This window comes from Xenopus tropicalis, chromosome 1 (assembly GCF_000004195.4).
Source record: "Xenopus tropicalis strain Nigerian chromosome 1, UCB_Xtro_10.0, whole genome shotgun sequence".
NCBI classification, from domain to species: domain Eukaryota; kingdom Metazoa; phylum Chordata; class Amphibia; order Anura; family Pipidae; genus Xenopus; species Xenopus tropicalis.
Genome location: NC_030677.2, coordinates 31,405,252 through 31,468,713, shown reverse-complemented (window position 1 = coordinate 31,468,713; position 63,462 = coordinate 31,405,252). Strand labels below are relative to the sequence as shown.

The 63,462-nt window shown below is 40.2% G+C and overlaps 2 protein-coding genes across 4 annotated transcripts; one reads left to right on the top strand and one right to left on the bottom strand.

The window, feature by feature from the left end:
* Positions 1-3,093: 3,093 nt before the first annotated feature.
* On the bottom strand, positions 3,094-7,022 carry sod3 (superoxide dismutase 3). 2 transcript variants are annotated; one of them, XM_012971795.3, is made up of 2 exons: positions 6,914-7,022; positions 3,094-4,111 (listed from the first exon to the last, which is right to left on the bottom strand). In XM_012971795.3, the coding sequence occupies exon 2, from the start codon at positions 4,095-4,097 to the stop codon at positions 3,378-3,380; it is 720 nt and encodes a 239-aa protein (XP_012827249.1). In that variant the 5' UTR covers positions 4,098-4,111; positions 6,914-7,022; the 3' UTR covers positions 3,094-3,377. The 2 variants fall into 2 exon arrangements, with proteins under 2 accessions (XP_012827249.1, NP_001106630.1); NM_001113159.2 differs by lacking the exon at positions 6,914-7,022 and having other exon boundaries at positions 3,094-4,112.
* A 25,179-nt stretch (positions 7,023-32,201) lies between these two features.
* Positions 32,202-53,127, top strand: dhx15 (DEAH-box helicase 15). Of its 2 annotated transcripts, none has more exons than XM_012957451.3 (14): positions 32,202-32,292; positions 37,760-38,096; positions 39,129-39,322; positions 39,602-39,761; positions 41,226-41,444; positions 43,575-43,742; positions 44,584-44,670; positions 44,814-44,963; positions 45,574-45,682; positions 45,812-46,003; positions 47,953-48,075; positions 49,741-49,931; positions 51,286-51,455; positions 52,042-53,127. In XM_012957451.3, the coding sequence occupies exons 1-14, from the start codon at positions 32,273-32,275 to the stop codon at positions 52,157-52,159; spliced, it is 2,238 nt and encodes a 745-aa protein (XP_012812905.1). In that variant the 5' UTR covers positions 32,202-32,272; the 3' UTR covers positions 52,160-53,127.
* The last annotated feature ends 10,335 nt before the right edge of the window (positions 53,128-63,462 follow it).

Genomic DNA, 63,462 nt, shown 5'->3' with positions numbered 1-63,462 from the left:
CCCCAGGAAATATTGTTCTTGTGACAGAGGAAAGTTACAATGCATTTGGTTCTACAGGTATGGGACCCGTTATCCAGAATGCTTGGGACCTGGGGTTTTCCCTAATTTGGATCACCACACCTTAGGTCTACTAAAAAATTATTTAAACATTAAAGGAGAAGGAAAGGCTAAGTCACTTGGGGGTGCCAAAATGTTAGGCACCCCCAAGTGACTTAGATCGCTTACCTTTTACCCCGGGCTGGTGCCCCTGTACGAAGAGAACAGCACCAGCCCGGGGTAGTAGCGAGCGCTTCCTACTTCTTATTCGCTTGCGCGCGCATGCACAGTAGGGTGAATAGTGGAACTTAAACAACAAAGTTGGCTTTTTACTCTACTGCGCATGCGCCGACCCACGGATTTCGCTGGCAGAAGAAAATGGAAGAAGGAAGCGCTCGCTGCAGGTACCCCGGGCTGGTGCTGTTTTCTCCTAACAGTGGCACCAGCCCGGGGTACAAGGTAAGCGATCTAAGTCACTTGGGGGTGCCTAACATTTTGGCACCCCCAAGTGACTTAGCCTTTCCTTCTCCTTTAAATAAACCCAATAGGATTGTTTTGTCTCCAATAAGGATTAATTATATCTTAGTCAAGATTAAATACAAAGTACTGTTCTATTATTACAGAGAAAAAGGAAATCATTTTTAAAAAAAATAAAATAATTTTTAATTATTTGATTAAAATGGAGTGTATGGGAGAGGGCCTTTCCGTAATTCGGAGCTTTCTGGATAACGGGTTTCCGAATAACAGATCCCATACCTGTACAGTATTGGGGTTTTTTTCATATTGCAAGAAATTATTTATCCAATTCTGATTGCATATGATCCTGCATATATATTCCCTTGGTGGGGGAGAAATCCCAGAATCATTATGTTGCTCCCTCCAATCCTTAAGCTGGCCACAGTACCTTCGTTTGGAGAGCCACTGGGGCTCATTTATAAAGTTTGCGGAGCACCAAATTATTCACACGGTGAACATATTTGCCCTGCCCATGTTTATATTTAATGGCCAAATATAATTGCGAATGTTTAACCTCAAGAGGTTTCTAAATATGGCATAATCACAGCCACAACGTTGGCGGCAAAGTGACAATTTGTGCACGAACACGCACAGTGGCCATGCTCACGCAAACCTTAATCTTATTTGTGAGATATTTTTTTTGCGCAATGTGCATTTAGCAGCAATTCACAAAAGAGGAAAGGGGGACACAGCAGTGCAAATTTTAATCGTTTAGGGGAAAGCATGAGTATAACAACCATATGCAAAAGAAAATGTGCTGCGCAAACTTTATAAATGACCCCCACAGACTTCAGCAGACAGAAGTCAGGCCTTATCAAGTAAGCCAGTGGAGCCCAACCCTATTGCATGATAAACCAAAAATGACTTTACTGATCCATAAGCAGATGCTAAAGGACACATATTCTACACAGTGCTGTTCCTTGTCAGTCTCTTTCAGCAGGTTTCACCAAATCCCTGATAATTGATATCAATAAGAGTCATCCTTTACGCATGGCTTAAAATCTGTGCTGTTGGCTTTTTGTTCATTACTTGTGCTCTTTACTACTGTGTTGCTCGTGCTCTTTACTTCTATGTTGCTCGTTCCGTGTCCAGCTCTACAGACTTCTACTCAAAGGCAAGTCATATCCATTTTCAGTAAAAGAAAAAAAAAAAAAAGGTAAAGCGACATAGAAAAATGTAAATATCTGTTATGTGTAATATATTTCATTCATGCTGTATATTTTTCTAAAAGTCTTTTAAAGGATAAGTAAGCCTTTTATTTTTAAATCCCTTCAAATTACTCTAAACCGCCCCCAGAATAACATACCTTTCTCCCTGCATGTAGATTTATTTTGTTTTTCTATGAACTGCAGCTCTTTTACTGACTTCCTTGTCTAGCAGTAGGTGCCCCTTTGGAGTCAGGAAGAGGGCTATGTTATTCTGGGGGCTGCACGGAGTATTTTTAGAAAATAAAAAAAAAGATCTACTTATTTTTTAAAGAGAGTTCCAAACCCTGTTGTGACATTTCTGTTGAAGCAGCTATAGTTTTTCGCTTGGGGCTGTATTATACCACTGTGTGGTTAACCCAAACTGTGACTTTTTAAAAAGCATGCATGGGTATGTCTTCCAGAAGTGATTTATTGTCTCTTGCCTTACAGCAGGGCTAATTATATGAGACATCTCCGCTTGGCTTCTGAAGGCCTTCCCTAGTGCTTTTTTTCCATCTTTCCTTCTCTCTTACAAGGGAAAGTCCTATAAATAACTATAATGCACATCTTCATAAATACTGGTTACATTGTCTAATTCCCATATGGAATGTAACAAGAATAAAATAATGAAAACTAAATGTGTTTTTTCTTTTATTATGTTGTTATAATGGTATAGATTGGATAGATCAGCTACCAACAGCAGCACCCAACATACTGCGAGGACAGTGAATGACTGGATACTGGAACAAACCATTGCTTGCCTGCTACAAAACATACTGATATCAGTTGTATTAAAATTGCTGCTAGATGTGGGCCAGTTCCTACACAGTTGGTGCTTGTGCTATGTGCAGCTTGGCATACATGAGCACGGCCAAACATGTCATTGCTCTTACCAATATGTGCATTTGGATGAAACAGAACCTTTCACCCGAGGGAAGAGGACTTGGCCACATTTGCAACAGCTAAACCTCTATTTTAAGTTACCTATAACACCTAAATAGTCCGCCAGCACCTAGGCAAGAAGCCATGACCATATCTAAAGTATCTTTGACCCTTGAGGCTAAGTCTATATATTGGTTCTTCTTGGTCTACTCTAAAACAATGAAGGTTCATGGTATTTGCAGAATTTCTAATGTAGTTAACCATGGCAGCCAGTCAGAATTTAGCATTTACCGGTCCATTGTAGTTGGAATGATAAAATAAAGCATATTATTTGTTAAGTTGAGTCTTCTCTTGACCATTAAAAAAATGAATCTGCATTTACCTTTTTGTTAGTAGCCATGGTATGCGCTGTGAACCTTTTGAGGTGCTGCATAAAATGCACAACAAACAGGAAATCATGTAGCAATTCATGTGCTGTATTGGTAAAGGCAATTTTTATTTGAAAGTGATTACATGTGATACAGTTTACCCAAGATAAGTGACAAAGGCTTCTTTTGTGGTGTAATAACAATATGAACCCCCTCCTGATAATTTGTAGGTATTTTATAGACCGACTGGCTATGCTGAACAGTAATGGAGTGAATATATTTACACTGGTGTCGATGACAGATCTATTGGGACACTGGAAAAAGATTAGGCAGAGAGCGCAAGTCAGTGTGCTAACATAACAGCTAGACTTCTGGAGTTCATCGAAGATTAACCATTTTTTACCCGTCTGGAAAACCTGAGGTTCCTTGGTGCTGCACTGTCTTGGGCATACTTTTCCCAGTTATTTTTACTGCTGGATCCAATAATGCAACAAGCCAGGCGTTTCCCTGCATTTCCATTCTCCAAACTGGCCTGATTGTTCCCTTTGCCAAGATCATCTGCTTGTTTGTGGACCACAACTGATCTGCCGATGACAGAGAATGGACCAAAGAGAGTGGCATCAAGATTTGCAAAAAATTTTTGGATCTTTCCATCCCTGACACGGAAATTGCCAAAATCACCAGGATGCTGTGGGTGGTCTACAGACATAGGGTTATAGTGGCCACCGGCAGAGTCGCATCCATTGGTTAGATCGCCGTATGTGTGGATGTGAATAGCTCTTGCTGACTGATTGGCATCAGTTGGAAACCCTTCTAAATCAAAAATGGCTTCGAGCGTGCCGCTAGGAAAAACCTGCTTAAACAGCACAAGTCCTGTCACTTTTACCTCTGATGGTTCCAGTTTGGAACTAGGACTTAGACTACAGGTTGCGTAGGCAATCCCGTCATTATCCGTCGGCTTCATATTGAGAAGGTTTATCCACAGCTCGTTGACTTTTTTGTTTGTGTCTGTCAGAAGTTCTTCTTCCACCGGTTTCACCACTTCTGCTCCAGCGCTGAGCAGTTCACAAACGGTGAGAGCCACGGCCAAGTACAACAGATTGTTCATGGTGGGTACAATCTCTGAAAAACATAAACAGTTGTTTACAGGAAATACAAATACAAATGAACCAACTGTTGCCAATGTTCTTAGCCAGGTACACATTTAACATTTGTTTTATATATTGGTGTAGAAAATCCATAATTTTTTAATATGGCCAAATACCAAATCAACAGCAAAAGATGCCACTGAATCCCAAACCAAGTCTGGTAGTTTAATGGATTGTATTCAGTTGAGCCAAACACTTGAAATAATCCAAATCCTGCAGAAATTGCTGGGACCTCCCTTGTTTTATATGATCAACATGCCAAGTGAGATGCATGACCAATACCATGGCACATTCCCAAGATGGGATCGTGGGACCTGGGTGATTCTGACTGCTATGACTCCAGCTGTGTAAGAATTACACAGATAAGAATCTGTAAAAGACCATATGGATATCTATTTGGGATAATATTTATTTAGGAATGTTACATAATACCCTGCACATAAACCTTAGCAGGGCATGGTGCAGGTTATACAGTAACTAAATACGATGTAAACATGCAAAATGCTATAGAAAGGGTTTCAGTGGCTGATGCCATAGTGTGATGATCTATTCTCTCTCTCTTATTCCACCTAACGCCAGCAGCCAATGGCTGTCATGGAGTGCTGGGAGCATTCATTTTTTATGTAAACAATAGGACCTATTTTTCCCTCAGGCCTGACCACTGTCAATCTGTTGGCATAGCGAGACCAACCCAGCAGATCATGAGCTGATGTGCCCACACTTGCCCTGGGCTAATGAAAGGATTATATAGTGGGAGCAACAGAGACCCACTGGACAAGGACATGTGACTTTGTGATCCTTGCTTGATAGGATTTCCAAACCTGACTGATTAAAGGAACAGTTACACCAAAAAATAGTTTGTATAACAAAGCTGCTGTGTAGCCATAAGGGGCAGCTATTCAAATTAAAAAAAGGAGAAAAGGCACAGATTACATAGCAGAAAACAGATAAGCTGTGTAGATTCCTAAACTGCCCATTTTCTCCCTTTTTCCAGCATGATCGCGGGCGACTAATCTCCCGAAATGCCATCCCATCGGCTAAAATGTAAATCGCCGGTGGGATGGCATATGCGGTGCGGCGATTTGCTGAAACCGTCAAAGTTGCCTCGAGAGGCAATTTCGACGATCATGGCGCCACGTATGCCATCCCACCAGCGATTTACATTTTTAGCCAGGGGGATGGCATTTTGGGGAGATTTGTCACGTGGCACAGCCCTTAAACTCACTAGACATAAACATGCACATCTTTTTAAGAAAGCCCTGCTGTCTTCCAGCTCATATAGCATACATACCCCACTTGTGTGTCAGCTGGTAACACATCTGTTGTGCTTTACTGAAATGGAAGAATGATTACAAAAGCACATATCCATTGTCTGGACTACCAATTTGCAAATGAGAAGAAATTGGGATTGGGAGAAGAAAATGAAAGAGGAATTTACTGCAGCAATTCCTTGATCTGATTCTGCACCGAGAAGCTGTATGGGAACAGACACTGATACTGACCAATTGCAGTGTTTTATGTGCTGGGCCCACTGCTGCAGGTACAGACCGTCAGCACAGAATGAGCCCTGTATAACTGTTTGCCACAGGCAAATGTGTATTTATATATTGGAAACAAAGCCTTACCCAGGGGGGCAAGAAACTCATCCCTAATGGCAACTTGAGGTACCTGTTTTACCACTACCTGAGAAGCGCTGCATATGTTGTAAGCATTCTGTAAAGGCACACACACCTACATTCTGCACTAATGATACCTCATACAGATATGGCATCTATTAGCCAGAAAGATCCACAATGTACCACCCATACTACTCTAAGCAATTATTTATTTAAGTCTTATTTGCTTATTATTTGTGTAATACTAAAACAGTGTCTTGTTTCAATTACGGTGTGGTTGCTATGGCTAAATTACCCTAGAAACCCAGCATAAGAAAATGCAGATCAACAGGAGAGGGCTAAAAAAAAAAGGATATATAAGCAACTAAAAAATAAAAGTTCTAACAAAAGCATTGGACCATTAAAGTCGATCCCTGCTTTTCAGGTGCCAGGGTCAGTGACCCCAACAACACTAATAATTTAAAGAAACATAGAAAATAATTAAAACAATTAAAAAGTTGATTAGAATAGATCAATCTTTAAAAGGGTAGTTCAACAATAAATACACTTTTGGTATGATGTAGACAGTGATATTCTAGACAGTTTGCAATTGGCTATCATTCTTTATTTGTTATGTTTTTTAATTTATTTAGCATTCAAGTAAGCAGCTCTCCAGTTGGATTTTTAGGTCTTATTTTCCCTAACAACCAGGCAGTGGTTTGAATAAGAGACTGGAATAAGTATAGTAAAGGGACTGGATAAGTAATAAAAAGTAACAATAATAATAAAATTGTAGCATCACAGAGCAATAGGTTTGCCTGCTGGTGGTCGGTGACTTCCCTTTGAAAGTTGGAAAGAGAAGAGGAAAGCAAATAACTCAAAAATTATAACGAAAAAATAATGAAGACAGACTGCACAATTGTTAGGAATGGGTCTTCTATAACATAATAAAAGTTAATGGAAAAGTTAACATTGGCAATGTTAACAATAAGGGAACTTCCCCTTTAAGTTAATATAAACCCATGGATATAATAATTACATAGTCTCACCTGGTTAACTGTAGCAGCTCTGCTTACACACTGCTATATACATGTTACAGGGTTAAAATGGAAGAGTGTGCTGATATAGCATACCCTCATAAGTGCATATGGAGGAGGTAAGTGAGTGTATTGGCTACATACCGGTTAGCACACCTTGCAGACTCTCGGTGCCTGGACACTGCGCTGCAGGGCAGGGGGGCTGCACAAGGAGGCAATGAGTGCAAGCTGGGAGCGCTTGGGTAATATTACCCTGGGGGAGTGGCTGAAGGCAGAAAAGGGGGCACGTTCGAGAACAAACATTCCAGTCAAAGCTGTTGTTTTTAGAACTGATTCATCCCATCATTTGGTTGTGCAACCTCCAGGCAACACGCCTCCTCTACTCCTACAATTTATGTAACAGTAAAGAGCTCAGAGCAAAAAAAGAGTAATTAAAACAACAGCAAAAGAGAATTAAAACAACAGATTTATATATTTAAGTACGGTGAAACAAAAAAGTAATGAGCTTGAAAATTCCTGACTTTTCAGATAACCTAGACTGCTGTGTATGCTGGTATCTATTAACCTCCCCAAAGTCCTTCCCTGGCACAGGTGGTCACCATGGAACTGCGCCAGTTTGGTGCTAGTGCTGTATGTTCTATCTTGCATTTGGTTGGCACCGCATCTGCTTTTGAAGAACCTGTAGAATTGAAATTTCTGACCTGTGACCCTTCAGCTGTGGTTGGACTACAATTCCAAACACCTCCTGCTTTGGGCTGTGCTGGGATATAGTTGGAGAGCAGGACCCTGTGTGGCAGCTTCCATGAAACAAACACACAATAAGCAAAATGATGAGTAAATGGTTTGACTGTATTTGCACTGGGCTGGCTTTGGTGCAGTATAGGAAGGGCTTTTTTGCCCAGAGCTCTTTGCTTCACAATAAGACGATTTCTTTTTTGGACAAATATGATATGCGTTATTATTGGTACATCTCATACTCATGTTTGTATTACTAGTAGCATGACATTCATGTGCCAAGCCATCAGGTGCTTTGTGTGTGTGTGTATGTATGTGTCTCTGTGTGTGCCTGTGTGTATGTGCATGTGTCTGTGCTGCCTGTGTGTCTGTGCGTGTGTCTGTGCTGCCAGTGTGTATGTGCATGTGTCTGTGCTGCCTGTGTGTGTGTCTGTGCTGCCTGTGTGTGTGTGTGCCTGTGTGTCTGTGCTGCCTGTGTGTGTGTGTCTGTGCGTGTGTCTGTGCTGCCAGTGTGTATGTGCATGTGTTTGTGCTGCCTGTGTGTGTGTGTGTCTGTGCTGCCTGTGTGTGTGTCTGTGCTGCCTGTGTGTGTGTCTGTGCTGCCTGTGTGTGTGTGTGTGCCTGTGTGTCTGTGCTGCCTGTGTGTATGTGCGTGTGTCTGTGTGTCTGTGCTGCCTGTGTGTATGTGCGTGTGTCTGTGTGTCTGTGCTGCCTGTGTGTGTGTGTGTGCCTGTGTGTCTGTGCTGCCTGTGTGTATGTGCGTGTGTCTGTGCTGCCTGTGTGTTTGTGTCTGTGCTGCCTGTGTGTATGTGCGTGTGTCTGTGCTGACAGTGTGTATGTGCGTGTGTCTGTGCTGCCTGTGTGTATGTGTGTGTGTCTGTGCTGCCTGTGTGTATGTGCGTGTGCCTGTGCTGCCTGTGTGTGTGTCTGTGCTGCCAGTGTGTATGTGTGTGTGTCTGTGCTGCCAGTGTGTATGTGCGTGTGTCTGTGCTGCCTGTGTATGTGTCTGTGCTGCCTGTGTGTATGTGTGTGTGTCTGTGCTGCCTGTGTGTATGTGTGTGTGTCTGTGCTGCCTGTGTGTGTGCCTGTGCTGCCTGTGTGTATGTGTGTGTGCCTGTGCTGCCTGTGTGTATGTGTGTGTGCCTGTGCTGCCAGTGTGTATGTGCGTGTGTCTGTGCTGCCTGTGTGTATGTGTGTGTGTCTGTGCTGCCTGTGTGTATGTGTGTGTGTCTGTGCTGCCAGTGTGTGTGTGCCTGTGCTGCCAGTGTGTATGTGTTTGTGCTGCTTGTGTGTATGTGTGTGTGTCTGTGCTGCCAGTGTGTGTGTGTCTGTGCTGCCAGTGTGTATGTGTTTGTGCTGCTTGTGTGTATGTGTGTGTGCCTGTGCTGCCTCTGTGTGTGTCTGTGCTGCCAGTGTGTATGTGCATGTGTCTTTGCTGCCTGTGTGTGTCTGTGCTGCCAGTGTGTATGTGTGTGTGTCTGTGCTGCCTGTGCGTGTGTCTGTGCTGCCTGTGTGTGTGTCTGTGCTGCCTGTGTGTATGTGTGTGCGCCTGTCCTGCCTGTGTGTATGTGTGTGTGTCTGTGCTGCCTGTGTGTGTGTCTGTGCGTGTGTCTGTGCTGCCAGTGTGTATGTGCATGTGTCTTTGCTGCCTGTGTGTGTCTGTGCTGCTTGTGTGTATGTGTGTGTGTCTGTGCTGCCAGTGTGTGTGTGTCTGTGCTGCCAGTGTGTATGTGTTTGTGCTGCTTGTGTGTATGTGTGTGTGCCTGTGCTGCCTCTGTGTGTGTCTGTGCTGCCAGTGTGTATGTGCATGTGTCTTTGCTGCCTGTGTGTGTCTGTGCTGCCAGTGTGTATGTGTGTGTGTCTGTGCTGCCTGTGCGTGTGTCTGTGCTGCCTGTGTGTATGTGTGTGCGCCTGTCCTGCCTGTGTGTATGTGTGTGTGTCTGTGCTGCCTGTGTGTGTGTCTGTGCGTGTGTCTGTGCTGCCAGTGTGTATGTGCATGTGTCTTTGCTGCCTGTGTGTGTCTGTGCTGCCAGTGTGTATGTGTGTGTGTCTGTGCTGCCTGTGCGTGTGTCTGTGCTGCCTGTGTGTGTGTCTGTGCTGCCTGTGTGTATGTGTGTGCGCCTGTCCTGCCTGTGTGTATGTGTGTGTGTCTGTGCTGCCTGTGTGTGTGTCTGTGCTGTCTGTGTGTGTGTCTGTGCTGCCTGTGTGTATGTGTGTGTGTCTGTGCTGCCTGTGTGTGTGTCTGTGCTGCCTGTCCTGCCTGTGTGTATGTGTGTGTGTCTGTGCTGCCTGTGCGTGTGTCTGTGCTGCCTGTGCGTGTGTCTGTGCTGCCTGTGTGTGTGTCTGTGCTGCCTGTGTGTGTGTCTGTGCTGCCTGTGTGTGTGTCTGTGCTGCCTGTCCTGCCTGTGTGTATGTGCGTGTGTCTGTGCTGCCTGTGTGTGTCTGTGCTGCCTGTGTGTGTGTCTGTGCTGCCTGTGTGTGTGTCTGTGCTGCCTGTGTGTGTGTCTGTGCTGCCTGTGTGTGTGCCTGTCCTGCCTGTGTGTGTGCCTGTGCTGCTTGGGTGTGTGCCTGTGCTGCTTGGGTGTATGCCTGTCCTGCCTGTGTGTATGTGTGTGTATGTGTGTGTGCCTGTGCTGCTTGGGTGTATGTGTGTATGCCTGTCCTGCCTGTGTGTATACCTGTGTGTATGTGTATGTGTGTGTGCCTGTGCTGCTTGGGTGTAATTTCCAGCATTCTATGGCAGCAAAGTCCTGGGCAGTTCAAGCCCATTTTTTTAAAATAAGGGACCACCATTCCTTTGATGTAAACCTGTTTGCATTTGTACTTTTGTTTATGTGCTATTATTTATACACCGCTGAAACATTTCTGCATGCCTTTCTAGAGATTATACATCAGTCTCTGCCCCAGTGAAGCTTACAGTTTGAGGTCGCTATCACGTTAATGTGCTTGTATGTTTTTGGAATGTGGATGGAAACCCACACAGAAGCAGGAAAAATATACAAAATCCTTGTAAACAGTGCCCAAGCCAGAATCAAACTCAGGTCCCCCCCCACTGAGCCACCATACTCTCTACATACAATTATTCTAACCATGACTGCACTCCATATTCACTGGCAGTGGTATTTCAACCCCTGGCACCACCCTGCGGCGGCCTATGGAATGCTGCCCCCCTTGCCTCTCTGCGCTTAAGTTTTTTGTATCGAAGTGGGCTGGGGCGGCAGTGCTGCTACTGCAGAGAGTATAATAGCACTCTTTGCACTAGAAGAGCCAAAATTTCACCTCAAGCGACTTTCACAACTTTGCTCCTGGCAGCAGCGGCCCTGGTTACAAAGATGCTGCAATATCAGACAGTTTGCACATAGCACCAGTTAAAAATGTGTAAGAAACTATACCAGCCTAGGAACCGAATCTAAATACGCCCCTTCCCCCCAGATGTGGGGGTAACACCACCCGCGATGTCACTTCCAGCTGCATGTGATGTCACTTCCATACAAGTAACTGGCCATGGCACACAACCCCCCCAGTTGAGGTGCTGGATTTCAGCAGAGACTCTCCCAGTGTCGGCCAGGGGCCCACCAGAAAACCTTAGACTATAGGCCCAATATCCAAGCTATTTTTCCCTCCCCCTTTCCTCACTCAACCTCTTTATTCTCCTAGTCTCTTTTATTTACATGCTAGCATCTATTCTTCCATCTATTTCTCCCCTGTGTTCCCATTCAGAAATAGGGAATGACCATGAAGTAGGCCAATTGGTTATGAGCAGGAGGGCCCACTTACACCTGGGCCCACCAGGAGTTTTCCTGGTATCCTGGTGGGCCAGTCCGACACTGGACTCTCCTGCCGGGGCTGGGGGGGAGGGTGCCCCACAAAAGCTGGCACCCTAGACACAGGCCTTTGGGTGCCAATATATCAATATGACCCTGGTAGGAAACATTCTTTGGAGTTATTAGTACAGGTATGGGATCCCTTATACAGAAACTCGTTATCCAGAGAGTTCTGAATTATGGAAAGGCCATCTCCCATAGAGTCCATTATAAGCAAATAATTCTAATTTCTGAAAATGATTTCCTTTTTCTCTGTAATTATAAAACAGTACCTGTACTTGATCCCAACTAAGATATAATTACCCCTTATTGGGGGCAGAACAGCCCTATTGGGTTTATTTAATGGTTAAATGATTCCCTTTTCTCTGTAATAATAAAACAGTACCTGTACTTGATCCCAACTAAGATATAATTACCCCTTATTGGGGGCAGAACAGCCCTATTGGGTTTATTTAATGGTTAAATGATTCCCTTTTCTCTGTAATAATAAAACAGTACCTGTACTTGATCCCAACTAAGATATAATTACCCCTTATTGGGGGCAGAACAGCCCTATTGGGTTTATTTAATGGTTAAATGATTCCCTTTTCTCTGTAATAATAAAACAGTACCTGTACTTGATCCCAACTAAGATATAATTAATCCTTATTGGAGGCAAAACAATCCTATTGGGTTTATTCAATATTGAAATGATTTTTAGCAGATGTATGGAGATCCAAATTATGGAAAGATCCCTCATCCGGAAAACCCCAGGTCCCGAGCATTCTGAATAACAGGTCCCTTACCTGTACAGCAAAACAAGCTTTAACTGGATTCCAGAACTCCATTGGCTATCTCTCCTCCTATTGATGGCCTTCATCCTCCAGTCAGGCCACCCTTGCTCCCACTGCTGCTACTTACGCAGCTTCTCCAGCTGCTGCTCACTGGAAATGACCCAATCCCAGCAGGTACTACTTTGGACAGTAGATGTCAATCTGGCATTGATTGAGGAGTGTGTATAGAACCAAGTACCTTTCTAAATAGTATTTCAATGCATGCAATTTTGAAGTTGCGTTGGTAAAAGAGATAAGATACAACAATTGAAAATCTATATGGATATAAAACTATCCTATAAAATGATTACTCTGCTAAAACAAATGCCTTTCTACACATCGTTAGAGTGACAAGGACCTTTATACGACTCTGGTTTGATTCTTCAGTGTCCTCTATGCAGAAAGTTCTATTGATTCATTTGAACGATACAAGGCATGTTGCATTTATGGTGATGTATATACCTAAGGGCCTTTTATATATTAGAATCTCTGCGTATGAATATATATATATATATATATATATATATATATATAAATCTTTTTTACTTTAATCATTTTGGCCTTTGGTGATGTTTTATGAATAATTTCTCCAGAGAAATATACTGAATATTAAGAAAAAGGGACAGTCCATTTATTGTTCTGCAGCTTCTTCCAATGAACTAATTTATATCATTTATATATATTGCTCTATTTACATGCAATTGAGCTCACAGGATCCTTTAGACATATCCGTGCTGTAAGTCATCTATTGGAACATTAATCTTTATTGCTGGTATTTAGTACAAGTCAGTTTTGTTTGTTTTGGGGATAATTAGTTTCTGACTCTGTTAATTAGCCTAGTGGTAATTATTCATTGTCATAATGTCCACCATATAAGATTTCATCCTGAAAACCTTCCTGAAGGGCACACAGTTTAGTGTGATAGTCATATTGGGTTGTCTATAGGGATTATTGGCCCCAGAAAGGTAAGAGACCGGAAAGATTTGGCCTATGAGACAGTGGCTATTTCATTTGGGATTTTATAGAACTTCTTAGGTTTTCCTGGATTCACTTAAAAGGGAACTATCGTGAAAATGAAAATTTGATATAAATATCTAAATATAATTAGTTCAAAATTCTGGACCATTTCTAAAATAATCAAGTGTATCTTCACTATCCCCCTCTCAGTGTTTCTCCTTATTCTCTCTTCATGCATGAGAGGGGTGTCAGATTTTGATCAGATCCAATATATCTCTTTGAGGGTGCGGGTAACTCAAATAACTGAATCCAGCACAAACAAAATCTAACAAAATAACTGATTTTGGCACAAATCCTGTATGTAGAGAGTGGGTATTTCTGTCTGTATTAGACCTAATTGTCATTCCTAATCAGGCTCCCAACTGCTGCATGAAGAGAGAATGAGGGAAGACAGATGCTGGAATGGGGAGAGTGAAGAGTAACTTGATTATTTCGGAAATCAGAATATTTCATATTTAGAAAAATTCTTATTTAAGTATAATAAAGCTTATATTAAATTTACATCTCTAGCAGCCATCTTACCCAAAATCCAGAATTTGTTTTTCTTTTGAATTACAGAACATTGGCCCAACACTGGGATACAATGACTGTGTTACTGAGCAGTCCTCATCCTCAGATAATACTATGTCCACAGATAATACTACTAGCACTAAAGGTCCCCATACACTATAAGATCCGCTCGCTTGGCGATGTCGCCAAGCGAGCGGATCTTCACCCGATATCCCCACCTACGGGTGGGCAATATTGGGTAGCAAGTGGCTTGAAAAAAAAATAATCCGATCGTTTTGGATCCGATCGGATTACATTTGCGGCCATGGGGCAGTCAGTTCGGGGACCGCATCAACGAGCCGATGCGGTCCCCGATCCGACCGGATTTTCTAACCTGCCCGATCGAGATCTGGCCAATTTCAGGCCAGATATTGGTCGACCAGGCTGCTCTGTTCTGCCCATACATGGGCCGATTAGCTGCCGAATCGGTCCATGGGACCGATATCGGCAGCTATAGTCGGCCTGTGTATGGGGACCTTTAGGCTATGATAGGCTTTATACTGAAATAGTGTCATGTGACATTTGTATACAAATTGTGCCATAAAGGAAAACCAGCAAGGAATGAAATCTGATGGCAAATTAACAACACAATATAAGCCAACGATATTTTGATGTAAAAAAATAGATGGCGACGAGTACAACTTATTTACATTGCACAATAAAAACATATATTTTGGAACATAAAGGCCTGCTGACAGTTTAATGTATTGCCTCCTTTCCTTACTTACTGTAGTGCAATGTCCCTTGTGACTATGAAAACATGGCTAATATCTCTGCAGTATCCTTATCTGCTGTAAATGATTTTAAAGTTATGTTAAATTGCAAATAGTGCTTTAAGACTTTCATAAAATATTGCAGATACTGTTATGTATGTAATCTCACCGTGCAAGGGCCATACCTCAGGATGTTGGCCAGTGCCCCTGTGTGTAAGGTTAGGGGAGCAGCGTAGGTTAAAAAAATAATGTTTTTCAACACAGACCATTCACCCCAGGCACCAGCAGCACTAAGGGGCTGATTTACTAAGACACGATTTCGAATCCGAATTGGAAAAATTCCGATTGGAAACGAACATTTTGCGACTTTTTCGTATTTTTTGCGATTTTTTCGGCGTCTTTACGATTTTTGCGTAAAAACGCGAGTTTTTCGTAGCCATTACGAAAGTTGCGCAAAGTCGCGATTTTTTCGTAGCGTTAAAACTTGCGCGCAAAGTCGCGCCTTTTTTGTAGCGTTAAAACTTAAAAGGCGCGACGTTTCGCGCAAGTTTTAACGATACGAAAAAATCGCAACTTTCGTAATGGCTACGAAAAACTCGCGTTTTTACGCAAAAATCGTAAAGACGCCGAAAAACTCGCGTTTTCACGCAAAAATCGTAAAGAGGCCGAAAAAATCGCAAAAAATACGAAAAAGTCGTAAAGACGCCGAAAAAAATCGCAAAATTACCGATCATTACGAAAAAAACGCAATCGGACACATTCGGCCCGTTCATGGGTTAGTAAATGTGCCCCTAAGTATGTGTATATATATATGTGCACTGGGAATTGATTGGAAGGGTTGAACTTGATGGACTTTTTTTAACCCAGCGTAACTGTGTAACTAGGAACAGCTTTTTTTGATCCTTATTGCTGTCAAAACATATCCATGGAATGCTGCTACTAATGGCTGAAACAAAGCTGTGAGTCCAGGGTAGCTTGAGTGATGCAAAACAATAACAGAGATTTATTGGCAGCAACATCCTGGTGCAAACCAAAACCTGAACTATGATGTGGAGGAAAGTTTAATAATGTGGCATTGGGACTGGCTGTGGTGCTTGATCAACAACCCTCCCAAATTAAGTTGGAGCCTAAAGCCAACTCTACAGTTCTCACAACCTGCAAACAATACATCTCTCAATCCCGCGGCTTTTAATTTTGTCTGTTGCCCAATGCTAATGCATCAGTGACTAGGGTATTAATTAAAGCAGTGACTTTGAAGAACAAAGACTCGAGAAGTGGGTGGCTATGGGTCACAGCTCCCCCTAAGAACTGTATCTCTTCTCCATCGTGATTAAACTATCTGCAACTGTGTTTTACCCTGACTCAGCACTCTGCTTAAGTAAATTACCCACCACCAGTGGTAACATCTTATATATCCAAATAAAACAGCAACAAATCTTAGTGAATATGCCTGTTGTAACTGCTCTCAGAGTTCTGCAAGAGACCATAGAGCTCATATACCTGTATATCCATATCCAGGGCAGTTTTGGTCCCTTCTCTCTCTTTGCAGTCGGTTGTGAGTAAAACCCTATTCAATAATGGTTCTTACATCAAACTGCGTTCCTTCACTTCTGTATAGTTGTGCTCAGAGTTGCTCAGTCCTTCCTGTCTTCCATTTAGAATTGAGTGCTGCTGTGCCTATTGATGCTGGAGAACCCTGGAACTTCGACCACCTCCAGACCAGGCGGTATCTCCAAGGCTCTGTCAGCGCTCCACTGGGGCAGGGACTGATGTGAAAGAAGCATAATCTCTGTGTAAATGTTTCAGTGCTAACAAATAAATAACCGTTAACATTTAAACATAAATTAGGGGTTAACCTGGTAAGAAAGTGTCTTTCAGTAAGCCTTTTATTTTTAAATCCCATAAAATTACTCTTAGCAGCCCCCAGAATAACATAACTTTCTCCCTGCATGCATATTTATTTGTTTCTATATTACAGCCACCCACTTTTGCTTTCAACTACAGCTCTGCCCACTTTTGCTATCTGAGTACTCCCTCTCTCTCCGACTATGAAGACCTCAAAGAGGGGCCTAATGGGCACGCTCCTTGCCTTTGCTCCAATCAGGCATGCCCAGTAGGAGCAGTGGTCCTGGTTTTGGCTTGTAACATTAGTAGCTGGGTGTCACATGTGAGTGTACAAGTGATAATTAGCACTACTTAATCAGAGGTTTGCATGCTGGTTCCTTTCCTTTGTTGCTCACCTTGTTTCCCAGATGCTGAACAAATGGCATGATATTTGAAATTTACCTGCAATGGATTTGTATATTAAGTGCAATGTACAGAAGGAGAGGAGCGCGCTATACAGTGTGCTTATTGCTTGCTCAGGGCTGCATTATTACTTTGATTTAGGGGAGAACTTTAGACGACAGTGAAATTGCAGGCTGCGCAGCTTTAGGGGATATAAATATCTTTATTTCAACACAGACTGCAAACTAATGATATACCCAGAAATCATGATACCCATGCATGGGCAGGAACCTACTGCTGTATATAAGTTATTTTTCTTTGAGGGCAATGGAATGTTTAGGAGTTAAATGGCTCTAGTCCGAGTACTATTACACAGTTGTTTTGTAATAATCTGCTAATTCATCCAATTATGCTGTGATTTCAGGTCCATTCTCCCATACAAGCCCATTGGACTGGTTTCAGAGCACAGGATTTTACACATTCAGGAGGAATTTCCAGTGATGAATGGAGCTGGCATGGGCATCAAACACCTGCCTTCAGAGGGACTACATGTTCCTCTAATCAATAGACAGCAGGAAGCAGCCGCTCGCCATTAACTAGGGCAGATCATCTAAAATGACCATGACTTTCTAATCCCCTGTATATTCAGAGGCAGAAGCAAAGCAGATATGTGTATATATATATATATTACCTGTGGCAGTGCTGTGTAAGTCAGTGGCACAAACTCAGTGCCAGGGCTCATTTATTTGCATCTATACGCTTTTTAATCTCTCTGCTTTCTTCCATTGGCCACATTTGCATGGCTGAGATGTTTATACTGGGAATATGAATGTCATTTTAGAGTCATGGAGTAACCATTATATTATTCAGAAGTTGTTGAGGCCAATAGTATTCCTATTTTAGACATTAGAGACCAATAGTATACCTTGTTTACCAGATTACATACAGTTTGGGGGGTGAGATAGTATGCCTTCTTGCTCAGAAGGTGGTCATTTACTTATCCCCAGGGTGCAAGTGCTACATTACCAAGGGGCACCCATTTGTGCTCAGTGAACAAGCACTCTGTACCTAGTGACAGACTGAATATCCCTGTCCTTAGCACCTTAGTGCTGCTGCACCCTTTGCCATGTCCCCCTTCCACCCCTCACTAATACAGTGTTGACTAAGGCAGTCTGTGCTGTATTTGTGGGTGAAAGTCTGTTTTGAAGTGCAGAGACCTGTGGCTTCCCATTTAAATACAGAGCTGCCTGCATTTGCCAGTGCTGCATTCATGAGAGGTGTTAGGGGATAGGCACATAGGGGCCAACATCCTGTACACAGGACAAAATAAGGCAGTTACCTATGGTAGGGGGTAAGGGCAATGCTGGCCTATACCCAATGAAGTTTTGAATCTTTTTCTATCCAGTTTTGCATCATTTTATATCCAATGAGAGTTAGTGAGTGTAACTAGACCTGGGGCAGAAGATCCCTAACACATTGCCCCCAACCCGAACTCACCTAGCAATGCACTTCTATTTATAGACCCACGCCCACCCCCATCTCTGACATCACAAAGGGGGCCAGGCAGGTTTGCGCCTATTAATAGAGGCTTCTGGATGCAGAAGAAAGCCCCACCAATGAGTGTAGGCCTGAACCAACCTGACCTGCGGGTAATCCCAAAGATCCCATGGGTTTCGGCCCAGCCCGCACATCACTACTATAGAGTGTGTTATTACTCCCCTTAGTACTCTTGCACTATTGCCCTCATGACTTCTGGAATAAAACCTTGCATCCCAGCTGCTCTAGTTGTGCACTTGTAGCAGGTATGTACAGTATATACATGTACTTTGTAAAGACACTTGTCACATTTAGTGTAACTGTACATTGGTAGAGATAGCTGAATGAGGCTTGCGTGCTGACTTTGATATGTAAGTATAGCAGTATGTATGGCCTAGGTGGCACATTCTGTATGTAAGGTTCTGTCAGTGGGGAAAATATTCAGGTTTAAAAGGATTTAAACATTATGTGGGTTTTCTATGTTCTCATATACAGTTTTGTGTCTGTCGCTATAGTAATTGCCATTTCTAACCTGTTGCTTTTTCCATTAACAAAGGGCAACTCCTGGTGGACAGAAATATTACTACTGCATTCTCTCTATCACTGAATTTATGGTTCTAGGTTTTGCAATTTATCACATAAGGTCACCAGTTGCCACTCATTGTGAGCACTTTATATTTGCATCATTGTGTTTGCACTTTGCACGTGGCTACAATGGTGTGCACATTTACTAACCCCTACTGCTCTTGTGCTGTGCTTGTGTGTGTATGGGGACAGTGGTACATAGTCATGCCTGTACGTACTGACTCCTGTTCACTTTGTAATTTTACTAATACAGAAACCGATTGTAAGGGTTAATCTCTTTAACTCTGTCTGTGCTTCTCTGCACTGTATCTAAGCAGTCACGAACCGGTTCGATTTAATCTGTGCGTCGGCGAAACATCTGATATCGTCTGCGCATGTGCGCTGATCAGGGAACTTGTACAAACGATACAACCAGTATGTGTATTGCAAACAAGTTCAACTTTATTTTGTTTTGATATTACTTATATAGTAGATAGAAAAACACATCCCATTATGCTTACGTATCATGGGTGGGTACATATGCCTTGCAATTATTAGTAGAAATACAGAAATTATTTAAGTAGCTGCTGAAGCTTTATTATGATCTCTTAGCCTTGAATATTAGCTGAGATAATCAAGGCCGGAGCAACTTGGACAGACAGGATAGTGAGGATAATCATAACAACTGAAGTAATACATACACAGGCCTTCGTGATTGAAAACAAAATTGTGTAAATTCAGCATTTAGCAATTTAAACCCTATCACCGATATGAAGTTAAATGTAATATTTTTAAGAAAAACCAGGACACCTGCAGCAAAACTGGGTCATTTTAGCTCCCTGACTGCAAACAGTTGGCACCCTGTAATACAGTGTTAAAAGTGGAGGGGGTGATCCCTGGGAAATAGGTATGTACTGACAGGGCCCCATCAGTGGGGGAGACAGGGTAAAGTTGCCAATGTTACACAACTTGTGTATAAAGTTATGCAATTTACACAACTTCCACGAAAATAGCTTAGAAACTTATATAACTTGTATGTGAGAAGCTTGACAGGGGCAAACTCCCTGACCACCAATAAATTAAAAAACCTTATCTTATCAGCACATTAATTATTAATTTTTACTATTTATATGAATTGCTTATTATAGAGTAACTTTAGCTGTGTATATTGGGAGCTATTCACTAAATAATATGTATATTTCCTACATAAACTTTCCAGCAGGGGAATGACTGGTTCTTGGGCCCCACAGCAACATCATTGGTCTCTTACGCAATTTACGTAACTTATGCAAATGTACATAACTTACATATAGAGTCCACTGATCCCCAATTAAAAGACTTTTTAGCACATGATTTATTTTTAGGAACTACTACTAACTAGTTATTGGGCTCTCACAGGAAAAGAGGAGAGCACCTTCACACAGATGAACTGCTTCAGCCTTTATTCAAACCACAGCACACAACATGTTTCGGGCTGTATCAAGCCCTTTCTCAAGTGTAACTAGTTAACAACAGAGTGAACATTTGAACCCATAGCCCCACCTCCTAAGCACTAATTAGTGCTTGCAAATATTCAGCCAAATTACTTTAGATCACCATATATTTCCTTTTACAAAATATTTATAGAAAAGTCCATCAATTAAAAAAAGGTAAGGTACAGAGTGTAATTCATAAGTACTGGCCTTTGATACAAAATGACAAACACTTTGGTAAATTGTTTCAAGATACTCCCCTGTTCTGTTACAAACGGGGGTTCTACAATAAAAGACATTTTATGTCCTTCTGACACTAGACTAGAGAGATCAAGATTTAAAAGTATGCCAAAAATAGGTACTTTCTCCTGTCTAAATTGTAACTGCTGCTCCTCAATAATGAGAGGTAAAGTTATACATCATCCAACAAAAGGGTACGAGATCCCTTTAAAAATCTATGCAACGTGTAATTCCTCATATGTGGTCTACCTATTGAAATGCCCGTGCGGTTTGGGCTATGTGGGTCAAACCACAAGAGAGGTAAAATTAAGAATTCAAGAGCATAAAGGGAATATTAGGAACTTTAAAGCTAATACACAAACTGACACACAAGTATCTAGACACTTTATTGAACATAAGCATAATGTAGCACAACTTAGATGTGTGTTTTAGATGAGGGGTAGCGATCGAAAGAAAGAGCTCTTAAAGTGTGAAGGTAAATGGATAAAGAAACTCAATACATTGGTGCCAGATGGGCTTAATGATGCTTGAAGTTTAAAACCTTTTTTATGAAATTCTCTAGCTTATCTATACACTGATGGATCTATATATGTGTTATCTTTTTGCAGGCTTTGAAAATCTTATTTACCAGAAAGGGTAGCTACATAAAAATAAGGGTAATATTGTTTTTAACAATAGTTTTTATCGTGCTATTTGTTATACATGGTGCTTATTTGGTAGGCATGGTGATGTGCAGTCCCAGGCACCCTGGTATATGTATGTTTAAATGGTGGATTTTCTGATTTTAATATTTTTTGCACAGTTTTCTGTGCACAAAGGATGGATCATCTAAGGACTTTCTATACAGTATTTTTCTAATTATGGACTTTTTTTAATTGATGGACTTTTCTATAAATATTTTGTAAAAGGAAATATATGGTCTAAAGTAATTTGGCTGAATATTTGCAAGCACTAATTAGTGCTTAGGAGGTGGGGCTATGGGTTCAAATGTTCACTCTGTTGTTAACTAGTTACACTTGAGAAAGGGCTTGATACAGCCCAAAACATGTTGTGTGCTGTGGTTTGAATAAAGGCTGAAGCAGTTCATCTGCGTGAAGGTGCTCTCCTCTTTTCCTGTGATATTCCAAAAAGCCAAGTGGTGGGCTACTGGGGATTGACGCATCGTGCCATGTGAGCAGTAAGGCTGAGCGTTTATATATTCAATTTTCTAGTTAATGGGCTCCACAGCAAGATCATTGGGCCCCTAAATGCAGTTTATATGACTATGCAAAAACGTAACTTCCATATGAAGCAATGACAGCACAGAGCAGGGGCAGGAAGGAGCTGAAACTTAGGGAAAACTTGACTGACCCCCAATGAACTGATCCTTAATAAGCACATTAATCAATAGAACTCCCTATATGAACTGCTTATTATAGAGAAACATCAGATGTTTATATTGCAACAACAAGGGGCATGGCCAATATTTTGGTACTGCACGCTTGTGTTTATGGGGGGACCCATATAAATAACTTGAATAGGACCCCAAAGTTGGCAGCCCTGTGTTCTGATGCCCTAGTTTTGATCTCCACCAAGGCATTTATAACTTGTCCATCCTTTCAATAAGCAATTAAAGCCCAGAACAATTTACCTTGTGTTTTAGCTCTAGTCATTGGCTGCTGTACTATTCTAAAGGTACAGTAAAAACACACAGGGGTGTAGTTATTATCATTGGAGACAAAAATCATGGGTCATGTTGCCCCGTGGCAAACAATCCGTTATTTGCTTTTGTTTTCTAACTTGTAGTTGACTGTTCAAATCTAATTGTTGATTTGTCACTAGGTAAAGTCCAGCAACCTGTCAGGAATTCAGTCAGGTCCAGAAACCGCCTGCATTTTTGGATCAGACCCACCCTGTGACACACTCAGGACTTGGTAGGATACGGGCATTGAGTAGGAAAGAATTAGGTTTTATCACTATAGGAAAAACTATGGCAGCCAGAGGATGGCATTTTAACACCACTACTGCACACAAGAAGTGAATGTGCAAAATTATAGAGAAATGTTTGTGTTTCCATGCGCCTTCTTCATTCATAAAGAAATGACAAGTCACAAAACATCATATCGATAACAGAAAGAAGGTGGAACTGTACAGCTCTGCCATAAAAAGGCAAAGCTACGAATAACTTATAATTTTTACAAATAAAGAAAAAGATAGTTAGGTTCCAAAAGTCAATGTTGTATTAAACAGCCCATGTATGGGACAGATCATATATAGATGTTTTACACACTGAACAACACAGGAAACAGGTGAAGATTCCGGAAAATAGCTTTTTGCGTATATTTGTGAATATGCCCTCTGCACTTACCCATTATCAATATATATAGGACATTAAGACATTCTGTGCAGCTATTAAGAAATACCCTCCCCTTAAGAAAAACAAGGATTGTTTGTCCATATATTGGCCAACTATGTCAAAGTCATCCCTGGTCTGGCCAGTCCTACACTCACTTTTTCATTAAGAATTCTACTGTTTTGTTATCCACTTTTTATAGGGACTAAGAACAGGCTCTTACATGTTGCACATTACCATCATACTCAAGTAGCACACATCATTTTTGATAATAGCCTTCCTTTTATACAGTAGATGCTGCTCAGAGGAGTGATATTTTAAATGGCATTAACCACTGTCCATACTACAGGGTCAGCTTTACCCACCAATGCTTGACTGCAGGTTTATCCTATGCACACTAGGGGGCCCTAAATAACAATACACCTAAAATGTATCTGCCATCAATAAAATGGGCATAGAAAACCAAAGGTAGTGCCCATAAATGGGACTCCTTATACAAGTAACTCTGTGTAAAACATGCCCTGTGTGCAAGCTGGGTCACACTATCCATAGTCTATACTGTAATGCTGTGCTCCAGTAGCTACATTATCAGTACAAATGGAAGAATAGATTTGAAAAAATGCTGGTCTGAGAAAATTACCCAAGTCTGCCTCAGGAACAAAAAAAAGTAGGTATTGTCAAGTATATACTTTTCTGTTTTGTTATTATAATTTTATTTCCAGTGGCAGGATGAATGACAAGGATGGCCACCCCACCCCCCAGCCCGGGTATGAACCTCTTAAATCTTGCAACAAATCTGATGTTACAGGTGGGCAGGCAGAAGGGGTATGTGCCTAGTGCCCCCCCCCCCCCCTAGGTTCAGGAGTAGTCATTCCTGGTCATTCCAATCAGTTATCTTCTTAAATTATTTTTACCCTAGATACTGGTTACTATGGACACTGGAAAGGGTTTAAATATTTGTTGTCATTTTGGGTATTTCATCCAACCCGCAAAGGGCAAGGATTTCAGTGTTCTATAATTAGATAAATATAAATTTAAATTTAATTTAACAAAACATAAAATCTAAAATGTGGAGCAAATAAGTAAATGTGAACCTGCAAATGTTATGGGGGAAAAACATTAATCAATCTTGTGATTGCTTTGCAAATTGTTACAGATACATTTTATGATGGAATGGGAAGCATGCAGCAAGATGCAGTAGGGCATCATTGTAGGTAAATGTAGGTGCTAACCGTGGCTAGAATATTCCTTATTAAATCTTCAGGAACAGGTCAAAGCAGGCACTCACGTATAACAAAGTAATAATTTGCCTGGGTGCAGTATAAAGTGAGCATACAAAACTAGAAAGAATATGCCGCACACACAGGTCTTAGATGCAAAAAACAAAAAAAAAATTTTATTTGGATCAAGGACTGACGTTTCGGCCACACAGGCAGCCTTTCTCAAAGTGCAGATGTGGCAATCAATCCCCCCTGATAAACCCAGCAGTGGCGCCAAAAAAGGCTCGATGACATCATAGAGTGGGCGTGTCTAAACACCAGACACTGTACAGACACAATTTGAATAAAACAAACACAAAGGACACAATAAAAAAAACGAGTAGAAAGTGCAAGAGAGCCCCAATACTACTGAATATATATCCAGGTAAAAACGTTGTAGTATCAGATCCACTTACCCTCCATCTATTTACAATCAGCTAAATCCCTAATCCCAAGAAAGTGGAAATCCACAGAGGCACCCACCTTTACCGAATGACCAAATAACACAAATGACATTAGACAAATGGAGGAAATAACATGTATGATACATAATAAAAGTGCACACTACTGGAATATTTGGACACCTTGGTTAAATTATTTAAATTCTCTATAATGGTTTTTTAATCTCGGTCATTCTGATCAGCTTTTGACTTTACAGAAAACTGCATATAGAATTCTTACTGTATAAGTGAATATGTAGATGTGACTTGTTGGATGCTATTGCTAGAAACTCAATTGTTAGAAATGAAAAAGTTGTACAATGACAATGTTCCCCTCCCCATACCCTCCCCTTTTCTTTCTGTACCCTTTCCCATATACAAAAATTGGAAAATAAAGAATTGAAAAAAAAAAAAAAGTGCAAGAGAAGTGAATCACCCTGTGTAAAAGGAGTGGGAAATCCCAGTGAAATAAATAAAATGCAACAAGTGTGCAAAGAAAGGAAGAAAGGGCGCTGGTCTTAATCTTAATATGTAGGCCATCTATTAATTGATGCAATGATAAGCCTGGCTATTATGATATCATAGAATGCAGATTACTCATTAGCCCCATGTGTTATAAAAGGCACAAAATTCGCCCAGGTGCTGGAACCCATACCAACCAATAAGATTTTTGCTTTGAAAGGCCAGTATGTCCCCTTATGCAACCATAGTGCAATTAAAAGGGCTTGTGTCAATCATGAAAAAAATCTATGTTTTTTGGTATTTCTTAATCTAAACAGGGCAAAATGGAAAAACTGAATTTATGCCATTTATGGTCCTTGCAAAATAAATAATTAGATTCATTAGATTAGAGTAGAACAGTATATTTTTTGAGAAAATGCTTCATTTGTATGAAACAGTATTTTAATATGCGCAGTTTCATTTGATATCATACAGAGATATATAGAGGGGTATAGTTTCCTCTTTAATAGGTAGGCATTAGGTTTTGCAGTGCGAGCCGTTCGTGCTATTATCCATACCCTATGCTTTATTATGTCACACAGAACATGGCCTCTGGCACTCCATTCCCTTAGTGTGTGTTTTTCAGGCCAATAATCAGGTTACAAACACTTCTAGACCACACTATTTAATCTACAGGTCTCAGGGGCAGAGTTGTCTGTCACATCACCTAAACCTGCATGGCTACGGCTCACTGAGAAAATACACCCTGCTTGTAAGTGGGTTTATTGTAGCACAAACTGTCAGTGTGGTAGGACAGAATAACACTGTATGTGCAGTACTCTCTTTATCAAGAAAATGCTATACTATAGCAAGTATCATGGCAAGTTGTTTTAGAAAGCACCCATATTTTAAATAGCTATAATACTATATAGCTCAGCTATTCTTAAAATATAATTTAAAATGAACTTGCAGCATGTCGTACAGAGCAGTCACAGAAGTTAGAGTGTCATTACATTTTATTTTTAATTATTAGCCTCTCTCTTCTGTCTTTCTCCCAAGATGGAGTTTAAATATTGTTCTATTTAGTTGGTAACTGCCTTAAAAGGCTTTTTCGCCTTTAAGTTAACTTCCAGTAGGTTATGATATGCCTAATTAATTTGGTCTCTATTTTTTCTTTTTTATAGGTTTTAAATGTGCTTGCCTACCTCTTTCCATCTTTCAAATAAGGGTCACTGCCCCCAGGTTTAAAAAAACTGTTGATCTGTGAGGCTAAAGCAGGTCCCCCCCTATTAATATTCCAGTCTCTCATTCACACCACTTCCTGGTTGCTAGGGTAATTTGGACTGGAAAGGTGCTCCATAAAAAGCTAAATATTTCAAAAACCGCAAATAATATAATGCAAATTGTCTCAGAATATCACTCTCACATTATAGGAAAAGTTAATTTACAGGTGAACAGCCCCTTTATACAGGACATACAGTGGAGGAAATAATTATTTGACCCCTCACTGATTTTGTAAGTTTGTCCAATGACAAAGAAATGAAAAGTCTCAGAACAGTATCATTTCAATGGTAGGTTTATTTTAACAGTGGCAGATAGCACATCAAAAGGAAAATCGAAAAAATAACTTTAAATAAAAGATAGCAACTGATTTGCATTTTTGAACAAGTTTTTGAACCCCTACCAACCATTAAGAATTCTGGCTCCCACAGAGTGGTTAGACACTTCTACTCAATTAGTCAACCTCATTAAGGACACCTGTCTTAACTAGTCACCTGTATAAAAGACACCTGTCCACAGAATCAATTAAGCAGACTCCAAACTCTCCAACATGGGAAAGACCAAAGAGCTGTCCAAGGATGTCAGAGACAAAATTGTAGACCTGCACAAGGCTGGAATGGGCTACAAAACCATTAGCAAGAAGCTGGGAGAGAAGGTGACAACTGTTGGTGCGATTGTTCGAAAATGGAAGGAGCACAAAATGACCATCAATCGACCTCGCTCTGGGGCTCCACGCAAGATCTCACCTCGTGGGGTGTCAATGATTCTGAGAAAGGTGAAAAAGCATCCTAGAACTACACGGGAGGAGTTAGTTAATGACCTCAAATTAGCAGGGACCACAGTCACCAAGAAAACCATTGGAAACACATTACACCGCAATGGATTAAAATCCTGCAGGGCTCGCAAGGTCCCCCTGCTCAAGAAGGCACATGTGCAGGCCCGTCTGAAGTTTGCCAATGAACACCTGAATGATTCTGTGAGTGACTGGGAGAAGGTGCTGTGGTCTGATGAGACCAAAATAGAGCTCTTTGGCATTAACTCAACTCGCTGTGTTTGGAGGAAGAAAAATGCTGCCTATGACCCCCAAAACACCGTCATCACGGTCATCAATTACAAGAAACATTTGACCTTTGTCCTTGCAAACAAGGGTTTTTCCACTAAGTATTAAGTCTTTTTTTGTTAGAGGGTTCAAAAACTTATTTCACTCAATGAAATGCAAATCAGTTGCTATCTTTTATTTAAAGTTATTTTTTCGATTTTCCTTTTGATGTGCTATCTGCCACTGTTAAAATAAACCTACCATTGAAATGATACTGTTCTGAGACTTTTCATTTCTTTGTCATTGGACAAACTTACAAAATCAGTGAGGGGTCAAATAATTATTTCCTCCACTGTACATGGAAAACACTTGACCAAAGCAACAGCACATTGACCAATCTACAGGGTCAAATTTAAACCAGCCTGACCAGTTTCCTATTGGAAAGCCATAAAAATCTGGTTGACCAGACGAGGACTGGATTGTCTATGGTTGTGGCTAAAATGGCTGCACAGGCTCTGAATTATTGTTCCTAGGGTCAACAACTGGTTAGTTTGACCCAACTCCTTGAATGACAAAATACTTAATGCTCACATATGCACTTGTCTTGTTAGCTTTACATTGCAGTTCTTACCCTTTAATAGAAACTGTGTCATTAGCCAGAGGATCACAGCAAGCCTTCCCCGAAATGAGATCACGCTCAGCCACATTCGGTTCTTATTTCCCACATTCTCAGGTAAAACATGAAAAGATATTCCAACTGATTATTTTGTTGATAATAAAGTCTCTCACTTCTAGGCTGGCGGTAAATTCCCCAGACAATTGCTCCAGATTGCAAAATATGGCAGGCTTTCCCCGAAGGGAGAAACGTAATGATTATGTGAAATCAATTTATTCTCTTGGGAAGGAAACCTTTGAGAATGTTGGCTGTAAGCAACTTAAAAAACATTAAGCAGCCTGCAGTGGGATAAAGGACTGCATTTACTGCAAATGAACTTAAACAGGGTCTTCCCTGCACAATTCAGCATAGTACAATGTAATATCACAGGTGTTTCACTCAGTAAACAGCAACACAATATCCCATAATAATAATGATCTACTTCTAAAGAGTATTGCTTTTGAACATCTATCTGACTGTTTATTAAGGAGAAGGTAAAGGAGAATGTAAAAACTAAGTAAGCTTTATAAGAAGGGTCTATGTAAATACAGCCATAAGCACTCACAGAAAAAGCTGCACTCTATCAAAAGAAACAGGATTTCTTGTCTTTTTTTTCCCCTGTGCCAGAGTCTGCACAGCTCTCTCCTCTTTCCTACTCCCCCCTCCGTCAAGAATGCTAAGAACTCCCTCCCCCCGTAGGAATGTGTGATCTGAGCCATTCAGCAGGAAGCTACCTCATAGTCTTACACACTGAGCATGTACAGGGGTCTGGGTCTTGGTGCAGGAGCGAGGCATTATGGGAATTTTCTGTACAGAGCTCAGTGTTTTTTTTTCCCATGATCATCTGAACAGAAGAAATATGGGGAGACTTAAGGGCACTATTGAGAGAACTGAAGGTATGCCTGCAGCTTGAGATTAACTCTTTGTTAGCCTTTCCTTCTCCTTTAAATGCTTTGATAAATGGCTCACTGTCCATATTACACCTAGGCATACTCTCTCCAATGCATTTGTGTGGCTGAGGGTGCAACAGATCTTGATGCCCACAAGATTCAAATGAATAGATTTGTGAGTATGAATTACAAGACTTTTTTTGTTAATGGAAGCCCTGGTTATTAAAATGCTTTATCTATTAAAAGGCAGATTACATATTAATTGTAATGATCCTAAGCCTGCCTAGGCAATACATTATGTTGTTTAAAAAGATGAGCGTTATGTGTGGGAATGCTGGAAAGGAAACAAATTATTATTAGGGATGCACTAGGGTTGCCACCTGTCCAGTGGCAGGTGTTTATTTTTTTAAAGGCTGTTAGGGCCACAAATGTTTGATCAGGTTTCAGCCTTGTGAAACCTGAACAATAATCTGCCCAATAGCTGCCTTTGATATCATGGCCCCACCCCAAAAAGGCATAAAAACGCCCCCAAATGTCATGTCCCTACCATCATGTCATCATTCTGCACTCTTGTTTTTTTTTCCCCAAGAATTAAGGTGGCAACAAAATCCCACATTCGGTTTGGTAAAAAGCCAAATCCAAGGTTTTGTCAGCAGGATTTGGTTATACAACCAATGAAATATTTTTCTTACAGTGATTTGCATATGCAAGTTAGGGTCCAAATCCTTTGTGAAAGATTCAGGATTTGTCCAAATCCAAAATAAGTGGTGTACCCCTAATTATGACATCAGAATATACAGATAACACCAGCCCATGGCACAACGTATGTATTTGGGTAGTAAGGCTAAGGGGCAGATTTACTAATCCACAAATCCGAATCCCGAAAGGGAAAAAATCATATTGGAAACGAAAATTTTGCGATTTTTTCATTGCCGTCACGATTTTTTGTATTTGTTGCGACTTTATCGTATTGTGAGCAACTATAATAATATTTTGACAACATAAATAGCCGTACATGGACCTGCATTCCCCCCATGAATGCTGCACTGCCTTTGTTTTGCAGCTCCATATGCATGTGTGAGTGACAGGCAGGGAAAGCAACTAATGGTTTCCCCTCTCTCCCCCTATTTACCCCTCACTTACAGGCACCATTCAGATGTGCAAGATAGAGAGCACTAGTGGGTGCAGCGTGCAAATGGACCCAGTACTTACCACCTACCCTGTGGGCATTTTTAATGATGGTTGTGTCTGGGACACAAAATATCTTAATATTATTATACATCCTTATATCTTTAAGGTTTTAAGAAAAGTATGTTTTGATAATTGTGGTGTTTACCAGCTTCAAATAAAGGTATGTCTATATTTATTGCACTAGATAGGTTCCAAACATCTTTAAAGGCAAATGAAAGTGAAAAACAAACAAAAAAAAATGGTTGATACAGATTCTAAATTTGGAGTAAGACCAGTGGGAAAAGGTGACACTAAAATCCAATTTTTTTTTCGTAGTTAAAATCACGATATGGAAAAAATTTGGAGTAACCACAATAATTTATGATGTTCTAAAATCTCACGAAAATGCTTTTGTCGGTCATACGAAAATATTGCCTTCCGCAAGTCACGAAATGCTCTGGTCCGAATGTTCGTAAATAGTACGAAAGCCTTTCTCTAATTCAGTAATGGCCAATAGTGAAAATCTGTAAAATTTCCCATGTGGAATAAATTGGCATTTCCCCATGATGGCACTTAGCTGTGGGAGTTTGTGTTTTGTCTGTACCTCTTCCCCAGTTCTAATGCTGGGCTAGTAAAAACTTCTGGTGGGGGTAAAATCTGTGTCTATATAGGGCAGTGGCTCAGGGGAATTCCTGACTTGGGGGCAAGTTTTGGTTGAATAAAAACAAGATTTCCTACCAAATAAAGCCCCCTGTAAGCTGATAGTGTGCATAGAGGCCCCTAATAGCCAATCACAGCCCTTATTTGGCTCCTCCATGAACTTTTATGGTGCTTGAGTTGCTCTCCAAGTCTTTTTACATTTGACTGCGGCTCACGAGTAAGAAAGGTTGGGGGTCCCTGATATAGAGTATTGCCTGGTACCCCTTTCTCCTTTTAATGTGTTTTGCTAGCCATGAACACAGTTTGAGCTGGGTGGACTAAAACTGTAATGATCTCCATTAACCTGGGTGCTATTATTTTGGTATCTCCAAGTCGAAGTCCTTTTCCACAAAAAGTATTAATGAGATTGCTGCTAGGGATGCACCGATTGCAGGATTCAGTTTGGGATTCAGCCTTTTTCGAATCCAAAAAATCATGTGACTTTATGTCACGTAAACATGGAAATTGAAAATGCACAATGAACCCTTCCAACACCTAATTAGTATATACTAATTAGGGTTCAGATTCGGTTTTTTATCCGGCCGAATCTGAAAAAAATGGATTTGGTACATCCCTAATTAATGCATTGTGCCACAGTTGGTGGCGTACAAAAATCCCATTCATTAAAGTTACCAGCATGAAAACATGTTCCTTGCATTTCCTTATAGTTGTGTTTGCTTCCTTCCTCCCACCTCCTGCTCTGAATTAAAGGAGAGATATTAGGCTGATGCCACACGAGGCATAGGGCTGAAATTTTCGGCAAGCGGAAAAGCGCTTGCCGAAAATTCAGCCCTACGCCTGCTACTTGTGCCTGCACCCGAATGAATGGGATACGCTCAGTTGTAGGCACATGTAGCCGATATACGCATGAAAACGTGAGACTTTGCATTCTCTCGCGTTTTCATGCGTATATATCGGCTACATGTGCCTGCACCCGAGCGTATCCCATTCATTCGGGTGCAGGCACAAGTAGCAGGCGTAGGGCTGAATTTTCGGCAAGCGCTTTTCCGCTTGCCGAAAATTTCAGCCCTATGCCTCGTGTGGCATTAGCCTTAGACAAATGGGAAAACCCCTCATTTTGTAGGCAATTATTAATACTATATGGCACCTGTTGGCGCAAACTGAGTTGCGGGCCAATAGAGCTTGCACTAGTTTGGGTAAACAATACTCTAAAAATATATATATTTTTTTAAATGCCCCCCCCATCAGTGCAATATCAGAAGGAGCTCCCAATGTGGGCAGCCATGTTCCCTCACTCGCTCATTATGTGCATGTGTGATGTCACAGGAATATGCTTAATTGAATAACTGGACATGAAGTTTAATTAGCATTTGTATCTCATAAGGGCCATGTGCATCTGGACTCCCTCCTAGTGCAGCCGCCATAGCGCAGGCTGGGGGCAATTCTACATAAAAATAGTCATTTCCCAACCAGCATGCCCTGCAACTCTGACAGGAAAACTAACTGGCCCAACAGGAGGCCCCAGGGAGTGAGAATCCTGCTCAGGGGGCAGAACCCTGTGGGTTATTAGGGGTGGGAACTTGAAAACCTTAAATTCCAGTTTTTGAATCAGAATTTCGGCTGTACTTGTGCAGAGAGTGCGCTAGTGATGGGGCCCCCTCTCCAAAGGTAAAACAGTAAGTGGTTAATATGGCGGCAGTGTAGAAGCCATTTACACCTGTACCAGCCCCTTGCTACTCGGCGCTAGTTATGCGCTAGTTACTCTCACTTCCCACACAAGGTAGCGCAAGGCAGACGATGTAGGTGCCGAATTATGCTACTCTTGCGCAAGCGTCAGAACCAGCCAAGCGCAGAGCCAAACCTGCTTTTAATACATTATTTTGCTTATTGCTTAGAATACAGTTTTCTTCCACGAATGAAAAATGTTTTTTCTGTATGGCATCACGCTAAATGCTATCAGTAGCAATAGCCTCAGTGTCGCAAGGCGCAAAGTCCGCTCGCAAGTCACCATTACAGCTTTGCATGAGGCTACGCGTTGAACAGAAAGTAGTAATTCAGATCCCCTAGTAACTCTAAGCACCGCCCATGTGGCGCTGACGCCACCAACTAGAACCTTCCATAGCGTAAACGCAAAGGCACAGGCTCTATGTTGCTACAGACCAATGGAATTGTAGCTTTACTGATACGTCACGGGTTGGTGTTTCCCGGCATGCAGTAGTCCGTGCGCATGCGCGTTGCGTTCCCCGCTCCGGCGTTGTACTTTCCCCCTCCTTCCCACGTGACCCGGCCCTGGAGGCGGCAGATCTTGCGAGAGGGGCTTTAGCGGAACGGCTGCGGTTATGTCGAAGCGGCACCGGCTGGACCTAGGGGACGACTATGTGGCGAACAAGAAAAGAAGCAGCGACGGGTAGGTGCAGAGGTCAAGCAGAACAGCGACTTGCGGGGTCCTTTGTCTTCCCTGTGATGGTGTGGGCGGTGGGAAATGGAGGCCCCGGGGTGCCAGGCTGCTGGGTAGTGTGCGCGGTGTGCGGCTTACGGCCCTGTACCTGGCAGGCTTCCTCCCCAGCTGTAGGCCGGCTGTTCCGCCTGTTTGTGTATAACATAGGCCCTGCCGGGGAATTCTTACTCATAATGTGCTACCGCCACCAGCTAATGGGCCTTGTTGCACGCATGCGTGTAAGGGCTTGTCAGCCCAGTAATGCTTCGTCCGGAACCAACGGGAATGTCATTCCGAGTAAGTTTCTATTATATGTTGGATTAAAAGTTTTCATTGGTTTTAAATGTCCTTTATACTCTTTTATTTGCAATTGAACGTGTCTTTATATCCTATTTTCTGATGGTTCTGACTTTCGCAACAATGTAGCAGAAGCCAAATGAACAGAGGGCTGGAGGAGAGTCAGCTTCTATGAGCTATATACAAAGTCTGATCCAGCATGGGCAGACTGTATGTAACAGCAGTTACTTTGTAACTCCAACAATGTGTATTGGAAAGTTAGTTATTTTCCCCGATTATTCCCACATTTGTGTTATATCCTGGCAAAGAGATGCATTGTGGAAGAAGTTATCTAGGAAATATAAGGCCCCTCAGTTGTTACTTTACAGCATTGATCCCCAACCAGTGGCTCAGGGGTAACATGTTGCTCCCCAACCCCTTGGGTGTTGCTCTCAGTGCCCCCAAACCAGGGAGTTATTTTTGAATTCCTGACTTGGGGGCAAGTTTTGGTTGAATAAAAACAAGATTTCCTACCAAATAAAGCCCCTGTAAGCTGATTGTGTGCATAGAGGCTGCCTAATAGCCAATCTTAGCCCTTATTTGGCTCCTCCATGAACTTTTATGGTGTTTGTGTTTTTACATTTGACTGTGGCTCACAGGTAAGGTTATTAACAGCTTATTTACTGGTTGCTGAGGCTTGGGGCATATGATACACAGTGACAGTCGGGCTAAGAGAATGATAGTTATATGCTGGGTGTTAATGTGTATTTATGATTATCATGGAGGCAGCCGAGCTTTCCCACTCCTTGAAGGAAACATGAGCACATGGGTACTGTTTACTTTTTTTTTACCCTATTTCTTGCTCACATGGCTGTTTGACTCCCTTAGTGTGATCCCACCTACTTTGTCTGAGTGCACCTAGCATTATTGGGTTCAATAAAAACTGGTTGCACTGTAGATATGAGCAGCCACATCACTGCCCCTTCATGTAGTAACAACTCTGCAGGGACTGAGAAGCATCAGGTTGTCCTGAGCCACACTGCTTGGCTGGCAAAGTTGCATCAGGTTTCTATAATCTCTCACCCTGGGGGATCTCTTTGCCCAATGGGGATGTATCCCTGCCATTTGCACACATAGTAGGGGAAGAATTGAATGTAACTCATGATACTGCTTGGGAAGCATTTAAAGAAATTGGTCCTGCAGTTTTCCAGTGCTTTTTTTCACACTTAACCTTGTTTTGTGATAAGTGATTTGGATACTTAAAGAAGCAGTTTTAAGCAACTTTTCAATTCATATTTGGTTGTTTTTTTTTTTTTTTTTTTTTTGTATTTTATAGTTTGCCTTCTCCATTCCAGGGGGGAAGGTTACTGATCCCAGCATTCCAGGGGTTGTCACTGACCCCAGCAAGCAAAAAAAAAGTAAACTTGCTCTTTGATTATATGTTTTTATTATTTTTTTTTATTATTATTTCATCAGGCCTACTCCTATTTATCTTGCAGTCTCTCAACCAAGCTGTTGCCTAGTTGCTAGGGTAGACGGAACTTAGCTGCTAAAATTCCAGAATGCATATGCTGAATAAAAAGCTAAATTATTTAAAAAAAAAAAAAATTAAGACCGGTTGCAAATTAGCTTAGTATACCAATGTCTACATCATACTTAAATTTAATTCTAAGGTGATCTATGCCATTCTTATTTAAGTCTGTTAAACTACTGCCTGGTTGCTAGCAAACATGAGAACCTAGCAACCAGATAGCTGTTGAAACATCAAGTTTGGTGGCTTGCTGAACAAAAACCTACATAACCGAAAACCCATAAATATAAAATGAAGACCAATTGTAAACAGTGTCAGAAGATCACTGTCTGCAACATACTAAAAGTTAATTTATAGGTGAACAACCCCTTTAACATTTTAGCTGTTTGACTTTGCCTGTTAGGTTGCACTAATATGTGCACATTTTGTTTATAGCTTGTAAATGCTTTAGTTAAATGCATCATGTTTGCTGTTCCATTGCTTGTGAGGAATTGATCCTGACTGGGCAAAGTTGTACACAGAAGCCAATCATCTTGGTGACACTGCTCATGTTCAGTGTGCTTTGGCCTGTTGTTGAGAAGGTGGGCTTAGGGATCAGCAAAAAATCATTGATGGTCTCTCACTGTTCTTACTTTTGCAGATTTTTTTGACAGATTAAACCTCAGTAGAAACTGGTCTAATTATTTGGCCAGAAGATAAGAACATAAAGAAATTTGCTTAGAGCTGTTCCCGTGCCTCTCTGAATGTGGTTTTTATTTGTATAGATGCATGGATATTTGGCACATTACTGTACAGAATCGGCCCTGGTATGGCTGCCTTTAATCTGTACAGCTGACTATGTGTAATTTAAGGCTGTAAGGGTGCGTATTGGCTAAGCAGGTGGTGCGCATAATGAGTGAACCTGGCTGTCCACACTGGGAGCTCCCACTCTGTGTAGGCGACCTAGTGCCAGCGAGGGCTATTGTTTCCACCCAACCACAGTGTGGGCTTTATTAGCCCTCACCTCTGGTGGGAGAAGACATTTCATTGTCATAGGTGTCCATTAAGTGGCCACAGAACTTATTTTGCTCTTGGTTGGCATCGGCAGGTCTGCTACAGCATGGTCTTCAAGTTTATTTGTAGCACTGTAAATATAAAGCATTACGAGGAAGTGCTGACATATGCGTGGGCTTATCTGTTAGTATAGTGCTATAAGCAGGAGTTTTTTAAATTTGACTGTATTTAGGGCAGCTTTATTAAAGGTCTGCTTCTCGTTAGGGCCCTTTTACACAGGGTGGTTTATTGTACTACCGAAAATCCCGTTTGCGAAAATGCATAAGGAGGTATTTTGAAAGAGATTAATTTTCTATGTGTCCGGGACCTTAAATACTTTGTCTTTGGTTTCTGCTTAATAAAATACTCATTACAAATTGGTATTGTCTATTTTTTATGCACCTTTTAATAATTGCATTTCAGAACCAATTGCTGACTATATAAAACAGTCACTTGTTAGATATTATGCATTATCAAAAAGTTATATTGATAGATAAATAAAAATTACTTTTTGCCAGTGAGAGATGTTTAGTAGCCCACATGTACTGTCTGTAGACACAATATATGTGCTGCAGCTTAGTATGTCACTTGGCCAGCAGAATGTTAGTACAGGTGTGGGACCTATTATCCAGAATGCTCGGGACCTGGGGTTTTCTGGATAAGGGATCTTTCCGTAATTTGGATCTCCATAACTTAAGTCTGCTAAAAAAATCATTTAAATATTGAATAAACCCAGTAGGAAATCAATTTCAAAAATTAAAATTATTTGCTTATAATGGAGTCTATGGGAGATGGCCTTTCCGTAATTCTGAACTTTCTGGATAATGGGTTTCCAAATAACAGATCCTATACCTGTAGTGACAAATATGTCTGTGCTTACCAGGACAGCCCAGGTAAACGTAACCCCTCATACTTTGTGATAATGGTTGGGGAGGATTTTGTGAAGCAAAACCGGGTATGAAGAGTTTAATATTGCTTCTGAAGCTTTTAAGACATGCAGGATACTAGGCTGTTTGCAGAGGGCATAATGGTGATGTGGGTGGTTGACAACATTTTAAAATAATTTTAGTAAATTGAGTATAGAGCTTTTTGAGCTGTGAGAAATTCTAAACTGTACATTGTAGTCTTATGAGGTTAGATACATGCTCGGTAGTGTCGGTGTTCATTTGTACATGAGAATGGGCTTGTGTACCTGCAAACAGACAGCATTACATTAACTGTGCCAACAATACAGTGCAAGGTATATGAGCTGTGCGTGTAATAAACTTCAGAGCCGAGTCAATAAAAATTGCTGTTATTTAAATGATAAAAAGGAACCCTATGGCCATGGAATCCTTATAAAGGTCATCTGTCAAGATTCCTACTAGGCACCTGGACTGGTAGTGTACTAGTGTCATAGATACTCTTCTCTTAATGACTCGATCACCAATGTAATATTCTGGATGTACACTACTGAATGACATAGTACCCTGCAACTGTATTCTGCTCTATTATACCCAATCTTCCAGAGCCATATATTGGCCCGTAACTACAATGCTGCAGGTATGGTCTGCAAAGTTGAATAGCAGTCAGCGGCTCTATATTGTTGTAAAGTCTCAATGGCAAGGTGGCCAGTAACTATTTGTCCAGATAAAAAATCCATTGCAAAGTGCAGAGCACAGCTTTGGCAAATGCAGGCCAGTCCTGTCTTTACCAACTGCCATAAATTAGATGGAAAGGAAAGGGCCCCAGTTGAGAACAAATATCTGGTTGCTGGTCACTAGATGTGGGCAAACTTAAGACTTTTTATATATATATACATTTTTGATTATAGATAATCTTACCTGTGATAATAACACAAATTGTTTTTCAATCCCTAGAAAAGACAGAGATCGAGAGAGAGATGACCGATCTAAGGACCGGGACCGTGACAGAGATAGGGATCGGGAAAGGGACAGAGACAAGGATAAAGACTCACGTGGGTCATCCAATTCTACGTATATTACAGCTAGTGGAATGCCACCTCTAAAACCTGCAGCGGTTGCTCAAGGCATTAATCCCTTTACCAACTTACCCCACACTCCGCGCTACTATGACATCTTAAAAAAGAGGCTACTGTTGCCAGTATGGGAATACAAAGAACGGTTTACTGAAATTCTTATGAAGAACCAGAGCTTTGTATTGGTTGGTGAGACTGGATCTGGGAAAACTACTCAGGTATTTTATTTTGCCTGCATTTAGCTTTTCTGGCAAGGATTATTTTTGTGTTATACAAATATAACAATAAAGCAAACTGTATATTTATTTCAAAGAATAATTATCATAGAATGAAGGTGGTCCCTGCTGCATAGACCTTACAGTCGGTGGTTAATATAAGGGCACACATAGTATAGTAATCAGTACTGTTCTTCACATTGGGTAGGGCATTAACCCATTATTAGTCAGATTTTCATATATTTTGTTAGTGCTCTAAATGTAGTTTGCAGTAGTCTAGGTGGCATAGGATAAGGGGATTGTTTTAAGGAATAAGAGCAAGGTTTTAGTTTAGGCCAAAGACTTGAGTGCTTGTCAAATAGCAGAAGGTAGTGAAGAGGTTAACCCAAGAAGTTTTTTGCGTGGTCAGTCAACACTTGGTATAAAAGTAGGGTACAAATAATATAACTATTGATTTAACATCTACTGTATTAATATAGAAATAGCATATAACCATCATTCCTCTGCCCCCCAAGCATCAAAATCCTGACTGGCACAGGGATTGTTTTAGGGTTGGCAGAAAGAAAGAGCATTAGACCTGGATCCCATCATCAAAACATAGAGGAAAATGTTAATTGTTTTAGTTTTAGTGAATACTGTGATGCTCTCCTATATTATCCTATCAGGGTCGGATTGGGGGTCTCCGGAGCCCACCCCTCTGCATGCCTTGTTGCTTTTGCACCCGTTGTGGGGCAGGAGTGCCAGGGTGTGCGACTGAGTCAGTGGGGCCCTCAAGGTGCTCATGGTTCCCAGCTGGCCCACTCTGACACTGTATCCCAGCATCTCACCTATAGATGGGACCACAGCTTTCCTGCATTGCCAGACACCTCCCCAGGAAATCAATGCTCTTTGCTTGTTAAGTAATCTGTGTTCTGTATAAACAGGCACCACACACTTACATGTTGATGTTTGAGATGGTATAATCAAACTCTTGTAATGTACTTTCTCTTGTGAGTGCCTGGGACATATCCACTCTAACATTTATCATTTATTTAGATTCCACAGTGGTGTGTCGACTACATGAGGTCATTGCCTGGTCCCAAAAGAGGCGTTGCATGTACCCAGCCAAGAAGAGTGGCTGCCATGAGTGTGGCTCAAAGAGTTGCAGATGAAATGGATGTCATGTTGGGTCAGGAAGTTGGTTATTCCATTAGGTTTGAAGACTGCAGCAGTGCAAAAACAATCTTGAAGTAAGTTGTCTGAATTTTTAATTTTTTTTTAGTGAGCAGCTTTTTATTTCAAAGGCTGCAGGTTAGGAAAGAGGGGTTAGTTCATTTTAAACAAAATACCCTGTTTATAGGGGGTAAGTTAAGTAAAAAATGAACAGATTAAGTAATTGGAAAGAAATTGTTTTTGCGCAACCTGACAGGTCCAGGGCCCTCAAAGTTTTGTGTGCCATAGGCCTTATAGTTGAATTGTAGTGCTTTTTAAAAACTTTGTTTCTAATTTGTCTGTTTATTTCCCTTTAGGTACATGACAGACGGTATGTTACTCCGGGAAGCTATGAACGATCCATTGTTGGAACGCTATGGGGTAGTGATTCTTGACGAAGCTCATGAAAGGACCTTAGCAACAGATATTCTAATGGGTGTTTTAAAGGAAGTTGTAAGACAAAGGAATGACTTAAAGGTGAGTGTTCCTTCCTAATATGTTTTATGTAATTGTATTTAATTTAGTGTTTAGGGCGAGGTCACAGAAGTGGATAGCCGATTCTCTCCCTGCATTTTTTTTACAAGAAGTGGATTTGGTTGCCTACGCTTCTCTGTGTGCCACTGTTAAAAGCAAAAAAAACAAAAAAGAGGGGTGGATTGGAGATTGGCCTGAAAAACGTGAAAACTGACATTTCCCAAGTTGACCCCCATTCTGTGTGCCCACTTAGGCAGTTTCCATAATTTGTAATGCAGACACAGAGGAGCGTAGGCAATTGGATCCACTTATCTCAGCCTGGCCAGAAAACACAGGGCTAAGACAAGCGGATATAAATTTTGTGTAACCTCGCCCTTAATGTCTGGCATCTCCACCTGCAATTCTCTTTAGCTATATTCATCCAGATTGTGAGCATACAAAGTTGTGTAGGAAGCCAAACTGCAAGCATGATTGTAAACAATTACTACAGAGAAGTCCCTGTTTATGCATTAGATTAGGGCTAACTTGACAGACTAGTTTTTTAGTGAGATGAGGGCAGGGAATGAATGGATTCCTCTGTTATATTGCCGTGCTGTATGGGGAATTTCCAGAGAATATTCTGCTAATGCCACTACAAAATGTACTATCCCCCACAGAACACCTGTAAAGGGGTAAATAATGCAAGATAGTTCGCTTAAATTCTGTGTCATTGTTGCAGTTTATCCAGTTGACCAATGTGGCCAAAATCAGTAACCAAAAATGTGTTGTTTTCTTGTAATCAGGCTATCTAACAGATAGGTCTGATCTTTCTTTCAGGTGTTTCATGGCTTTTCAGGCCCCCTAGTTGTATTTCAGAATGAGGAAGTCTAATCTTCTCAGTGTAGCTGATCATTTATAGAGAGCTGGTTTATTCTTTTTCCCTGTTAATGTAATTACGTTTTTAAGACTTGGACTTGGTATAAGGATTTTATTTAGGTTTTTTTTTTTTTTAGATACCATGACAGCACCAGATATTAATCTGTCTCTTATTGGAAGTGATTTTACAAACAAACTATTATAGGGCAGTGTGCTCCAATGTCTCGTCTTGGGACATGCTAAATATGAACAAAGTATTCCTCTATTGGCTGTAATATTGCAAAAAATTGTAATTTTGTATGCTTAATGAAAACTAATCACATTCTTTCTTTTGTCTTTATTATCAATTTAAGCATGTGGCTTTAATATGTTTCACTTGATATTTTTGCCAGTAAATTTTACAGGGTCAATAAAGGTATCTCCGTGAAGTTTTAAGAAAATACCTCACTGATTTTATTTTCCCTAATATTATTCTTACAATTCTGTAAAGATTGCCTAGTTTTTTTTTTTTTTTTTTTTATAGGTTTGTCAATAGCCTTTAAAGTTTTGTTGAACATGTTGTTAACTTGCTGTTTGCGTCGGTTATATATTTTTTTCTTATTTCTCCCCCAGGTTATAGTTATGAGTGCCACTTTAGATGCTGGCAAATTCCAGGTATATTTTGATAGCTGCCCTCTTTTAACAATCCCTGGACGAACACACCCTGTAGAAATCTTCTATACTCCAGAGCCTGAGCGGGATTACCTAGAGGCAGCCATTCGAACAGTGATTCAGATTCACATGTGTGAAGAGGAGGAAGGAGATCTCCTGCTTTTTCTTACTGGACAAGAGGTTTGTAAGGAGGCAAATTATTTTGCTTTTATATTATCAATTAAAGGGGTGTCTCTATGCAAGCGACGTTATATAATCTAAGGCTTGTATAGGGTTTCCCTTTTATAGTAGTCATAGATGTTTTCTGCCGTCTGAGAAACACAATCTGTCCCCTTTAAAAGTGTATCTAGCAGCAATGAAACATTACCAGAGTTAGTCTGTACATAGTTACATAGGGTTGAAAAAAGACCAGTGTCCATCAAGTTCAACCCATCCGAGTAAACCCAGCACATCTAACCCACACCTACCAATCTATACACTCGCATACATAAACTATAAATACAACCACTAGTACTAACTGTAGATATTAGTATCACAATAGCCTTGGATATTCTGATTGTTCAAGAACTCATCCAGGCCCCTCTTAAAGGCATTAACAGAATCTGCCATTACCACATCTCTAGGAAGGGCATTCCACAACCTCACTGCCCTCACCGTGAAAAACCACCTACGCTGCTTCAAATGGAAGCTCCGTTCCTCTAATCTAAAGGGGGGGCCTCTGGTGCGTTGATTGCTTTTATGGGAAAAAAGAACATCCCCCATTTGCCTATAATCCCCTCTAATGTACTTGTACAGAGTAATCATGTCCCCTCGCAAGCGCACTCTTTTCCAGAGAAACCAACCTCAACCTCGCCAGTCTCACCTCCTAGTTTAAATCTTCCATCCCCTTAACCAGTTTAGTTGCACGTCTCTGCACTCTCTCCAGCTCATTAATATCCCTCTTAAGGACTGGAGCCCAAAACTGCACTGCATACTCAAGGTGAGGCCTTACCAGGGACCTATAAACGGGCAAAATTATGTTCTCATCCCTTGAGTCAATGCCCTTTTTTATACAAGACAGCACTTTATTTGCTTTAGTAGCCACAGAATGACACTGCCTGGAATTGGACAACTTGTTATCTACAAAAACCCCTAGATCCTTCTCCACACACTACCATTCAGTAGATAGTTCGCGTTTATATTATTTCTACCAAAATGCATAACTTTGCACTTATCAACATTGAACCTCATTTTCCAGATCCAGCATCGAGGTTCTTACTCATCTCCTCATAAAAGGCGACTAAATTAGTCTGGCAAGATCTGTTACGCATAAAACCATGCTGGCACAAACTAATAGTATTGTGAACTGCAATGTATTCAAGTACCCTATCCCTTATTACCCCTTCCAAAAGTTTTCCTACTACTGATGTCAGACTAACAGGCCTATAGTTTTCAGGCTGAGAACGGGATCCCTTTTTAAATAACGGCACCATATTAGCAATCCGCCAGTCTCTCGGCACCATGCCAGACCTCAACGAATCCTGAAAAATTAAGTGAAGAGGTTTGGCAATCACAGCGCTCAGCTCATTTAAAACCCTGGGATGAATCCCATCCGGTCCTGGACCTTTGTTTACCTTTACATGTTCAAGTCTCTTTTGAATTTCCTTCCGAGTGACCCATGCGTCAGTAGCCAAATTACTAGAACTGGGCATATTACAAGGGAAGCCTTCATTATCTGGCTCCTCAGATGTATAGACAGATGAAAAATAAGAGTTCAAAATTTCTGCTTTTTCCCCGTTCTCATCTGTAGGCCATTTGGTAAAGAGCAGTCTGTTAGGACAAGTTACACCGGGGGCATTATGGAGTTATTTTTATATATCAAAGATCATAGTTTTACACGCAGGATCAGTGTCAATAAGGAAAGGAACATCGCAATGCATTGTGGGTTATTTAGTTTCTGCATGCTGTCTGTAAGCTGCAGAGAAGTTGTTACAATTTGTAACATCAATGTTTAGTCCCTCTGCCCCTGCCAGTACATTAAATGATGCAGAAAGAAAAGAACTGCTTTGCAGCTGGATTTCGGCATATCAAATGGTATTTATTCATATTTTTTTGAAGCAAGAGATTACACTGATAGGAATATTAGGGGTTTCTATTTTGTGTGGGGCTCTTTAATAAATTTCGGTTCAGAAGCCGAAGTTCCCCTTTACAGCAAAAATATATACAGGCTCATTACATTTTATTCTGAAAACCGCCTGAAATTGTCAGCAGCTGCCTTTCATTCACTTGAATGTAAAATAAATGTAGAATGTCCTTGATATTTTTTCTTAGGAAATTGACGAGGCCTGCAAGAGAATCAAACGGGAAATCGATGACTTGGGCCCTGATGTAGGAGACATCAAAATCATTCCTTTATATTCAACCCTCCCACCTCAGCAACAGCAAAGAATATTTGAGCCTCCTCCACCCAAGAAACCTAGTGGAGCAATAGGAAGGAAAGTGAGTAAAATCATCTTGAGATTTGCATTTCTTCTCTTAGGGATAGCAATTCAGTTTTTGTTCAGAATTGACAGTTCTCCTTTAATCTCTAACATGATGAAGGAAATTTTCTGCAGAACTTTTTTCCTTAAAAAACCTAGACCTACTGACTGCTGATTCCTAATGAACAGCTGCCCATAAAATTGGAGTTTGTTCTAATCTGTGTGATTCAGGTGCACTTGCAGAAGATAGAAGCATGTAAATATCATTGTTATGGCAGTAAATTAATTTAAGCCTAATCACAAATGCAGGTAGACCATTCTAAAATTGCACACTAGCTATTGATAAAGCCGTCACGCTGCAGACAACATAGTCCGTGCTTTAGGCTGTATATTTTAATTCTATAAGACGTGAAACGTGCTGTTTACATTTGAGTTATTGAGCTTTTGCCCATATTCCATAGATTTCTCAAAAGATAAAATGTGAATTTTTTAAATGCAATTAATTGCATTAACCACTTTCATCTGGGGAAAACATTCTGGTTCAGTATGTTGTCCATCTGTGCCTTGGTGTAGAATCTCTCATTCACTCATCCATACTTAACAATGTATTTGGGCAATGGGGTAAACTGCGGCATACAAGGAGTAAACCCTTGCTTAAAAAAAAAAAAAAAATCTTTCCTTTTCTACATATTTTTGCTCACTGCAGTTACACTACCTGTAATGACGATAAAGAGGTTGGAATTGGCTAAAGGCAATAGAGATTAGCATAAACACTTTGATTTTAAACTCCAGGCTGCCTTGCAATACAGCGGTACTATTAAATGAGCATTTCCTGTTTAACATTTTTTTTTTCTCCCCAGGTTGTAGTTTCCACTAACATCGCTGAAACATCTCTGACTATAGATGGTGTTGTGTTTGTGATCGATCCTGGCTTTGCCAAGCAAAAGGTATGGTTTTATTGGGTACTGGCCAAGTTCTTAATGGAATATTGGTTATGTTTTATGGATAAATGTAAGAATTAGAACACTATAGTAAAAAATATAAATTGTGTCCTGATGTAATACTGGGAATGTTTCATTTCCTCTAATAGGTGTATAACCCTCGAATTCGAGTGGAATCTCTCCTGGTGACTGCCATCAGCAAAGCTTCAGCGCAGCAAAGAGCTGGTCGTGCAGGTCGTACCCGGCCTGGCAAGTGCTTCCGGCTTTATACAGAAAAGGCTTACAAAACAGAAATGCAGGTGCGTTGCTTTATTTAGGGCTTTTAAATAGGATTTTTTTTTTTTTTTTTTATAGAATAAACCACGAGATCCGAAAGATGTTTTGAAGTAAAGTGTATGGGATTATATAAGTGTTATGTACATTACACTTTGAATACAAAACAGATAAGCTGTGTAAAGTACAGGGGTTATAGTACTTAATCAGGGGTCAAATGTCATTTATGGGTTTCCACATTTTTTTACCAATGAAATAGGATATTTATTGTCAAATAGATTTATTTTAAGGTGTTTACAGATACAGGCTTTACATGTATAAAAATACGACTGCACTAAATAACTGGGCTGAAAATTCTGTTGGCTACAGACTCCCTTAACTCATTTGGCAGGACAGTGGCCAACTGGAATAGGCAGGCTAATTTAAACCAAGAGTTTGTCCCATAGGTCTGGCAGTCCAATTGGTGCTACTGAATCTCTTGGTAGTTTTCACATGACCACAGTCAGATGGTTGATTGACTTTTTCTATCAGGCATTACACAACTTCAGTGCTTCCCAAGCTGATGCAGTTGTTTGTTTTTAGTTTTATTGCTTTAAATGTAAGAGTTTTGCTTATTTCTATGAATTTCTCTTGCAGGACAATACTTACCCTGAAATATTGAGGTCCAATTTGGGTTCCGTAGTATTGCAGTTAAAGAAACTTGGCATTGATGACTTGGTTCATTTTGATTTCATGGACCCTCCAGGTAGGTAAAGAGAGCGTATTGCTGTACAGGTTCTGCAATAGTATAATTTACCTTCCATTGTTGGTAATTGTAGAGCCTCGCACAACAGGCAGATTTTTAATTGCTTATAAATGTTTTTAATTGTTTCAGCGCCTGAAACTTTAATGCGTGCCCTGGAGCTTTTGAACTACCTGGCTGCCTTAAATGACGACGGAGACCTGACAGAATTGGGATCTATGATGGCAGAGTTCCCACTGGACCCACAGCTGGCCAAGATGGTTATTGCCAGTTGTGACTACAACTGCTCTAATGAGATCTTATCCATAACAGCCATGTTGTCAGGTAATAGTAGGGCACATAATGTTCAAGCATCTCCTCCTAAAGGAAGTGCATATTTCCTTTAGACATGAACGCACCTGAAAGTTCAAATAGGTAGATGGGTAAGGAAGGAGTTGTCTAAAGCAAGGAATAGGATTGAAGGCTGCACCCCTGGGAGCAAGTAGGTCAGCTGGCCAGTGTTTATACCTCCTTGAGGTAATAAGTATACTGCAAATTTAAAAAGGTCTGTGCTTTCGAAAATTACATTAGACCTTGCAGTTCTTTCTTCTGTCTGTTTTTTTCATCTTATGGAAAATAATATAGCTGAATAAAGCTGGCTGTAAATGGGCAAATATAAGCTGGCAATTTGTCCTTTTTGGACCCAGTTGGCAGCATATGCGTCCATTGGACACACTTGTGATTGCAGCATAATTAAAAAATTACCATGGAAAAACACTGTTCATGTTTCGGTTTAGTGTTATGAGAGGAAATTCGTGTGATTTTTTTATTTATTTTTTTGGCAAGTTAAATGTAGATTTTTTTTTTTTTTTAACCCAGACCTTGTTTCAATTATGCTATGCTATCTGGTTACTTAATTCTTTTGATTAAGAATGAGTAGCAAAATGTATTTTTTTTCCCCACAAATTCAGATTTTTCAGACTCAGAGCAGATGGGCAGGGCAGAATTTCTGTTTGTTTTAAGCGTGCTTCTGTGGAGGTGGTAGTAGCATAGTGTATCTGTTTATTGTTTTATCTTTTCATGCTCATTTTAAACCTACTTTAGTACATTTCTAAAGGAATAGCACAGGTTGTTTAACTGACTACATTGTTAGAGGCACCGATTGTCCAAGAACTCACTAACTGCCCCCAAAGGCTTATTGTGCTGCTTACTATGCCTTTGCCATAAGGATACCTCTGTGGATCTGTACCCACAGAAGCAAACACTGATGCTGAATGCAGAGAAATTAAATAAGACCAGTGGAGCACCACACAATGCCAGTGCTGTGTGTATACTTAGAATGATGACGCATGGTGTACTGAGCACCTTGAGGGCTGTGTTTTTAAGTAGCCCAAAACCATGTAGTCAGCTTAGCTCTTACATTCATTGGAATATTTTTCTATAGTTGCCTTAAAACACTAGTCCTTGAAACTGATTTCTGAAATTTTGGGGGGTAGTTTCAGATGTTTTGGCCACCTAAACATAGCACTCAAATGCCTTGTGTGCCATTATTCTGAGACTTGTATGTTTCACCCCCCCCCCCTCAGGCTTTACTTGCCCTTTATAGGCAACCGTATAGTGAGAGTGCTTTATTTTATTTCTTGTTTTTCTGGGCGGGACTAAAGGTGGTTATGTGAAAGCAGCCTATTGCTTAGCCTTGCCTACTCATTATTGCACTCAAATACTGCTGAGCAGTGTGGCGCCTTAGCTTCAGTGTTTGCCACCAGGATTTTATGTATGTCTCTCAAATTCACTACTACTGCCACCACCACAGTAATTCAACATTTGCCAAGGTTTTTGCTTTGTTCCAACACAACTAGTAAAGCCTTTGTGGCAATATCACTTTTGAAATGGAAACTCATTGATCATGCCCAGCTGCATGTTTTATACTTTGGCTGTCCTGTAAAATTATTTACACCGATCCTGTTGTCATAGATGTTCTATAGAACAGCCATGATTCATAACTGATAGGGCTCTAAGCCAGAGAGCTCCCAGCCTTGGCTGTCTTATGTTTATAACGTGGCTAAATTCAGCAAATATAATCAGGTGCTTTTTAGTTTTGAACCCCTCTTGTCTTCCAGATGTGGTTAGGTGTACCAAAGAGAGGTAGTAAACAGTCCATGATGCAGTTGGAAGCCCATCCTGCCCTGCCCTATGCTCTGTGAACTGACCTAGCTAGGCCTTGTTCCTCTATCAGTGAATGCGTGACTCATCGATATGGGCATTTGTGTTGGGCCCATACCAACCTTGTTTAGTCCCACAGTGTTTCATTCGACCCACGGAAGTCAAGAAAGCTGCCGATGAGGCTAAGATGAGGTTTGCCCACATCGACGGTGATCATTTGACGCTGCTGAATGTATACCATGCTTTCAAGCAGAGTGAGTGCATTTTTATCCTACATTGTATAGAAGAACTGTAGCCTAACCTCTGTAGCTAAAATGTTTCTGTGAGTAACTTGTGTCTTCAGTAATCTCCTTGCAGTGGGGTATTAATAGGGGGTGGGATAGGGAAGTACATAGGCTCCCTGTTGGATTGCCACTTTTAATGTGGGGATCTAAAAATGAGTTGATGTAAGCTTAGGGTGTGTCTGATCACTTTGTAAATTACATTTATTTTCTATTTTCATTTAGTGATTTCTAACTTATGAGCACTTTTAGTGTGTTAGAGAACAGGGGCCTTCAACTTTTTTTTTTTTTTTTTTCATTTGAGCCACATTTAAATATATAAAAAAAAAAAAAAAGTTAAGCGATGACACAAACATGAAAAAAGTTTCTAGTGGGTGTCCAGTAAGGGCTGAGCCAGTGATGGGTTTTTGGTAGCCTTATGAGGACTGGCAGACTACAGGAGGCTCTGATCAGCAGTACAAAAGAATTTATGCCTCTAAAACTTGCCACCAAGTCAGAAATTCAAAAATGAGCACCTGGGCGCGACATACAAAGGGTTGGATCACTGTTCCTATTGCAATTGGTCTCATTCATTTTTTGTATAGTTTATATAGTTGGAATTTCCATTCTACATCTTTCCAGCTTTCAAATGGGGGTCACACAATTGGTCTGTGAGGCTAAATCTTTTTTTATTACGATTTATGATAATGTTTATAGAAAATTGGTCTGAGACTGCATTTTTTTTATTAGTTTTTTTTTTTTTTTTTGTTAAATCTCTTTATGCAGTTTTCAACAATAAGATAATTCTTTATCTTTTGATTCAATCACTCGACTAATCCTCTCCCCATATGTCATTCAAACCAATGCTTGGTTGCTAAGGTACACAAGACCTGAGCAACCAGATAGCTGCTGGAATTTCAAAGTGAGAGCTTTTGAACCAAATGATAACTATACAAAATGAAAACCAATTTTCTCCTAATATCAATGTCTGTCATGCTAAAAATTAATTTAAAGGTGAACAAGTTCAGCCCTACAGCCAGGTATTAACAGTCAAAAAATACAAATCTCAGAAACTGGATGTAATAGAAGTGAATGTAAATAGCAAAAGTTCTCAGAGAAGCACTGAGTGAGTTTATATCAGTTATTTTTGTTTAGATGCCCTTTAATAATTCTGCTTCATATTTACCATGTGTATGTTTACAGTATCTATGTACTCTGCTCTGCAACATGTTCTTTAAGGGCCAGTAAATACAAGATAAAGACAGATGGTTAAGGTTGATATCTTGATATCTCCTTTTAAACATAATAGCTAGAAGGAATAAGAGGAAAGCAAATGAATGAATGAACTAAAAGCAGAACTGATTTGGGGGTGCAGATTAGTCTCACATCTGCATCCATGCACTTGGTACAGAAAGGTTTAATGACCTTGGTAGCTTTATCCATGGGCCCTGTAACGTTTCAGCAGGAGTTGGGGATGATTTATATTGTTTATCATTGGCTAACGTGGTATGCAGAAGTGCAACCATCTGCAGTGAGATGAAACATTGTCATTAGATAAAAACGGTTTGAAATAAGTTCTTCCCTGTATTAAGTCGGCCCAGAAGAACACTGTTCTGCATTTATACGAAATCAAGGTCCTTTTTTCTTTTCTTCCTCCAGATCACGAGTCGTCTCAGTGGTGTTATGACAACTTCATTAACTACAGATCCCTGATGTCTGCAGACAATGTACGGCAGCAGCTGTCACGAATCATGGACAGATTTAACTTGCCGCGAAGAAGCACAGACTTTACAAGCCGAGATTATTACATTAATATTAGGAAAGCTTTGGTTACTGGTTATTTTATGCAGGTACGTTAAAGCCCGAGTCAGTCACTCAGCCCATCGAGGCATAGCGCTACAACTTCTAGTATCCCCACAGTGGGGGTAGAATGCTGGGGGTTTGCAGTTGAACAACATCTAGAAGGTCACAGTTTGTCTAGTCCTGGATTTGGAGGATGTTAATTAGTATGGCGAGAGGGTGAATTATTAGAAGATGCTTAATCTGCATCATACTGTCTTTTAGGAATTCATTTGTTAGTGCAGGAGACTGTTAGAATGTAGGCAATTAACTTGAAAAATGAATCTTGTCTCCTCAACTGATGGGGAAGCTCCTCGCCTGCATGTTTACTCATGTTTGTGTTTGCTATTGAGCTTCTTGTATAATCTGATTAAATTTCCTAGCATCTGGCACATTGTCAAGCATGTCACCTCCGATACAGCAGATTCGCTTGATATGAAAACCTGCTGTTTTTCCTATGCGCCTCTTGGGGAGCCTGGGTAATAGGAGCTAGGGGTTAATTATAAGATGCCTTTAGCTATTTGTGATTAGTCTGTTGTTGTTCTGTCCTGTATGCAGTTGTCCAGACTTATTTGAAGCGTGAAGCAATTATACATTGAGAAGCATTACCGGTTCTTGTATTCACTTGCCAGTACTGGCACTGAAATGTATTTAGTGCCCAGAGATCAGTTCTTTGAGCCTTAACCAGGTTTTCATGTAGCACTGGCTGTTGTCACCTACAAGGTTCCTGCCATCTCTTTGAGCTTACTTATGTTTCATTTTTACTCTGGGTATTTAGCTTAGCTAGCTTCTGTGCCTTTCTGTGTCATTTTGGGAAATTTTTGTGCCCCTGGTAACTAATTTAATGTTTAATGCTCTTCATAGTACTTCTGTGTCTGTTTAAAAATGTAATTTAATATTATATCTCCTGTCCCTTTTCTACCTGTGGCCTGTAGCTTTTTATTCACATGCATTCAGGATCCTTCTCAGTTTACACTGCTTTACTTTATATTAATATTATACATTGTTTTCAGCTTAAATGCTTTCCTGTGTCACCCAGTAGGAAACCCACATATCTTGTCTGGTTAATCCAGTGTGTTTGCTGAAACAGCTAAAAACATTTTACTAAACGGTGGCTGTGGAGGTAATTGTGCTTTCTAGAATCAAGAGTGTTCTGTGGCTAAGACATAGAGCTCTTGTCTAAAAGAATGCAATAGACTCCTATAGTTTCTTTAGATCTACATCAAGTGAGGGTTTTGGAATGTAAAATAAAGGTTGTGCTTGGCAATGCACCTTGTTAGTGCTCAAAGTATTAGACCGTGTACAAAATGTCTTCTTTAAACTAAGCATGCATTACTTGGGTTTTTGTATTTCTAATTTCTCAAGGTGGCACACTTGGAGCGAACTGGTCACTATCTAACAGTGAAAGACAACCAAGTGGTACAGTTGCACCCGTCAACCGTTCTTGACCACAAACCCGAGTGGGTCCTGTACAACGAGTTTGTCCTCACAACCAAGAACTACATCCGCACATGCACAGATATAAAGCCTGAATGGTAAGTTGGAGAATGGGCTAATTAGCTTAGGGGCACACAGCATGTGTAGTAGTAGTAGAAGTGGTAGGTGTTCGTACTTAGTAGCAGCTACTTGTCACTACTAAACTACTATGCCATCCCACTGGCGATTTACACTTGTGCCGGTGGGATGGCATGTCAGGGAGATTAGTCGCCCACGGTAGTGAAGATTTATCACGGGTGACTAATCTCCCTGTATGCCACTGCCCTTAGGGTGAAGACACAGCTACTAGTAGCAGCTACTTGTCATGGCCACAGAAACAGACAATGCTGATTATTTACTCTTAACTGTGTATAAGAGGCAATTCTCAGTATTGTCTATGGCAGAGTATTTTCTGGCATTTAGTAGCCGTGGACAAGTAGCTGCTACTAATAGCTCCGTGTGCCTTCACCCTTAGAGGCACATTTATCTCTTTATTTATCTTGAGCAAACTGCCGATCAGTAAGCTAATCTGACTGTTATGAACTTGCATATACCTTATACAAAAAGCCTGATTCTGTGAAATTTCTGGCTTTATAAATCTGCGTAATGTTTTCCTTACTTAGAAAATCAATGTTTCTTTTTCAGGTTGGTGAAAATTGCAGCTCAATATTACGACATGAGCAACTTTCCTCAGTGTGAAGCAAAGAGGCAACTGGAGCGCATTGTGGCCAAACTTCAGACTAAGGAATATTCACAGTACTGAGTTCTGGGGTTAGGGGTGGGGGGGGGTTGTTTTTTTCTTTTGCAAGTTTTAGCTTGTCTGAAGAGCAGTTTGAGCGAATGAAAGAAGCGATACATTTGTATACTATGTATTGGTCCAGTGGCGACCTTTATATAAGCTTTTTAATTTCTTTCATTACAGTAAATATGACATTCTTATTTCATCAATTGAACCTTTATGGCTCCCCTTTGTGTTAACACTGTTGCTTGTGCTGGAACAGTCAATCAATGTGTTGCAATTTATTGGAAGTAGTTCTATAAATAACATTGTTATAGGCATTTCTTAGGAAATGTTTGAAAGTACTTCTAAAAAAAATATAAATATATATGTATATGAGGGTAACCTGCAGCTCTTCAGATAATGACCTGGAATTCTTAGGGGCATATTTAAAAAGAGGTGTTAAATAATTTACACCTAAAAAGTGGTGGTAAATAAAATGTAGGCTGCATTAATGCCATATACTGTGAGCACAGGAATCCATTACTAGTGCCATTACAAAGCGCCCAAAATTCCCACCATTACTCGACACGGTTCCATACGTGGCACTACTCAGTGAAATTAAAGTGGTGTAAAAAGTGTCAGTAGCTTTTCTTTTTAAGCTAACACTTATTTTTATACCACGTTTGCCTGTACATATGCATAAAATCATTACACAGCTTCGTAAATCCCTGTCCTTTTCACATGGCGATCTATGGTGTTTAAAACAGCGCTGTTGTTGGCGGTTTAACACCTATTTAAAAATGCCCCTTAGTATCGCCCTCCCCGGTTCATTATCTCCATGGCCGCAGGTTGCACATCCCTGTATATGATCACACAATTTTACGCATGATTGGTGTAACTGTTGACATTCCTTTTAGAAGTTGTGAAATGTTACAACTGGTGCATCTGTAAACCCAAACATCAGCCTCAGTACTGGGGCCCTGGCTTCAATAAAGTCTATTTATACAAAACTTTTCATTTTTCTTTATTAATACAGTTTATTGTAGCCACAAAGTGGAGTTTCTACTAGAAGAATGTTATTAAACTACACATTTTCTAATTGTGCTCATGATACCTGCAATAGAATTTTAATTTCTAAATGAGAAAGAAAGAGAAAAACTAAGCTTTATCAGAAAGGTCTATGTAAATACAGCCATAAGCACTCACAGAAATGCTGCACTGAGTTCTCTGTCAAAAGATTTCTTGTCTGTAATTCCTGTGCCAGAGACACACAGCACTCTGCTCTCTCCCCTCTCCTGTTCCCCCCTCCCTCAAGAATGCTAAAAACTCCCCCCCCCCCCCCCCCCCCCATAGGAATGTGGATCTGAGCCAATCAGCAGGAAGCTGACTCATATTCTAACTAACTGAGCATGTACACTTGGTCTCGGTCTCGGTGCAGGAGTGAGGCCTTATGGGAACTTGCTTTACAAAGCTCAGCGTTTTTTCTTTGTTTGGCTTCTGCTCTTCTGAACAGGTTAAATATGGGGGGACTTAAGGGTACTATTGAGACGACAGAAGGTATGCCTGCAGCTTGAGATTAACTCTTTATTAGCCTTTCCTTCTTCTTTAAGGGGGAATTCCTACTTACGAACCCAAATTTGTTAAAGAGCCCCACACAACACAAAAAACCCAAATATACCTGTCACTGTAAGTATGATTAAGTACCATTTTTATATGGTAAAATCCAGCTGCAACGGTTCATCTTTCTGCACCATTTGGCAGGGGAGGAGGGACTAAAACATAAATAAACTACATAACCCACAATGCATTACACTGTTATGTTCCTTTCCTTATTGACGTGTGTGTGTGTGTGTGTGTGTGTGTGTGTGTGCAGGGAATTGTGGGATTGGGAGGATGCAGGCTGAGGACAGTCAACTACTGTTACATTTTGAGTCTCAAAGTAGTCAGCCAGATCCACAGGGGGCGGGGCTTAGGGAACTGTTCCAAATCATATTATTAAATTAAATATCATGAAAAGGCTGCATATTATTTAACTGATTTATATTGCAAAGTTGCTTGAAATTATGTTTACTTTTCAAAAGCTTATGATGTTTGGGTGGAGTTCCCCTTTAACATTTATATTAACCAATTGCAGTAGGAGAAATAAGTACAGGATTTGCATGGCTTTTCTGTTTGAGATCTCTAACTCATGACCAGGAACTTTGTTAGACTCTTACTGCTCGGTAAGTCTCAGCAAGCATTGCACCATGTATTCATAAGTTGGCCACCTGAGGGAACTCTTTATGAATCAGGCTGATGTAAGCCGCCATGATGATTCATTGGTATTCTAAAAACAAAATGTAGAAAAGTTGTTTTTTTTTTTTATGCAGAAAAACCCATGTCAGCATTGTACTGATTGTAGTGAATAAGCCCTGCTTATAAATTTAATATACTCTCCCTTTGAAATGTATCTAGCAGCACTGAGCATAAATAAAATGTAACAGTAGTTGACTGTCCTCAGCCTGCATCCTCCAAATCCCACAATTCCCTGCTACATGTCAGTAAGGAAAGAAACATCACAATGCAATGTGGGTTATGTAGTTCCTGCATGCTATTGGTAAGCTGTGGAGTAGTTGTTACAATTTGTAACATCATTGTTTTAGTCCCTCCTCCCCTGCCAGGATTTCGAATGACCCAGAAAAAGAACAGCTGGATATCTGCATATAAAAATGGTATTTATTCATAGTTTTAAAGGAACAGATTTCATGATCAGGGTTTTTTTTTTTTCCTCTTCAATCATCAAAACATTGTCCCATAAGCTTTGGGGAACATCTAAGTCAGGGCTGTCTAGCTGGGGGCCTGTGGGCTGTATGTGCATTGTTATGGCCCCCAAGTCTGCTCAAGGGCTCCATAGACTTCACTGACTTCACTGACTCAAGCATATAAAACATATTCTATTATATAAATGTCCCACTCTGTGTAATGAACTTGTTGGTATGGCTCTAGGTGGTGATGGCATATAAGTGTGTGTAACATCCCACATGTATAAGTTGGGTAATGACGTGTATTTATGAAGGATATGCACTTCAGGATAGGCCCAGCTGACACTGAGGTTGCAGGATAGTGCATCCCACCCACAGGGCCCTGTGTGCAGTAACTAGTGCAAGTGCGTTCGGTAGCTTTGTGCCGCTAGAGAACTGTTCTAAACACCCAATAGCACTGAGCCGGCATTCTGTATGGGCCACCTGGAGAACCCCCCCCAATCACAATCGGACGTACCTATGCAACGCAGGCTGCAGAGCTCTTTTTTTGCTGCCAACGGGAACAAATCTCTGCTATAGAGTCACATCTGTTTAAAGCAAATTAAAAATTACAGGCACTGCAGTTTACCTCTTCACACATAAAACCATGTTACAAAGTAATACACAAAAGCAGATGTACGGTTTTCATGGCAATTTACAGAAGGCAAAGGATTAATCAATTATAAAAAATAAAATAAAATAAACCAATTGAAAACTTAAAGGTGAACCACGCCTCTTAAAGATCCCAGTCAGGGTGTAGGTCCCTTGTTGGCCCAATGTAGTTCAAATGCACTTTTCCACTTTATATAAATGATAGCGGCTATTGGCTTTTTTGTGGTGTTTTTAATAAAAGGCTGGTGGTACAGTGAAAGAGGAGCCCTTCATCATCTTTTGGAGACATATACTGTGGTTTAGATTTTGGTGGCTGAAAATCTTACATTGATCTTTAGGCAAAGAACTGATATTACCCCTGCAACAATAGGCTGGGGGGATTCAAAGCAGATCACCGTGGGCTAACCAATAAAGTTTAGTTCATTTGATGGAGTCTCTCCAGATCCCCCTAACACTACATTTTGGCCTTTTTTTCGAGCCACCAAGTGGCTGTGGTATGTGAGTACTTAGTAGTTTTGCTGGTATTTTGGAAGAAGCTTCAAGAACGGTTTGGTTGACCTTAGGTTAAACTTAGTACAACGTTTTGAAGAAACGAAGTCAAATGTGCTGTATTTTCAAGCATTCCAGCAAAAAGCATCAAATCTAGTAAAGGAGAGAGAAGCCAAACAGTGAAGCACTATCGTTGTCCAATGGATGAAATCCACTTATTGTACAGCGCTGCGGAATATGTTGGCGCTTTATAAATAAATGTTAATAATAACCATATAATAATAATATCAGAGAGATGAGGCCCTGCAGAAGGGCAACACAATTGTTTGTGGAATAGTTTCATAGTGATAGCTCCTGGGTAGCGCTTCCTCTATCTCAAGCAGATTTATTTAGTCAAATCATTGTAGATCTGTGCAAGGAGTGGAGGTGGTGCCAACATAGTAAAAAGCCACCAGAACTGGGAGAAATCTCCAAGAAATTGCAATTTACACTGCTCGCTGCTACTTCTTTGGAACTCGACCATTAATTGGGTTGAACTTTTATTTTGTGTGCCTGTTTGGCAGCTGTTCCCCTGAATGCCACCCAGCAGGAATAGTGCCCATCTAATATGACAATAGGCCTATCTGCACAAATCAGCCGTTTAGGTAATGAATGTTATTTTGTGACTTTCCAGACTTCTTGGCTCAGTTGTTCAGGTACAGTGCATTCTTTGTTTCCTTCTTTCATTCATGCCAAACTCTTCTGTGGTGCATGTACATATATATTTCCCTTAAGTTCAGCCTTTTGTATTGGTTGTCTAAACAAATCCGCACCTGGTATATGTATATGACACAAATTCTAACCTGCCCATGCCATATCCTATCAGAGAATACATGCCTTCTGTGGGGCCTAAGGTTAGGAGTGGACGCTGTAGGACTCATTTACAATCCGAAGGGCCATGTTTTTAGCCAACAATCCAGCATTTTCCCCTCACAGTTCCAGCATAACTGCACCGGTTTGGTGGCGATGCATCTGATGCAGTTGTGGCCATTAAGTTAAAACGTGCAGTTCAATGAAAATCGGATGTCACTATTTCCGGGACTCGTAATAAGTAGACCGTTGCACCCTTTCCTATAGTTGCAAGTTCTCATTGTCTGTGGGGTCCCTGGTGCTACTGCCACCTTCAAGGAGTAGCTCCATGGTTGCCCTGTGTTAAAAGCTCCACGATTTACAAGAAGAGGAGGGATGGAATGGAACCAGCAATGCCACCACAACCATGAAAAGTGCAAGGAGCAGCTTTGGATACAAGTACCTTTACATAACTGAATTATTTAGCTACTCCTAAAGCTACATGACCATATATACAAATAAAACAGGCCTCTATGATGCATCTGGCAAACCCTATTTAGTCCTATGAGTTTATTTCATCTTCTATTTTACATCAGGTATCAAGTAACTCTAATGTATTATGGTCTGTTAGGCTATTTAAGGCTTTGTACCAGCTAATAAGGAACATATAACAGCTTGGGAACCCCATGATCTGATCACTGTCCTGATGTGATTGCTGTTGGTTTGGACTAAAAAAAAGCAACCTATTCAAAGGGACAAGTTATTCTAGTAACCTAGCATTGCAGTAACACTGGGGGAACAGCACATTTTTCCATCAGCGTAATGAGTTGTAGTCTGTTCTAGCAATATAGGGATTAATACATAACTATGCTTGACAGTCCAAGAATGTTTAAATCAATTTTCTTTGTTCAGAAAGGAGTGTATGTGGCAATCATGATTTATGAGAGTGTCTCATTTCATATTTAATTTAAGGCATTTTTCATTTGTCGGCTAATTCCCAAGGCCCTTTGTTGTTCTGCAAGGGATATGGCTTTTGAGGCACGTATCACCAAAATATAGCACTCTAGCTGCACAGCTTTCAATTTGAGGTCTATATTTTTCATTAGAATAGCAGAGAATACTATAAGAATACTATATAACACTATATATTTTATGTAAAACCACTTGCGGCTATTTATTCCGGTTCATTGTGCATTTCTGTGGATGTCCATGGGTTGATACAGCAGTATGTTTGTGATCCTGTGCAGATGGAGTTGTGCTGTTAAGGTGGCCATACACATTACAGTTACGATCCAAATATAATTCATCCACTAACACTAAACTGAATCTACAAATATGCTGGTTAAAACAAAGCAATTATCACTATCAGACAATTAACATTTCTCTATGTTCGGGCACCTTCAGAGGCTCCCCATCAAAATTTTTAGTCCTCCAATCTGCAAGACGACCAGTGTCCAAGGCTTTTACCAGTCTCCCACCAGTCTCCCATTATACACAAACCGATTATTTTCTGTATGATAATATGGGTGCTTGTATAGACTAGTGCTACAGATTTGTACACATCTTGCCTTTTGGGTACACTTTCTGCCTTAAATGTGTTTCATACAACTGACAATAATCCAATATAGACAATAAGTCTGTCCATCTAGTGTAAGTTTATTTTGCAGGTTATTCCTATTTTTGGTTTGCTTCCCCAAAGGTTAGTATTAGAAGTAGGGCCCTTTAGCAACTCTGAGACTCAAAAGGTTCTAAGACAGTGGTGAAAAACTCATGTCTGGCACTAAAAAAGTTGGAAAGAGTCAGAAGGCAAAGGATTAATCAATTATAAAAAATAAAATAAAATAAACCAATTGAAAACTTAAAGGTGAACCACGCCTCTTAAAGATCCCAGTCAGGGTGTAGGTCCCTTGTTGGCCCAATGTAGTTCAAATGCACTTTTCCACTTTATATAAATGATAGCGGCTATTGGCTTTTTTGTGGTGTTTTTAATAAAAGGCTGGTGGTACAGTGAAAGAGGAGCCCTTCATCATCTTTTGGAGACATATACTGTGGTTTAGATTTTGGTGGCTGAAAATCTTACATTGATCTTAGGCAAAGAACTGATATTACCCCTGCAACAATAGGCTGGGGGGATTCAAAGCAGATCACCGTGGGCTAACCAATAAAGTTTAGTTCATTTGATGGAGTCTCTCCAGATCCCCCTAACACTACATTTTGGCCTTTTTTTCGAGCCACCAAGTGGCTGTGGTATGTGAGTACTTAGTAGTTTTGCTGGTATTTTGGAAGAAGCTTCAAGAACGGTTTGGTTGACCTTAGGTTAAACTTAGTACAACGTTTTGAAGAAACGAAGTCAAATGTGCTGTATTTTCAAGCATTCCAGCAAAAAGCATCAAATCTAGTAAAGGAGAGAGAAGCCAAACAGTGAAGCACTATCGTTGTCCAATGGATGAAATCCACTTATTGTACAGCGCTGCGGAATATGTTGGCGCTTTATAAATAAATGTTAATAATAACCATATAATAATAATATCAGAGAGATGAGGCCCTGCAGAAGGGCAACACAATTGTTTGTGGAATAGTTTCATAGTGATAGCTCCTGGGTAGCGCTTCCTCTATCTCAAGCAGATTTATTTAGTCAAATCATTGTAGATCTGTGCAAGGAGTGGAGGTGGTGCCAACATAGTAAAAAGCCACCAGAACTGGGAGAAATCTCCAAGAAATTGTAAATAATGGGCACCAACTTAACTATAAAGCTTGTATATTCCCGACAAAAGCAGGGATCCCCAGCCTTTTTTCCTGTAAGCCGCACTTAGATGTAAAAAGTGTTGGTGAGCCGCACAATCATGGAAAATGTTCTTTGGTGATGCCAAATAAGGGCTGTGATTGGCTATTTGGTAGTCAATGGGGACTACTAGCCTGCACGGGGCTCTGCTTGGAGTAAAACTGTGTCTCTGGGCTCCCAAAACTTGTACCCAAGCCAGAAATGTAAAAATGGCACCTACTGTGAGGCCACTGGGAGCAACATCAAAGGGGGAGGTGAGCAACATGTTTCCCACGAGCCATTGGTTGGGGATCACTGCTTTAGGGGGTGGGGAGAGTAGGGAAAATAGAGAGCTGTAGAAATAGTCTCTCAGTACATGGGAAATTAGTATTTGGAAATAAAATATTTCAGTAATATCTGTAATGGATCTGTGTTAAAAACAGACAAAGGCAAAGAACTATTATTGTTCCTGATCATACGTAGAACTGTTCAGAGAAGGAATGCTCCATGCTCACGTGACACTGTTCCTTCAAAGTGGGAAAAAGAAATGGAGGCTAAAACCTACTTACAAATAATGTATAACTAACGTCAGCCTCTCTACTCTCACGGGGAAACACATTTCTGCTCTTGTTCTCTAAACAAGAGCAGAAAAAAAGCTCTAAAATAGCAAAATACAGAGAGTGAAATTATTGAAGGAAAATCTATTGATTTATTTGTATTTAATATTTTAATTTAAAGCTCCATAGAGAAAACTGCCCATGTAAAACTATCTATTTGCAGGGAAAAACATTAACGCTATTTATCTGAATAGAGCAGAAAACCTATTTTTTTTTTTTTTTGTATTAACATCACAGCTTGTTCAATAGAGAGCTGGGAGATACGGGAGGTTAATACATGAGCAGACTTGCAGGCAAAATAGGGAAACTGTGAAGCAACCTCCCAAGGCACAAGGAATATTATATTCTACAGTGTTTTACATTTTAATTGTATGGACGCTGAAGGTTTTCTGAGATGGGATCACACTTGGCTGAACTGACGTTATATATTAGTACTCACACTATAGCTCAGCCATTAATAACCAGCGGATATAGCTTTAGATAAGGGTGTATATCATATGGAAATCAAGAGTGGGTAGAAACCTCTCAGCAGACTCGCTAAGGTTACTAGCACATCTTTCCCATTAATAATTTCAGAGGGTTTGAGGTTGTATTAGGTCCAACTGTCACATTGTATTGCAATATAGTATTTATGTGTACCTTTGCTGCTGCTGCTGCTTACATTTTCTGTATGCCGGGGGTTAAAGGGATGGAAGTAGATTTAAAGGTGCACTAATGCCTCAGTATGCAATCTACCTGTACATCAGCTGCAGTCATTGAATATAGGCTACCCTGGGATCTCTCTAATGAGAGATAGAGCTAATGAGTGAGAAAGGGTTCAGAAAGCACAGTGGGAATTAGGCCAATGGCAAAAGTAATGTATTTCAGCCACTCAGTACCTGTCAGGTGCATGAATGGAGACAGGAGGTTTTTTCGACCAGAATATCCAGGCTGCCAGTTCAATCACAAACTTTGTGCCTATGACTGATTGTTTGGATGTCACAGCTTAAAGGAGAACTAAGCCATAAAAATGGGTATGGCTATAAATGCTATATTTTATATACGGAATGTACTACACCAGCATTAAGGTTCAGCATACCTATAACAGCAATGATCCAGGTTGTAAATGGTGCTCCCCTTCCTGGATTGTGTTAGGAGTGTCAGTGACTCTGCCCATGCTCAGTGGGCTCTGGGCAGCTGTTGGGAAGCTAAGCTTAGGGGGTGTCAGAAATTATCAAGCAGAAAATTAGGTTTGTCTTTCATATAAGCTGATGTTACAGGGCTGATTGCACTGGTTTCAGAGCTGCCATTCAATATAATCTGTATTATTTACTAATCAGCCTTATATTGTGACATTTATATTCTATATATACAGTATAGTGTGACATTTATATTCTATATATACAGTATATAGTGTGACATTTATATTCTATATATACAGGATAGTGTGATATTTATATTCTATATATACAGTATATAGTGACATTTATATTCTATATATACAGTATAGTGTGCCATTTATATTCTATATATACAGTATAGTGAGACATTTATATTCTATATATACAGTATAGTGTGCCATTTATATTCTATATATACAGTATAGTGTGCCATTTATATTCTATATATACAGTATAGTGTGACATTTATATTCTATATATACAGTATATTGGGACATTTATATTCTGTATATACAGTATAGTGTGACATTTATATTCTATATATACAGTATATTGGGACATTTATATTCTATATATACAGTATAGTGTGACATTTATATTCTATATATACAGTATATTGTGACATTTATATTCTATTTATACAGTATAGTGAGACATTTATATTCTATATATACAGTATAGTGTGTCATTTATATTCTATATATACAGTATAATGTGACATTTATATTCTATATATACAGTATATTGTGACATTTATATTCTATTTATACAGTATAGTGAGACATTTATATTCTATATATACAGTATAGTGAGACTTTTATATTCTATATATACAGTATATAGTGAGACATTTATATTCTATATATACAGTATAGTGTGACATTTATATTCTATATATACAGTATATAGTGTGACATTTATATTCTATATATACAGTATAGTGTGACATTTATATTCTATATATACAGTATAGTGTGACATTTATATTCTATATATACAGTATAGTGTGACATTTATATTCTATATATACAGTATAGTGTGACATTTATATTCTATATATACAGTATAGTGTGACATTTATATTCTATATATACAGTATAGTGTGACATTTATATTCTATATATACAGTATAGTGTGACATTTATATTCTATATATACAGTATAGTGTGACATTTATATTCTATATATACAATATAGTGTGACATTTATATTCTATATATACAGTATAGTGTGACATTTATATTCTATATATACAGTATAGGGAGACATTTATATTCTATATATACAGTATAGTGAGACATTTATATTCTATATATAAAGTATATAGTGAGTGGGCCCCTAAGCTCAGGTAAGTGACAGCAGCACAGAGTATGGGCAGGGAATCAGCAGAAAAGAAGATGGGGGGCTACTGGGGCATCTTTGGGGGCACAGATCTTCCCTGCTAAAGGGCTCTGGGTGCCTTGGGCTGGTACAGAAGCACAAAACATAATGTATAACATTTCTAACCTTTATTAAGCTTTAGTTCTCCTTTAAGACAAGTTTTCTTACCAGTTCTAGCAGCTGGCTGAGGGACACATAACTACTGATGTCAGACCATCTCATTCACATGCAATTCCTGGAATAAGTGGATAAGGCTAAAGTCTTGGATAAGCAACCTTTGGTTTTTAATAGCTTTAGTAGAGAACTTAAATGTTCAGCGAGTTTGTTTGCTTTGACTCAGGCAGGTTTTTTTTTATTTCTCAGCTCTCATAGCTGAACTTGTGTAGGCAGCAGTGCAAGCAGTGTCTGTGAGCCTTTCAGGGAAAGGAACCTGTTGCACTGAACCTACTGGAGGGTTCCCGGCAGTTCCAATTTTATCTGCCAGTCACAGGAGTGTTTCATGAATTGAAACATAAGTTGGTCACTGAGTCAGTTCAGCACAGCAACTGATTTAAACAGTAATATTCAATGAATTCCCAGTACAGGTATAGAACCTGTTATCCAGAATGCTAAGAGCCTGGAGTTTTCCAGATAAGGGATCATTCCATAATTCAGATCTCCTACCTTAAGTCTACGAAATAAAATATTTAAAGATTAATTTAACCCAATAGAATTGTTT

Coding starts and splice junctions, on each gene's coding strand:
- sod3 (XM_012971795.3), bottom strand. CDS start 4,097: ATGAACAATCTGTTGTACTTGGCCGTGGCTCTCACCGTTTGTGAACTG.
- dhx15 (XM_012957451.3), top strand. CDS start 32,273: ATGGGGCCCCCTCTCCAAAG. Junction 39,762..41,225: donor GACAAAGGAATGACTTAAAG/GTGAGTGTTCCT, acceptor TTTCTCCCCCAG/GTTATAGTTATGAGTGCCAC. Junction 51,456..52,041: donor ACAGATATAAAGCCTGAATG/GTAAGTTGGAGA, acceptor TTTCTTTTTCAG/GTTGGTGAAAATTGCAGCTC.